The sequence below is a fragment of the Barbus barbus genome (assembly GCF_936440315.1).
Source record: "Barbus barbus genome assembly, chromosome: 19".
In the NCBI taxonomy this organism is placed as follows: Eukaryota; Metazoa; Chordata; class Actinopteri; order Cypriniformes; family Cyprinidae; genus Barbus; species Barbus barbus.
Genome location: NC_136747.1, coordinates 22,826,695 through 22,898,783, shown reverse-complemented (window position 1 = coordinate 22,898,783; position 72,089 = coordinate 22,826,695). Strand labels below are relative to the sequence as shown.

At 36.5% G+C, this 72,089-nt stretch overlaps 3 protein-coding genes across 4 annotated transcripts; all 3 read left to right on the top strand.

Annotated features, from left to right (window-relative positions):
- The first annotated feature begins 498 nt into the window (after window positions 1–498).
- Window positions 499–26,337, top strand: LOC306885814 (nuclear GTPase SLIP-GC-like). The gene is made up of 30 exons (XM_079442598.1): window positions 499–604; window positions 688–919; window positions 1,000–1,170; window positions 1,463–1,657; window positions 2,199–2,377; window positions 2,512–2,548; window positions 2,841–2,924; window positions 3,197–3,217; window positions 4,806–5,011; window positions 5,130–5,257; window positions 18,512–18,546; window positions 19,015–19,093; window positions 19,780–19,812; window positions 19,884–19,946; window positions 20,087–20,149; window positions 20,341–20,603; window positions 20,728–20,943; window positions 21,039–21,233; window positions 21,350–21,528; window positions 21,645–21,684; window positions 22,204–22,287; window positions 22,366–22,459; window positions 22,622–22,758; window positions 22,860–23,024; window positions 23,108–23,265; window positions 24,454–24,577; window positions 24,810–24,918; window positions 25,382–25,515; window positions 25,605–25,689; window positions 25,817–26,337. Exons 1-30 carry the CDS (start codon window positions 513–515, stop codon window positions 25,870–25,872), a joined length of 3,657 nt encoding a protein of 1,218 aa, XP_079298724.1. The 5' UTR covers window positions 499–512; the 3' UTR covers window positions 25,873–26,337.
- A 13,077-nt stretch (window positions 26,338–39,414) lies between these two features.
- On the top strand, window positions 39,415–48,108 carry LOC306885719 (uncharacterized protein). Its single transcript, XM_079442449.1, has 8 exons — window positions 39,415–39,442; window positions 45,736–45,944; window positions 46,028–46,082; window positions 46,179–46,306; window positions 46,388–46,614; window positions 46,929–47,088; window positions 47,301–47,411; window positions 47,568–48,108. Exons 2-8 carry the CDS (start codon window positions 45,743–45,745, stop codon window positions 47,630–47,632), a joined length of 948 nt encoding a protein of 315 aa, XP_079298575.1. The 5' UTR covers window positions 39,415–39,442; window positions 45,736–45,742; the 3' UTR covers window positions 47,633–48,108.
- Window positions 48,109–61,542: 13,434 nt separating this feature from the next.
- Window positions 61,543–69,168, top strand: LOC306885716 (nuclear GTPase SLIP-GC-like). Of its 2 annotated transcripts, XM_079442444.1 has the most exons (18): window positions 61,543–61,699; window positions 63,054–63,086; window positions 63,165–63,230; window positions 63,579–63,889; window positions 64,004–64,222; window positions 64,344–64,538; window positions 64,639–64,817; window positions 65,052–65,091; window positions 65,332–65,415; window positions 65,514–65,610; window positions 65,775–65,911; window positions 66,444–66,617; window positions 66,711–66,853; window positions 67,295–67,418; window positions 67,576–67,684; window positions 67,875–68,008; window positions 68,096–68,180; window positions 68,305–69,168. In XM_079442444.1, the coding sequence occupies exons 2-18, from the start codon at window positions 63,074–63,076 to the stop codon at window positions 68,358–68,360; spliced, it is 2,166 nt and encodes a 721-aa protein (XP_079298570.1). In that variant the 5' UTR covers window positions 61,543–61,699; window positions 63,054–63,073; the 3' UTR covers window positions 68,361–69,168. The 2 variants fall into 2 exon arrangements, with proteins under 2 accessions (XP_079298570.1, XP_079298571.1); XM_079442445.1 differs by lacking the exons at window positions 68,096–68,180; window positions 68,305–69,168 and having other exon boundaries at window positions 67,845–67,952.
- The last annotated feature ends 2,921 nt before the right edge of the window (window positions 69,169–72,089 follow it).

Below are 72,089 nucleotides of genomic sequence, written 5' to 3'. Positions count from 1 at the left end.
CTTTTTGCGTTATACCCAAATTTCGCTGTACTTTTGGTTGGAGGTTCCGGAAACTGAGGTAACTTTCAGGGTAAGTAGCCATAGCAACTTATTTTCTGAACATAACCTGCTCTGGAGTAGGTTATGTTTCAGGGTCAGCTTACTTCAGAGCATATGTGTGCGTATTATATATATATATATATATATCTTTCTTTAGGCATTTTGGCCAAAAACAGCCACCACACACTGTTGATTTAGTACAAAATTGATGTGTATGTATTCTCTGACAGGTATTAAAAGAAAACGTGAACCATGTGATTTACGTACCAGTGCAAAGGTTCTTTCAGGCAAGTAATTCTGAGTATGTCCATCTGTAACCTATAATAATGTTACAGCCATCCTCAGACTGCTTAAGTGTACAATGTTTTGATGATTATCAATTTTCAAACCAACGCTACCAATTTTGTGCCAGTTTAACAATCTTATTATGAATTCTCCCACTTTTACTGAACACAGATATGTTCATTTTGAAGATGGCGATAAATATCATTGCAGATGTTAAATTTAAAATGCAAAACATTACCAGCACAGTTCAAACAACAATTGAACAAAAAAACAACATTTTGTAAGTACTTGTGAAGCATTATGTAAAATGTATATATAATTTTGACGTAGTATTCAATTACAGTTATTTTCATCATGATGTAGAGATGCCATCGCAAAAATGAATAAAATGGATAGAGACAACAAAAGAAAGGAAACCATTGGTGTTTTTGGAAGGACAGGAGAAGGAAAGAGCTCCCTTTTAAGTGCAATCCTGGGGAAACAAGATCTCTTACCGTCTGGTTGTTTTGGTGCCTGTACATCTGTTGTAACTCAGGTGGAAGCCAACCTGACTGACTCCAACTACACAGCAGAGATCGAACTCATCTCTAAAGAGGTTCTTTTTAACATTCAAACAAAAAACTCTATTTCTTTCACAATGTGTGTATACAGTCTTTTGTTTGTTTTGTTTGCCAGGAATGGGAAAATGAGATTTCTTCAACTGATAGCAGGAGCGAAGAAAGAATCACTGCACTGTATGGAAATGATGCAAATAACAAAACACTGGAAGAACTTAAGGAAGATGACAAATATGCTGAAATTGATAACCTTCTGTCTGCCACGAAAAAAACTATTTCACACACTGAAGTAAGGGGTAAATACATACTGTATGTAGACACATGACACCTGGCCACACTTTTAGTTCACTAAATATTTTCAGGGTACATTTGATTTAGAAATTCTGTTTGTCAAGGCACTATAGCTTTAAATCATGTCTGAAAAAAACTATTGAACATTTGCACCGATACTGGCCAAGACAAAACATACCGTTATAACTAAGCTCTGCTCTGATGTCAACTCGTCGTCTGGATGATAAAAGTCATTAAGACTATTCAAATTTAAGAAGGAAAATTTAATTCAATGTTATTTACTTCAACAGTTCTCTGAATTTAAAAAAGATGTTGCATGTTACGTACAACACAATGCATCACGTTCTGGTGGCTGCTACTGGCCGCTTGTGAAGAGCGTGACGATCAAGATTCCAGATTGTCGTGAACTCCTGGAATACATTGTGCTTCTTGATATTCCTGGGACTGGAGACTGCAACAAGATAAGAGATGACCTGTGGAAAACTGTAAACACTACACTCTTTTAAAAACACTTAAAATTTGAAAATTCTGTCATAATTTACTACCCTTGTCATTCCAAACCAGTATGAGTTTCTTTCTTCTGTGAAATACAAAAGTAGGATTTTGAAGAATAGTTGTATTGACAGCTCTTTTTCATACAGTTAAAATGAATGAGGACTGAGAATTTAAAGGGCACAAAAGACACACTAAAAGTAGCATAAAAGTGTCTCAAAACACGTGCATTTAGTTACAAATATTCTCAAGCCATATGGCAATTTTGTGAGACAGACTAAAAGTCCCTTTATGTACAAAAACTCTCCTTGGCTTGCAGCATCCACAAGAGAAGTAGTGAGCTCTGATTCATGAACAAATCATTCTGTTGATTCATGAGGATGATAGTATTGGGTGGCAGAATTTTCATTTTTGGGTGAAGTATTCCTTTAACATTGGAATACATATAAAAATTCAACATAAGCAAATGTGTAATACTAGAGGTTTGCCAGATATGCACATATTTTATTCAGTTTTTATTTTTGAATTCCATAGAAACTGAGAGAGTGCTCTTCTGTGTGGGTTGTAAGTGATATTAGTCGAGCAATCACTGACAGAGACCCCTGGGGTATAATACAGGACTGCATTCAAGACCTGGGACCAGGAGGACAGTGCAAAAACGTTAACTTCATCTGTACCAAGACCGATGTCATTAATTCAGATGAATATCTAAGGTTAGAATAAAGAGATCTTTGTCAATAATCTGCATTTCTTTCAACATAACATATTAACTTAATTAATAATTGTTTTTACTTTTTCATTTCAGTTCTTTTTTAATTATTTAATGCATTGTATTTATTTATTTTAGATTTGAACGCCACTCTGGAGATGAAATTTCTGGTTTGGTAAATTTACAAGCAAATATATTTTTCTGTATTATTCTAATGCAGTCTTCTAAACTTTAGTGAGCTATTTGCTGTCTGCAATTTATGACTTATTTTGATGACAGTCAAAAGCTGTATAAAATATGTAAACAAAATTCAAGATCTACAAAATCCAGAAATGCCTGATATGACTCACTGGCTAATTTTAAATTTCCAACTAGTTTACATTGCTATCTTGCTCACTATCATCCACTAAATCAGACATAATTTATAGGCACTTCATTTGATTTGTAACATAATTTTTTCCCCCCAGGATTTGACAACATGGTGCATATATGATAGGAACAGCTGTGCAAAGGAAACTGTGAAAAAGAAGTTTGAAAGTCTTGAAATCATGGTATATATGTAAACACAAACATTCTTATTCTTATTCTTAGTCTTAGTCTTAGTCTTAGTCTTAGTCTTAGTCTTACTCTTACTCTTATTCAGAAATCAAAAGCCAGATTCATCGCTGATGTTTTCACTGTCAGCTCCAAAACATACTTAGATAAAAATCCACATCTGGAACCGACTGAAACAGGTTATCAAGTAAAATCAGAAAAACAAAAAGTTTGTTTTTGTGTCTTATTACTCTCTATTCATTTAAATATTGTTGCCAATTATCTGCAGAAATACCAAAACTTCAAGAATGTTTGAAGAACACTAACAAGAGAATTAAACGAGAACTGACCAGAGATTATGTCAATGAAGCGAAGGGAGTTTTGTCCTTCATTCAAAGCATCCACCTAGATACAGATGAAAAAATGGTATGAGTCAGAATTACTAATATTTCACTTAAAGATGTCTTCTTAAATAAGATTTTTTTTTTACAGTTATTTACTGCTACATTTCTTTGGGTTTTAGGTGGAGATAAATGGTCGAGTCCATAAAAATTTGAAGGAGAATATAGCAAAGGCACTGAAGGAGTTGGATTGTCATTTTGACTCACTTTACAAGATTATGAATCAATGTCTTTCAAAAGGTGTGGAGAAATCAGTGGAACTGTGTGTTGATGCCAAAAACTCCATGATTGCTTCTGTAAGTGTGATGCTGTTGTATGTGAAATGTTGAAAATGTTTTCTGGGGTTTCTATCTGCAGTGATATTTTTGCTTTCTGAATCAGGTTGCACCTAACGATAAGAGGGGATTCCATAAAACCCTTCAAGCATTGTACAAGAATAAAGGATGCTATTGGCCAAAAAACTGGGATGCACCCCTAGACCTAAACATGTGCTTGGCCAAACACATGCATGACAACATCGATGCTGAGTTTAATTTAATTTTTCCGTATGTTCTGTCATTCCCTATACACTATATACCTTCAGTTGAGAAAAACAAAAACAATTTAGAATGTTAGGTCATCAGTGCATTGAAATATACAGTCAGGTCCATATATATTTGGACACCGACACAATTTTCATAATTTTGGCTCTGTATGTCACCAGAACAGAATTAAAAATAAAACAATCAAGATGAAATTGAAGTGCAGACTTTAAGCTTTAATTCAAGGGCTGGAACAAAAATATAACATAAAATGCTTAGGAATTACAGTCATTTTTATACACAGTCCTTCCATTTTCAGGGGCTCAAATGTAATTGGACAAATAAATATAATCATAAATAAAATGTACATTTTTGATATTTTGTTGAGAATAAGTCTGGAACTCATGGACATCACTAGAGACTGGGTTTCCTCCTTTGAAATGCTTTGCCAGGCCTTTACTGCAGCTGACTTCAGTTGTTGTTTGTTTGTGGGTCTTTCTGCCTTTAGTTTTGTCTTCAGCAAGTGACATGCATGTTCAATCAGGTTGAAATCAGTAGATTGACTTGGCTATTGCAGAATATTCCACAATCACACTGCTCCACCATATTTCACAGCTGATATTTAATGCTTTGGATCATGAGCTGTTCCAAGCCTTCTCCAGACTTTTTTTTCTTCCCGTCATTCTGGTAGAGGTTGCTCTTAATTTCAGCTGACCAAACAATGCTTTTCCAGAAGTGGTCTGGCTTTTTAAATTTTTTTTTGGCAAAGTCTAATCTGGCCTTGTTTGCAGCTTGTGGTGAACCCTCTGTATTTTCTCTCGTGAAGTCTTCTCTTGATTTTAGATTTTGACAGTGACATGCCTACCTCTGGGAGAGTGTTCTTCACTTGGTGGGATGTTGTGAAAGGGTTTTACTTTACCATGGAAAGGAAGGCGCTGTGCAACCGTCCACATCCTGGGGGAGCTCAATTGTGCAGCCGATGTGCTCTCACGACATCTCACGCTCCCCGGAGAATGGCTATCCCGAGACAATCCGGCTGTTCTGGAGTCGATTCAGGGAAGCTCAAGTGAACCTGGTTGCCTCCCACAGTCAGTTGTATGACTCCCTGACTGAGGCCCCCTCGGCACAGACACACTGGTGCACAGCTGGCCTTGGGCTCTACGCAAGTATGCGTTTCCCCCAGTGAGCCTTCTTGCACAGACACTGTGCAAGGTCAGTGAGGATGAGGAACAGGTCCTGCCAGTTGCGCCATTTTGGCTCACCCGTTCCTGGTTTTCGGAACTCATGCTCCTCATGACAGCACCTCCTGGTGCATCCCTCTGAGGAAGGACCTCCATGTTGGTTCCTGGATGAAACGTGGCAGACTTAAGGGTTTTGTCCACCGGCGGTGGAAGACACTTTCACTCAGGCCAGAGCCCTCTCTACAAGGTGAGCTCTTACCTTGGGGTGGAGTCTGTTTGCAATCTGGTGTTCTTCTCACGGAGAGGACCCCCGAAGATGCACGATTGGAGTAGTGCTTTCTTCCCTTCAAGGAAGGTTGGAGCATAGGCTGTTACCCTACACCTTGAAAGTGTATGTAGCTGCTATCGAAGCACATTTTGATGCAATGGACGACCGGTCCCTGTGAAAGCGTGATCTCAACGTGAGGTTCCTGAGGGGTGCCAGGAGGTTGCAACCTCCTAGGCCACCTCTGGTGCCCTCCTGGGATCACTCTATTATCCTGGCTGGACGGAGGTCAGCAGAAAGGGAAGGCTGTCTTCAAGGAGAGGTTGGCCCACTGGATAGTGGATGTTATCGCCTTGGTGTACCAATCTCAAGGCGAGCTGTGCCTGGGTCAGTCCATATCAGTGTCTCCACATGCCACCTGCCTTCGGGCAGGATGTGGCCTCCGTAGCACCCTTCTCCAGAAGGCTCGCTTCCCTGTCGTTACTGCCAAGCTGTAACAACAAATAGGAAAGACTTGAAGCAATCTTTTCTTGAAGGTCGAAATCCCTTCTAATTTCTGTGGTGAAAGGAACAGCAGCTTGGCTATCACCAGCAGTGATGTACTCACCTGTGGTCCCTGTGGGTACCAAGGTCAGCGAATTTGGGCTGGGGCGATGGGAAGGTTATGACCTTTGCATGGCATTTGTCTGTCACGCGGTTGCTTGTCAACATTTGCTATGCCATAAGATTGTAACAGGGTTCAGGTTATGGCGTTCTCCATGGAGCCCATAATGTTGTCACTCTACATAACTCGTAATGACCGACAGATAGGGAATGTTTCGGTTACGTATGTAACCCTCGTTCCCTGATGGAGGGAACAGAGACGTTATGTCCCCTTGCTACAACCTTGAACCATCGCTGGTGGCCAAGGACAAGTTCTCGGCTCCTCAGCGTAAAACCTGATAAGTGGCTACACCTGTCGCCTATTTATACCCGTATTAGCGGGGAGTGTCTCAGGTATGCAAAATCAATTAGCCAGTATTCATTGGCATTTTCTCTTAATTGATGTAGAAATAACAAAAGAATAATCCACACCTGTCCATGAAACAGCTTTTGAGTCAATTGTCCAATTAATTATGGTCCCTTGAAAAAAAAAAGGGGGGGGGGGGGGGGTACATATTAAAGCGTTGTAATTCCTTAACCTTTCCTCCAATTCTGATGAGAATACCCTCAAATTAAAGTATAGATATGTATAGTATAGATATGTATACAAATATGTAATCAGTAGTGATGCGTGAATTTGTTACAAATTACAATAGTGACACAAAATTACAGCATATAAACTAACTGTGAACTCATGATATTCAAAGGCCTTTAATACAATAATTCAGGTGACTTGAACAGTCTAGGATGACCTATTAGTACCCATTTGGTCATTTGTCATTAAAATTATATTTTTTTGCCTCATTACTACAGTGCTGATGCCAATAACAAATCAGGAATGTCAGTTCAAGAGCAGATCGATAAGTTCAGTATCATCCAAAATGGCACTGCTTACTCACCATCTTCCATGATATATCACATGGAAAACATCATTAAATCAGAGGTGATGTGTTTCTTTGTTTTTTTTCTTTCAACTTATATTTATACATCATGTATCTACAGGTAGCTCTATTTCAATGAATGATTACTTAAGTGGAAGCAGCAAAGTATCTTTATACCAATCTCATTGTCTCCAAAAAAATAACACATTGTCATGTCTCAAATGTTAACATGCAAAGGCCTTCTCAAGCAGAGGGCCCCCTTTTTTTAAAAAGAGTTTTAAAAGATTGAAATGCAATTGGGTAACAGGCCACTAATAATTATCTGCTTTATCTCATGATTAGGAAATCAAAGTGAAGGCATTGCTCAAGAGAGAAGTTGTTCATAAAAAGAAGAAAATCTATTCATCAATCCAAACAACAATTCAGAATCAAATGACTGCTGGCTATGAACGTAAATAAACATTTAAAACAACATGCAAATTAAAAATTATTTAACTGCTGCCCACATGGGGTTGTACAAATTTGAATGAATATTAAATGTTACTTAATACAGAAGCTACAAAGTTGAAAGGAAATGACGCCATGGATAAGAGGGAGAAAATAATAATGAAAACAATTGAACTGTTCAAACACAGCATGTTCAAAGATGCAAAAATGGAAGTTCTGAATCAGTTCATGGACTTAAAAGTATTTGTATTTCACAAATTCTCAATTTTGTTTAAATATTTGCTGCTTCTCTCTGAAGATACTTACAAACAACACAAAATTGTCTTATTTTGCTATATACCTTGACTATGTATATTCTGTTGTTTCCTTCTAAAGGAGCATATATGCAAGACCCTTGAATCTGAGCTAAAGAGATCAGTGGAAAGCTCACTTTCACAAACCACCAAAACCATCCTTATGGGTAAGAGAGAATTAAATAACAAGAAAATTTGTTTTAATGATCTGCTGCATAGTAAACTACTTGAGTGATTACTCTGAATATTGGCCTTGTCTAATTCATCGCAAACATTAAGACTGGCTGAAGAAAAAAAAAGAAAAAAAATCAGGTAATGTCTTTTTTAGATGTCTCCAATGAGATCGAAAAGCTGGAGAGACTGTCAAGGAAGCTATCTGACTGAGGTCATCATTTAAAGGCAAGGATAAGAGCAACAGCATCTCAACATTTTCAAGTTATTTCAAGTTATTTTCCATAAATGTCTTTGTATTATAAAGCACACCTAAAACTCTGCAGGAGTAAACTGTATTTTTTTTATATATATCCCCAATTCTTTCAATTGTTGGACCAAACTTTTAACTAATTGCATTAATCTTTATTAATATAATTCATCTTTTATTATCTGTGTCCTGTCCTATTGCTGTCTTTCTGTTGCACTGTGGAGCTTCTGTCACTAAAACAAATTCCTTGTATGTGTAAACATACCTGGCCAATAAAGCTCATTCTGATTCTGATTCTGATTAAAGTTATATACAAGTTGAATTCCTTAATAACAGCAATAGTCTACACCACAAAATAAGTTTTTGTATTAAACAACTAAACATATAGGCTAAAGTAGAATATTCATACAGTATGTATTGTAACTTGCTTGTAGTTCACCGATTGTGATTGTTTAAATTCTAAATTCAGTTCATTCTCAGAAGCGTGAGCGTTATTTAGTGTATACAGTACATCATTTCAAGTTGTCTAAATTCATATTAGTTTGGGAAAGGACCACAAGCCAGGACTTGAACTCGAGTAGCCCAAAGCGCAATGACACTATATGGTGGCATGCTGCCCACGAGCAGAGATGGGCAGTATTTCAAATACATCTATTTAAAATATGTATTTGAAATACAAAATACTATTTTGTATTTAAATACCACTGAAAAAGATCAAATGTATTTTGTATTTAAATACATTTAATCTTAGTATTTTTGTATTTTCAAAATACATAAAATACTTTTTGCCAATCAACCTCTTTATTAGACTGCGGAATTCCTGTATCAACTACTTCAGACATGCCACTTTCATTCATGTGAGCTGCAGCTGTATGACTCCATCTAGAATTGGATAAGCAAGTTTTCATTGTTGATGATTCTGGATTTTCAGTCAAATGCATGCCGTTTTGGTGTGTATAAAGCATACAAAATGCTTGAAATGGTTATTGGTGTGCATGATTTTAACATTAAAACAAGGTGATCTTGCTTTTGTGGGAGAACACCTGTCCCAGCAGCAACTGTTTTCCCCACCACAATGTTTACGGCCTGCACAACTTGGGTATAAAATTATCTCAGGGTTTGCCAGTAGAAAATATGACAAAGGCAATCAATTTCCAACTAGAAAACTCATATTTACAAAAAAAAAAATAAAAGAATAAAAATACTGATTGCTGTGAAGGCAGGATAAGATTGTCAGGTGTGGGAGAAGGGATGAGAGCAAGGACTCACTTGCGGGAGGAAATAGGGCTTTATTAATAATAAAATAAAATCATCAAACAAAAACTACCCCGTAGGGGGAAAACAGACTGGCAAGGACACCAGGCGCACACACACAACATTCAATGACAAACTGGCACAGGACTGCAAACACAAGGAGATTATGAAGGGAGCAAATGAGGAGGGTAACGAGATTACACAGATGGGGCAAATTAACCAATAATTAGGAAACAAGGTGGGTGGGGTCAAGATAATTGACATGAGAGCACATGGCACATAGAACCAGACAAGACAAGTCATGTGCTCACACGAAACAAAAACACAAGCACATGGCCAGCAAAACAAAATCACTAGCCATGTGCAAAACAGGAAATTAACACGCAGCTAATGATGAGGAGACTCATAAGCCGCATGTTCACAAAACATGACAAACATGAAAGCACGCAGCCAGTGAAAAAACACAAGCTGCGTGCAACACAGAACAAAACAAAACAAGAGAAAGAACCGAACTCGAACCGCGTGCCGAACAAAACACACACACATGGACAGAGGAGCGCACGGCCCGAGCGAACTCGAAACCGCACGCTCCCACAGCAAGAACAAACCTTTGTCAAAAATTTTGACAAGCTCAGGAACAAATTCTCTTCCAGTGATCCTGCTTCAGTGTGGAGAGGAATGAAGGACATCACCAGCTACAAAACACCACCCCCCAGCACTCTGGAGAATCAAGTAGTAATTGCATCATCCACAGACCTACAGAGCAAATAGGTCTGTGGATGATGCAGTCAACATGGGACTGCACTTCATCCTGCAGCATCTGGACAGACCAGGGACTTATGTGAGGATCCTGTTTGTGGACTTCAGCTCTGCTTTTAACACCATTATCACGGAAACCCTTCAAAATAAACTAACTCAACTCTCCATCCCCACCTCCGTCTGCCAGTGGATCAACAGCTTCCTGACAGACAGACAGCAGTTAGTAAAGCTTGGTAAATTCACATCCAGCACTCAAACTATCAGCACTGGAGCTCCTCAGGGCTGCGTTCACTCCCCACTGCTCTTCTCCCTCTACACCAACGACTGCACATCTAAAGACCCCTCTGTCAAGCCCCTGAAGTTTGCAGATGACACCACACTGATTGGCCTCCTCCAGGACGGTGACGAGTCTGCTTACAGACAGGAGGTTAAGGAGCTAGCTGTCTGGTGCAGTCTCAACAACCTGGAGCTTAACACGCTCAAAACTGTGGAGATGATCGTGGACTTCAGGAGAAACCCCCCTGCTCTCCCCTCACTCACCATCATGAACAGCACTGTGACTGCAGTGGAGTCATTCAGATTCCTGGGCACCACCATCTCTCAGGACCTGAAGTGGGACATTCACACTGACTCCATTGTCAGGAAGGCCCAGCAGAGGTTGTACTTTCTTCGCCAGCTGAGGAAGTTCAACCTGCCACAGGACTTACTGAAACAGTTCTACTCCGCCATCATTGAATCCATCCTCTGCACCTCAATAACTGTCTGGTTCAGCTCAGCTACCAAATCTGACCTCAGAAGACTACGGAGGGTAGTCCGGACTGCTGAGCGAATCATTGGTACAACCCTCCCCACTCTCCAAGAACTGTACTTATCCAGGGTGAGCAAAAGGGCTGACAAAATCACTCTGGACCCCTCACATCCAGCACACTCCCTCTTTGAACTGTTACCGTCTGGTCGACGCTACAGAGCTCTGTGCACCAGAACGACCAGACACAGGAACAGTTTCTTCCCTCAGTCAATACATCTCATGAACACTCAACAATAAACGTGGAACACACAACTAATACATTATCCATTCACCACACTCACTTATTTTATTTTTATTTTTCTCATTTCTAATTTGCACATACTTGACCTGTACATACATAGTTGTCTATATTATATATTATATATTGTGTATTGTTTTTTTTTTGCTTTTTGCTGCTTTGTACATTGGTTATTGGCTATTTCTTGTTATTTTGTTTTTATTACCTGTGTCCTGTCCTGTTACTGTCTTTCTGTTGCACTGTGGAGCTTCTGTCACTAAAACAAATTCCTTGTATGTGTAAACATACTTGGCCAATAAAGCTCATTCTGATTCTGATTTGGAAGGGTCATGAAAAATAATGTTGAGCTCTGCTCTGATTGGCTGTTTTAAAGTGCGGCTCAAGGTTGATTTCTGCTCTGATTCACAGTGCTGCTCATTTCAGTAGCTCACAAAGCAGGAAGGAAAATATATATTTCAATACTTTCTCTTGCAGTCATATCGTTGGTAATTATGTATATAAATGCAGGCATCAGGGAGCCACTATTAATATGCGGGGCATTGAAACTGCTTTCGAATGCATGATAGCTTTTTACTTTCACTTTCGAGATTTGTAATGGCACATGCTCTGTGTAAACTACAGCGGCAGTACTTACCACAGATTTCACAAGATCAGATGCTTGTCAGTGGTGCTCAGGATCTGTAAATCTTTCGCCATCATCCTCAGTCATCTCTCTTTACTCTGTTTATGTGGTAAGTGAACTCTTATGTACTGTAATGTAACAGGCTACGGTTAGCAAGGAGCTAACCATGTCCCTGTAGGTTATTTACTTTCTGTGCCTTTCTGAATACAGGCACCAATCCATCAATGCACTTAACAATACCCTGCACAGCCTGAAGATAACATTTATTTCCATGATCTGCCATTTTCGCTATTGTCCTCGATTGTTTCTTCACAATACCTGCAGAACTTCTGATGATTTGGCTGTGCTGGTCCAGCTGGCCAGGAACATGGGCGGGTATATGCAAATGTTGGGGGCGTACATATTAGTGATCCTGACTGTAACGTCATAGTCAGTGTTATGTTCTGATTTGCCTATTTTTCATAATGCACGAGATTTACACAAGGAGGAGGAAACAATGGTGTTTTTGGCTCACGGTATGTCATTTCCATGTACAGAACTGTTATTATTCAACTATGCCAAGGTAAATATAGTTTTCCATTCCATGGCACCTTTAAATGTGTGGCATTTAATGTGTAATGTTGGGGAATTACAGTTAAACCCCAAGGACCAGGTATGATGAACAAAGACCAGGAGTCAGAGATGCGATAAATTAAAGAAAAATTTACTGAATAACATAGTTTGCAGTTTCATCAGCAGAAGTCAGCTTCAACACTCGCACGGAGTTCGTAGGCTGCTCTGCTTTACAATACAAAAATCACCACAATTATACCCTGACAGAGGTTGCTAATTGCGTCAATGCATAAGTCAGCAAAATTCTGATTGGTTCCAAAACCTAGATAAACGTAGACAATTTCCACATATTGACGCAAGCTTTCCACATATGGACGCAAGCTTGAAGCATATCTTTTGATGACTATTTTAGTGACAAGTGATCAGAGGTCTCTCCAGAGACGTATATCTGAGACGCTGGACATCTGCAGCCGAACGTTTGTCCTGGACTGTCTGAGCTTCTCCCTGTACAGATACTAACACACATACGCAGAGAAACACTTATCTTACTTCAAGGTTGCCTCAGCCCTAAACCTTATCAGGCATGGTCACACACACACATTTATCAGTCTAACGTAGAAACGAGTGCAGATCCGTGTGCACAAATCAATTTAAGACAGATCTCACGTGCGATTTATGAAACATTCGTATGCCGCCAATCCCATCATACGAAAGATCGTACATTGATAAATGTGGCTTCTGAAAACAACCGTCATTTGAATATTAGGCAACGCCCCTAAAAACACCCCGGTTCAGAAGCCTGGCCCCTAGAGTTTACTACACGGAGAAACATAATCCGGCCAAAAAGAGCAAGTAGGCTAACCTAATGAAAGAGAAATTGATCTTACTCCAAAAACACCCTTTAACCTTATAATTGCAAACAATGGCATTAATTTATATGTATATTAAATACCAGTAAATATAATGAAAAATTTATAAACATCTCTCTCAGTCAACATCCAAATGTTTCCATTTTTGCCATGTAACATTTGGTTGCTAAACTATTATCTGTGATGTAAACAAGGCTTTGTACTTCACTTGAGTTCCATATCCAGGTAAAATATCACCTTCACATGCGCAATAATAATAATAATTAATTACATTTATATAGCGCTTTTCTGCTTTTCTAAGCACTCAAAGCGCTCTACATTGTGAGGGGTGGTGTCTCCTCATCCACCACCAGTGTGCAGCATCCACCTGGATGATGCGACGGTAGCCATAGTGTGCCAGAACGCCCACCACACACCAGCTTACTGGTGGAGAGGAGACAGAGTGATGAAGCCAATCAGTGTATGTTTCGCATGTATCAGCAATAAATGTTTGTTTCGGCGCTGAAAGCTGATTTTACAGTGGACCTGGTAAATTGTGCAGTGTAACATTTATGTTTGGTTGACTGCATTTTAGTTTGACTGAAATGTCAAGTTAGTAACGCTGAAATGTTGTGTGTGTGCGTTTGAGGCACCTGCGTGATCACCGAGGAGTTAAATGAAGTAAAAAAAAAAGTTATAGAAAAAATAAAATGCATTAAGAGTGTCACAAAACGGCCTATACTTGTCGCACTGTTTTTTTTCTTTTGTTAATCTGTTAATTAAGAGCAATATATTTCGTGTAGCCATATTTATTTTATTCATTTTATAATTTCTGCTTTTCTCCATTCACAGAAGCTCTGCAGGTGTGTGATACGACAATGTGTGATTCCTCACGGTCTGTTGTTTATGGTGCTATTTGAGCATAAAGCTAAAGCCCTGAAAGGAAAAAAAGAAGAAGCTTCGTTTGTCGATTTAGGAAAATAATCTAAATGAACAAAATGCTGTCATTATACAATTCTCCGAAATTCTCTATGCTGCACGCAAGTTCAGTCTAACTCAAAAACTTGCATACACGAGCTCAGACCTGAAGTGAGATTTGATCGTAGCCACCTCACGCCCATATCGATAAATTCCAGGTTTTGCGTAGAAACGACCGTACGCCCAAATTTCGGTCGTACGTTTCGTAAATGAGGCCTAATGAGATCAGCTTCTTAGAGAGTAAAAAGGCAGACTAAAGCCATATTCAACTTATTCTCTATCATGCATAAATGTAACTTCGATTAATAATTATTCAAGAAATATTATAATTAATATTATTATGAAGGCCATTGTAGATCTGTGATCCACTCCCTCAAGTACTCTCATAATGGACAGTGTTCAGTGTTAAAATGCTTTCTCCTATCCCACTTTAATATCCAGAGATAACCATAAGTCATTTGTAGACTGACTTCCTTGAAGTATGTACACACTCATAATATACAGTATAATCAACATTTGAAGTGCATCAAAACCTTTCATCAAAGTTGTCCTAAAACCAAAACAATACCTGTTCTTGTCTTTGATGAACTTTTTTGATCCACTTCAAATGTTGACTACTGTACATTGTCCCAAAGCAGCAAAAACATAGTGCTTCACAAACAGGGACGTGCACAGAGGGGTTGCTCAGGTTGCCCTGGCAACTGCCCATATGCCCTTTTCGACTCACGTTGCCCTTCCGAGGAAAAAAACAACAACATCGTACAATGGATGCAGATTTTCACGTAGGCCTAGATTAATAATAATAAAAAAAAAAAAAAAAAAAAATCAGTAGGGGAAGGGCAAACTCTGTTTACGTGGCTGCTGCAGCGCTGCACGTGAGGGGCACCTGAGCTGAGCCTGCATGAGCGGGCGCGAGATTGTCGCGGTTGTCGGGTGAGGCGTCTCATATGGAGCGATTTTTGTGCCGATATTTATCAAACAAATCCAGTGTTTTGCAAATAAACACAATCTGCTTTGCAAAAAAAACTCAACTTTCAAACAAACGCAAAGTGATTTTCAAATACAAAACTCTATTTGAGAGAAAATGCAGAGGTGTGGACAAATATATGTATTGTGTGTTACAACTGTGAGACTCATTTGCCTTTTTATGAGGAAACTTGGCTTGATTTTCTCACAAATGCGACAGGCTGATTTTCTCACACGAGTGCGGGCTGATTTTCTCACATGTGCAATTGAGCAACTTTCTTTTCCAAAACAGCAGATGGCGCTGTCGGTCAATTTATGCTAGTCTCCCGAGACCTGAAACACCTCTTTACCTTTTCAGACCAATATGAGTGGGGAACAGGTTAGTTTCTGTCTTACTAGATCTATAATTAACCATTTAGATATAGATTTTCACAAAGTGACCCTACTACAGTGTCAGTGAAATTCACAACAAGTGCTGCAAAGTTGTTAACATGATTGATTAGTTCAAAAATCAGAGGTGAGGAGGCACATAGGGCAGGTAGGCCTAAGTGATGATCACCAAATATGAGATGAGAGGACCATGCTAGAAAGTATAGGGTTAAAGAGCTGCATGCTAGATAATTGTAATCTAAAAAAACAATGGCTATTTTAGAGGATTTCAAAGATCTTGCCTGAGCAGAACATAATGACTTGATAGGATATTGATAGGGATATTGATGTAGGGATTTTCATGACTCAGGTCATGTTTTTCTGTGTTATTATTAGTAGTAGTTAAGGTGATTGAGTGCTGTATTTCAGTGTTTTACTTCTTTGTGTATATATATTTTAATAAAGATCCTGTTATTCTCAGTCCTTCATATAGCCCGTGAGTTGTTGTTTTTTTTCTCGCGCCCGCTCATGCAGGCTCAGCTCAGGTGCCCCTCACGTGCAGCGGTGCAGCAGCCACGTAAACAGAGTTTGCCCTTCCCCTACTGACTTTCACTTTCGGTGCCCGAATAGAAGTGAATGAGGCTTTTCGATTTTTTTTTTTAATTATTATTATTAATCTAGGCCTACGTGAAAATCTGCATCCATTGTACGATGTTGTTGTTTTTTTCCTCGGAAGGGCAACGTGAGTCGAAAAGGGCATATGGGCAGTTGCCAGGGCAACCTGAGCAACCCCCCTGTGCACGTCCCTGCCTTAATGCAACATTTGTCAGCACTTGTTTATGAGTTCTAATTCAGAACAATCGCAATAAAAAAGTCCTTTTACTGTGTTCTAGCCTGTTGTCTGTCACATGTCACAAAGGGACCCAGAGGCAAAGGCAAGTCAAACAGAGAATTTATTGTTCACATAATGAACTCAGGCAGTTGTACAGTGTACAGTTGTACAGTTGTACAGTGTACAATAATATTATTCCTACTCAGTAGTTCAGGAGGTGGTCTGTTTTCATTGATGTCAAAATGTTCATCACTCTCTAACAAACCAGATATAGCTGTATTGATGATTCCAATATGACTAACAATACCCCTGTGCCATAATTGCAGAGGGGTTTGTCCTCTTTCAGTTAACAGTCCATGGTTATTCCACATGTCCCTAAATCCCCTAACTGCCCTCTGGATCCGAGGTAAGTAAATCAAATGCAAACAAAATACATGAAGCTCACACAGAAAGTCTAGTATACCTTGGTCCTCCATGAAAGTAAACAAGCCAGAATAATAATATGAAACAACTCTGTTCAGCTCTGCCCATAAAGGTTCGATCCGTTGATCATGCACACTGCGGCCCGTGATGACACTTCCTCTATTTAGTCCTCTTCTATTTAACATGTAATGTGCATTCTCAATGTTTTCCATGCCATGGTCGCATGATGGCAATCCAAACCCTTGATGGCAACCCTTGATGGCAATCCAAAGTTTTCTCCTAGATTTGAAAAATGTATTTGTTTGTGTGACCACAACAGTAAGTCTGTAAAGTAACTAGTAAAATTTGAATTCTTATTATCAACCATGACATCACTCACAGAAATCAAATTCTTAACATCAAAAACAAAACTGAGTTCTTGACATCTCTAATTGTATTTTCACTAGATGAATAGCACAATTATATTTAACATAGTGCCCTGGGGCACCAGCCAATAGGGGGGCACCAAGTGATTAAGATGATGACAAGACCTTTAAAATATTTTTCATGTTTTGTATATATATAGCTTCAAAGATGTCTACTTGCGTGTTTTTGAGTAATGTATTGCAGACATATGTTGATTCCTTGAATGCAATGTTAATCAGAATCCACTCAAAATACTGGAGTTTTGTTCATTGCCGAGTTATGCATGACAAAGTGTAGATGGGGTGTAAATAAGAGATTCGTTGTGCAGTGTAGAGAACTTCATTGATTATAATGGAGCTTTGTGAGATCGCAATGAACTGAAGTGAGTGACAGCTTTTCAAGATTATTAAGGGAGTTTGCAAATGTGATATTAAATTAATACAACAGTCCAATAAACAATAAGTTAATATTAAGTGATGTACATTGAATGACTTTAACAATATTGCCTGATTTTTCTCTATTTCGTCAAGGAAACAGTTTCAAACAGTCACAGCTGAGCCGCTGCACATCTCCATTCAAAAACAGAGTGCTTCGTTCCTGAATGATTCAGCCGTTCAAACGAATCAATTGAATGAATGATTCAGTGATAAAATCAGTGACTTGCCGCCACCTGCTGGCAGTTTTATTTTTGTTTTTAAAGTGTCATTTCAGTTATTTAAATAATTTAAATCAAACAATAGTTCTATATTCAAAATGTTATATTTAAAACATTAATCTCACAACATTGTTATGAATTTAAAACATCCATGCCACCTCTGAGCCTCTGTAAATGTCTGTACCTTATAAATTTACCTACATGCCACTTTTGTGTTCTTCTGTGCCACCTTTGTAGTGGAAACTAATTTGGTTAATATTGATTTCTTTTGATTGGTAACTTATTCTTCTTATTCTACCAGTTTTTTTTTTTTTTTTTTTATTAGAAATTTTGGAAAAGCTTAAATATAGATTTTTGAATTTGGCATAATGACACACTTTTACTAAAATTTAAAAAAAAAAAAAAATGCCCTTGTAAATTACTTTAAGGAGTCAAATTCAGAAGGTACTCCTGAACTTTTGACAGTCCTCTTAACTTTTTTTAGATTAACACACTACACTGTGTTAATCCGGGCCTGTGTATATCATTTCCATATCCAGAAGTCTTACTATTCAGCTATGCCAAGGTAAATACAGTTTTCCATTCTATGGCACCTTTTTAAAAACAGTCACAGTTTTTGGCATACATGATACACCTTTATGGTCGTTTCTGTTTTATGACAAGCGTTACATGCTGCTGTACTTTGCACACACTCCCACACACATCCTGTAAGCTGAGATATCCTGTGTGAACAAAAGTAAATTCATTGATGTAGTTAGACACGTCTTATAACGTCTTGACGAGCAGCATGAAGAGGAAAACAGCTCTTTAGATTACAGTCTCAAGATACAACTGACACCTGAGATTCTTGTGACACAAATACACAGACGAAGAATAGGGTAAGCTTACATGTAATTGTTTATTCTGGTCCATGAAATTCTCTGTTTATATACTGTGGTGGTGGGGAGGATGGAGGAGAATGTCAGTGTCATAAACTGCAATCGTAAAAGAGAAAGTCCAGTACATATATACTCCAGGTGTCAAGCTGTGATTAGCCAGAGTTATGCATGAATGTCTTCACATTAGTCTTCCTGGTAGAACCTTTGCTGACGCTTTCATTTCTGTATCTTGGATGCTCTTGCATGCATGCTCTTGTTTTCTTCTTTGTAAGATGGCAGAAGTGACCCAACCCGAAACTGTAATGCCTGAGCTCAAAAAAGTTTCTCGTACGCAAGCGAAAAGTTTCTTGTGAGCATGCAAAACGCTTCTCCTGCCAAGTTCCTCGTGAGCAGGAGAGCAAGCTTCTCACGCAAAACCTTTCTCTTGTGCACGCGATTTGTATTTATTTTTTGCCAATGTCCCTTTAGGAGTTCCGTAGGATAGACACTAAAAGAAAGTGGAATCATAAATCATCTGACTCAAGTACAGAGACACCTCTGACAGGAGGCAAGTAAAATCTGAATCTGTCTGCCTTTAATCTGTGGAAGCATATGTGTAGCAAAATTCAATTTGAAATGTAATATACAAAATGGCAATGCAATATGTAAAATGGCAATGTATTTCTGTATTTAAATGGACATTTTCCCATGCATAATATGCAACATTTAGTGCAAAATGAAAATAAAAATTCAATTATATAATTTAAATTTGCCATTTTCTACACTAGTTTAAATATGCAAATTAAAAACATATTTTAAAGCTTTATAAGTTGCAAAATTAAAATTAAAATGTATTACCCAAATTGATTAGATATGTTTACTTGTTCAAGCAAAACCTGTGGCAAAATTATAATTTAAATGCTGTTTTCCCTAAATGCATTTAGACTTAGGGCTCTGCAACAGGACGCACAATAGGTCAATATTCACCTTTAACCAAACGCTTTTCACCTGCCTCAGCATCTCTCACCGTTTACACTCGGATTGATGCACATAAGCAAACAGACAGTGCTATTCTATTTACTTATTTACTACCTTAGCTTATATTTTATTACTCTTTATTACTATCACAATCTAGAACTTCCTCTGATGGTGAGACAATTAAATTCTGTTATAATCAGAACAAAAAAGTTCTTAAAACATTGGTGAGACAAAATGGATAATCTTTAATGATAATATATGTTCTTTCCCCTCCAGGACTTTACATCGACCTTACAATGGCTAGCCAAGGTATAAAAATGAAAGATTATAATAGTACAATCTGTGATTAAGGACAAATAATGAGTTGAATTCTCTGATAGGTACTAAAAGAAAACGAGATCATGAATCATCCAACTCGACTGTAGAGACACCACTGACAACAGGTAAATAAAATTTGAATCTGTCCACCTCTATTTTGTATTAGTAACTAATCAATTAGTTGCATATAGAAGGTCTGCAAAATTTAGACATGCACACCTATGAATGGGATGCACACTTATGAGTGGGATGAATTCTCTGATAGGTATTAAAAGAAAACGAGATCATGAATCATCCAACTCGACTGTAGAGACACCACTGACAACAGGTAAGTAAAATCTGAATCTGTCTACCTCTATTCTGTACTAGTAACTAATCAATTAGTTGCCTATAAAAGGTCTGCAGAATTTAGACATGCACACTAACTTAAAAAGGTCATATCACATTACACTATATTTTCAAAACGTTTTGTCATACATAGCATCATGGGGACGTAACTCTCTTCTTTGTTGTACACAGATATGATCATGGAGAATGCAAGGAAAATTCTGCAAAGAGTCACTAACTCAGATCAAATCGATAAATGCAGCATGAAGAAAGAAACCATAGGGATTTTTGGAAAATCAGGAGAAGGAAAGAGCTCTCTTTTAAGTGCAATCTTGGGGAAACAGGATCTCTTACCGTCTGGTTGTTTTGGTGCCTGTACAGCTGTTCTTACTCTGGTGGAAGCCAATCTGATTGACTCCAATTACACAGCAGAGATCGAACTCTTCTCTAAAGAGGTTTCCTCATTTACCCTACCATGCCTTTAATGAGAGTTCTTTATAAATATGTAAATAAACCAGACTGAACAGAACAGAACAAAGCCTTATTTTTCTCTGTACTGTGTGCTTTGTACTTCTGCAGGAGTGGGAGAAACAGCTCAATGATGTTTTTAGTGTTAGAGAAGATGAAAGTGAGGACAGGAATGAGGAGTTGATTGAAATTGCTGTCGAAAAGGTCACTGCGCTCTATGGAGATAATGCAGACCAGAAAACATTAGAAGAGCTCAAGAATGATGAAAAATTTGCCAAGATTGAACATTTTTTGTCTACTAGTAAGAAAATAATCTCAAACAGTAATGTAAGTTTTAGAAGACTGTTTAATATTTAACATATTACATGTATATTGCATTGTTAATTTGGATTTCAGCAAAATAAAACAAAGCTATTTAACAGCTCTCTGAATTTACCAACGATGTTGCAAGTTTCATACAACACAGTGAGTCAAGTCCTGGTGACTGGTACTGGCCGCTTGTGAAGAGCGTGACAATCAAGATACCAGACTGTCATGAACTCCTGGAACACATTGTTCTTCTTGATCTTCCTGGGACTGGAGACTGCAACAAGACTAGAGATGACCTGTGGAAATCTGTAAATATAGTTTTTCATTCTTTTCAAAGGAACATTTTGTCATATACACTGTAGAACCACACAATAAATCTATTTTGCCACTATGAACCATAACTGTCCTATTTTAAATCTTGTAGAAACTGTCAGAGTGCTCTTCTGTGTGGATTGTAAGTAATATCAGTCGAGCAATCACTGACAGAAACCCCTGGGGGATATTAAAACACTGCATTGAAGAACTGGGACCGGGAGGAAAATGCAAAAGCATCAACTTCATCTGTACAAAGAGTGATGATATCAATCCAGGAGCTTATATGAGGTATTTTGTGAATATTATAGGACATGAAGGACTGGGAAGTGGTCTAATTTTGAGTAATTACAGTAATCTAGTAGTAAGCATGCAACACTTCACAACTTTTTAATATTATTTTTCAGATCTGCACGGATTCCAAGAGACCAAATCCCAGATGACAAGGTTTGGAAAATGTAGAAGGACTGTACTAGAAGTGTTTCTGTAGTATTGCCCCTTTGTTTTCATAGACCAGTATAATTTATCTGACAGTTTCCCCTGTAAGTCTGTACTGCTGGTTTTACTTGTTAGTGAGTGCTCTGTGACACTTTTTAAGGTGTCCTTGTTACACGTTACATCTACTCACTATTATAATAACAATTAATTATGATTATGTATAATTATATGCAAGTAACCCTAAGCCAAACCCTAATCCTAACCATATAGCAAGTGCATGTAGTTAATTAAAATTACTCAGTAGTTAAATGAATAATTACACTGTAACAAGGACACCTTAAATAGTGTAACCACGAGCTCATATCACTGTAACTGCAATTTAATGAATGTAATAATCTACTGAAATGAAAAGGAGAATCTGTATAGTACATAATCAACCCATGAATCAGATTTTACAATATACCTACAGTATATGCATACAAATGTATGTGTGCGTGTGAGTTTATTTTGTTTTTAATTATTCTTTAGGATCAGAAAAAACCATGCATACTTCATAGAAATGAACTTGCCAAGACAAAGGTCAAAGAAAAGTTTGAAAATTCTGAAATCAAGGTATTAATTCTCGCCTAATTTTCTTTGTTACATTTACTTTTTAAAATCTCTACTGATATGTTTTTTTTTTCTTTTTAGAAAATATTCAACACTGACAATCAGTTTCAAGTTTTTACTGTGAGTTCCAATGCATTCTTTGACTGCAATTTAAATCTGGAATCAAGTGAAACAGGTAAACTATCCTCTGTTTATTGCTTTTATTTTACCTCTTTATTCATTCATGTCAAAAAATAATCATGCCAAACTGTTGCTTGCATATTTTTAATCACAAGTTAAAATATCTAATAAAGTGAGATCAAATGTGTCCAAATCGCATCCTTGTGTTTATTTGTAGAAATCCCAAAGCTGCAGGATGATCTGAGGACTCTTAACAAGAGCATTAACAGGGAACTGACCAGAGAATATGTCAATAAAGCAAAGGGACATTTGTCCTTGATCCAAAGTGGCCAGTTTGATAAATACAAGAAAACGGTACAGAGTCTGAATTAGAAATGCTAGAATTAGTGAGTCTTCAGAATGCTGTCATTGTGTATTATTCTTTAATTCACTGCTTTTGTATGGATGTGTTTTAGATTGAAATGAAAGTCAATGAATTTGAGAAGAACCTAATGAAGTCAATAACTGAACTGGACAAATATTTTGTCAACATTTATAATGATCTGGAGCAGCATCTCTCAAAGGGAGTGGAAGAATCAGAGAAATCCTGCGTTGCTTCCACAGAGAAATTAATAGCACCTGTGAGTGTGATTCAAATATTTTGCACCATTTTAATGATCACTGTCCTTTTAATTCTGGTAGATTTTTTTTCTTTGTTACTCAGAATATACATGGAAGGGGGTTCCATAAAGTTCTTGGAGCTATGTGCAAGAGCATCGGCCACTATTGGTCTAAAAATTGGGATGTGGTTCTAGACCTGAACAAGACATTGGCACAACATTTGCACAAATGCATTTATAGTGATTTCTGTCAGATTTTTCCGTAAGTTTTGTTTTATCATTCCATTTCTAGTCTCTCTTTGTGTAGTTTAGAATAAAATGCAAGAAACTATTTGTATTGCTTATTGTTGAGTTTTAGGGCATTAACATGATCAAGTTTTTAATTAACATTATTGTTAATTATATTATTGGCATTTTGTTTACAAATTTTTAACATTAAATTGGGGTACAAACAAACACAGCTTGTAAACATGGGCCAGCTGTAGATTACATGTAGAGCAATAAACCAGTAAATAAGAAAATTGGGTGTAGTTTTACTGTGGCAGATTATTTGTGCTAGATTAATTTGAAGTGTTTTCTCTAGGAAACAACACCCTTATGTTTGTTACACATGATATCATGCAGGTCCCAAATGAGTGGGTTTGTACTGGTTTTCCTTCTAGTGATGGGTTATTTAGGCCAGTTGTATACACTCTGTAAAGGACAAAAAGAAATGATTTGCTCACCTCCCAGGGCCATTCTGGTCTGAATCTTTTGTTAATTTGCCACTATATGACAACCGCACACTGTAAAACCCGACAAGTCACAGTTACTCAAACATAATTTTCTCTGGGCTTTTGAGTTGTAACAAATGTTCAAGGAACAACTAACACAAATGTCAAGGGTCAAGAGCCAACTAAAGCAGACACTGATCTCTAACATGATTACTTCAAATGAAACAATAAATCAACATCTAAACCTTAGTTAATTCTTAATAAGATCTTCTGTAGATGGCTGACAGAAATAAAGTCAGTCTGCTTATTAATAAGTGGAGCTGGGGATGCTGTTTGTGGGGTTGTTTAATCAGATTTTGAGAGATTAAATGTATTTTATTTCAGTTGATTTCATCTAAGGCTATTTCTTCAGTGATTCTGTTTGTTAACAGCTGGTATTCATCACTAATGCTCAATCAGCACTTAATTAATCACTTAATTACTTAACTGCAAGTTTTAAAACTTACATGGTTTAAGCCAAGGGGAATTTGTTTACTCAAACGATTTGAGTTACCCTTACTTTTTGGGTTTTACAGTGCATAGGTTAGATAATAGCAATATAAAGCAAACTTTGTGTTTAGGAATTTAGCCTTTCCCATTTCCTTCCAGTAATTCTCAGATTATATATCAAGGATTACAATTATATTCTGTAAAATGTTTTTAAAATAAACTGTAAATGGTTTTTCTTTTGTCTGCAGTCTGAGTGGAAAAACAGGAAAGTCAGTGCAGGAACAGATTGATAAATTCAGTATCATCCAGAGTGACTCTGATTACCCCAGCTCTGACATACTGCATTACATTCACAACTTCATCAAAATAGAGGTGAGTTCAGCTGTCCTCTTGGTGACACTAATGGGTCGTACTCTGGCCCTGATCCTCTATGTCTGTCTTCGGGTGAAGTCTATGTGAATCCTCATAACTCATATTTAAGCAGGATGTATTTATTACAATGCAGTAAGCACTGAAATACCTCAGACAAACTTTTAATGTAAAACTGACATACTTAATGTTTGTATATTTTTCTGACTTTTTCGTGTTTTTCCACTTTTGAAAGGAAACCAAACTGAAGGCAGCGCTCAACAGAGACATTGTTGACATTAAGAAGGGCATCTACTCATCAATACAGATAACCATTATGACGGAAATGGCTTCTTGTTATCAGCGTAAGCTTGCATGAAGAGTTACAATTAATCACAAATTATGTTAATGTACATTGTTATTTAGTGCAGAAAAGAAAACACCTTTTATTAATAAAAAAAAGCCACTCAGCATGTCACAAAACAATACTTTCATGAAACGCACATCCAAGAAATAATGTATTTCCTTGTTCTGATGTGTCTCTTTGAAAAAGAAAATGAATGAATACAGATTATTGGGTAACACTTTATTTTATGGTTACATCTAGCATGCATATTACTAGAATATTAGCCACATATTAGTGCTAATTAAGCACATATTAATGCCTTATTCTACACCCCTAATCCTACCCAATACCTAAACTTAACAACTACCTTACTAACTATTAATAAGCAGCAAATTAAGAATTTATTGAGGGAAAAATCTTCTTAGTTAATAGTTAACAAGTGTTACCTATTCTAAAGTGTGACCGATTATTGCTTATTTTAGAAGCTGCAGCTGTGAGAGGAACAGGATCCATGAAGAAAATGCAAGAACTGTTAATAACCACAGTTGATAATAAAAAACAATACATGTTCAACAAAGCAAAAATGGAAATGCTTAAAAAGTTCAGTGACTTAAAGGTAGTGATCTCACTTTAATTAAGACGATACTGTATTCAGCTGTACAATGACTAAAGTCAAATGGAATCTTCTCTTGTTTCTTTGTAAAGCTGGGCATATTGAGTACTCTTGAAAATGAACTACAGAAAGTAATAGAATGCTCACAATCACAAATCAGCAAAAAGACAAGGATTGGTGAGAATGTAATACCACTACACCCCAGAAGCAAGAGTTGAAACAAACAATGTTTTGCAATCTGAAATATTGACTGATTCTTTTTGGTCATTTCCTCATGTAATATCTTGTTACATTTCTTTTCTAGATGTCTCCAGAGAGATTGAAGAGCTGGAGAGACTTCTGGAGCAACTATCCGACTGATGGTCATTGTACAACAAGAAGCCCGAGAGAAACGGCACAAATCACAAAGGAAACATAACAACTGTGCAACAAGTGTAATATTTTTAGCCAATGTTTTCTTTAGTTTTATTACTTTTTTCTGTACATTTGATTGGTGGAAGATGTATTTTATCTTAAGTTGCTCATTTAAATACAATTTCTGAACTTTGGGTTTTATTTTGGAGTGCATGATACACAAATATTATACTGATTATTTATCTTTATTATAACTGTTTTATAGCAAGACATGGAAATTACATTTACAAACATAGCTGTCTAATTTTCAAGAACCTTAAAACATTTTATACATTTATAGACTGGAATGTAACTGCAAAGGTCTTTCTGATTCATATGCAGTAGTGACAGTTAAAATAGGCTGTCGAGATATGTCTAATTTCTTAATGTATTTACAGTGTTTGAACAGCTTTAAGCATTAAAGTCAGAATGAAAAATAAATTCTTTTCTTGCCTATTTTGAAGAGACATAAACAAGAAAAAAGCAGGACATATAAAGCGTATAAAGTTTATTCATTTCTGCATTGTTGGTGGGGAAAGATTGAAATGTTAAAACGAAACATTACTTATGTAACATGTATTCCTTGCCATGTGACACAAAACATGTTTTTTAGACCTATGCTGTGACTACAATAGAACCACTAATACACTATACACTACATACACTAAAACCACAAAATAAAATCACAAATCTTCAGTAATATCCAAATATTCAGAATCCATAAGATTGCACAGAACAGACCCAGTTTAAGTCTTATTACATATTAAAAAATTGGCACCTCAAGAAGCTTCATGGCAATTATATCAAATGGCCCTCCATTGTGTTTAATGTTTGAGAACATAGTTATGAATGGATTTGGATGGGTCTCTGTGAGCTCTCTTTGTTTCACCCACTGCTGCTGCATCCAGAGGTCCAACGGAATTTTTATGGCGGTCACAGGCCAAAACCTAAGGAATCAGTCTGTTGGTGGGTGAAGGGGCAGAAACTGCATTTTGACCAATGAGAAGTCTTGTCCTTCCCGGGCTTTGTACCAAAGGTCTTCTTCTTGCCCTCTAAGAGGCGTCTGGCTGTTGTCCTGGCATCTTTATCAGATGGCATTGGACAGTTTACTTATGTTAGTCCACCAAGATCCAATCAAAATGTAGCAAATCTTTGTCCACTATTTTGGTAAGAGAGGGGCCCCGCCATAAACTGGGCCCTGGAATGTGCTGTCCACTGCACAACTATGCCTAGGTGATGTCACCATGCCCCTCAAATCCAAAACGAGCCATTTTTGGAGTTTGATTATATAAATGTTTAGTTTATAATGAGGAGGATGCTTTAAGCTATCAAACTTGCAGGATGTTTTAATGGTACAGACCTCTTTTATGCCAAAAGATCAAGGCAAATTTGATTTCTCATGTCATGACCCCTTTAATCTCTTTCTGTGGCTTAGCATAATGCAGACAACCCAGATTTCAAGTTCTCTCTCACCCGTAGTTTTACAGGTAAAATATCTGTCAAGGCTTGGAGGTTTTGGGCCCAAGGATGTGATTAAGAATATTATGCAGCATGTCCTAACAAATGATCTGGTTAAGCACTTTAACTGACAGGGGAGCGGAGATAAAAAGCCATTATCTCATCTTATTTTAACAAATGTGATCAATCAGAGGTAAAATTGCTGCTGCATGAACTTTTCCCACATACACACAGAAAGTTAGCATTTACTATTTTGCATGTATTTGTAAGTGGACTTTGTGATGTCTACAAATTTGACCTTAAGATTATACAAGAGCAGCTGTGATTATGATGCACTACTATCCAACAAATTTTCAATGAATTATTTTTGTATTTCTACTTTCAGATGCTGCATCAAAAAAAAAGTGTAATGAGGGTAGACTGTGAAGCTGAAATTTGGTTAGTATTTGTCTTTTAAATACCTAGGTATTGTGCTGAAATGTGCTCCACGCATTCTGTTTGTCATTATTTACAGGCCTTCAAAATACTCTCTAGCCTTTGTTGAAGAACTCACAGAACTGTTATCAATGATTTCCTCAGATTGTGACTGTTTTGCAATTGCAGGGGATATTAATATTCACATAGATAATGCAGAAATCAAAACTACTAAAGAAATTATAACGGCTTTAAACACTTTTGACCTGATTCAGCATGTGCACGGACCCACACACAATCGTGGACACACTCTAGATTTACTCATCAGTAGAGGTCTAAACATTTCATACATTTTTATTAAGGATGTAGCGCTATCGGATCACTTCTGTATTTTATTTGATAAATTGATCTCTGTTACCACTGAATCTAGATCTGTCTCTGTCAGAAAGAGATGCAGTAAGCTCTCACGATTACAAGGAATACCAAATTGCCCTTTCCAAATGTGTGTATTGAACCAAACAGAAGACCACACTTCCCAGCGAAGATATTGGCATTGGTAAGTTAAGTCTATTATTAACCTTGTCAGTTCTCTTACCGTCTCATGAATTATCAGTTAAAGTAAGCGTAGTATAGTCTTTAACTATCTAGCGTGTTTTGATGTGTCTGTTGTAGCTATAACTGCTAAGTGTTGTCTGAATGCTTCCATAGAAACAGCTTCAGCGCCTCGGTAAACTAATGCCATTCTACTGAACGCATTAAAGACCCAGTAAACTATTATCTGCATGCTGATGATAAAAAGGTTTTGGTCGAAATGATGGCCAAATACAATGACAGGGAAAACATGTCAAGACCCGAGCAGGGAAAAGGGAAACAAAAGAAAGGATTTAAGACTAATAGGAAAGGAAGATGTTTAGTAGGATTACCACAGCAAATTACCATTCATAAATTAATACAATTTACTGTAGTACCTTTACTATAGTATGGCTCAAAAACCCTGTATTATTTACCAGAGAAATTTTCCAACATTTTCTATGGTAAATTTACTATAAATTTCCATAGTACTTTTTCCCCCACGATTTACTATGGTATCTTTACGATAGTATGGTTCAAAAACACTATAGTATTTACTATAGAAAATGTTACTACATTTTCTATAGTAAATTTACTATAGTATTTTTTCATGTGGGCAGCATGGCTCACCTGCAAAGCATATTGTGCATAGTGTCCTGGTTGGGAAAAGTGTAATTTCAAGCCCAGTCTAAAGTAAGGAGTTGATGTTTTTTGCAGAGATGTTACCTATTTGTATGGCCTTTACATTGCTTTGTTTACTTTTTTTTGTGTACTTTTGTGCATTTACATTTTTGTCTGTATGTAGCTGTATTAACCTGAATTGAATGTTTTCTATATTGTATTTAATGAATTGATTTGAAAACCCTTTGACTACCTTGACAATACAGACATTAGTTATGTGGTGACTGCATCCATTTCAGATGTATAACAACTGTTTTCCCCAAAGACTTAAGTTATAGTAGCTGGAAAGTACTGATAGTGAAACAGATGTATTGTTGTAGATCAGGGGTTCCCAGTCTGAACTCTTCAGGAAGGTAGATCTCCAGGACCAGGGTTGGGCACCCCTGTTGTAAATTAATAGTGCGGGCCCTGTGTGGGCCTAGTGAGGGCTTCCTGGGGGCTAAGTGAGGGCTGCAGGGCCAGCGCTAAGGGGCCAACGTTTTGCCAGTGAGCAAATTCTCACAGACCCTGCGCTGGTAGCCCGCTGGGGGCCCTTGGGCAACTATAGACCAATATCAAATCTTCCTTTCATAGGTAAGATTATTGATGTAGGATATCAGAGACCGAATCAGACAAATTTAAGATTCGATCAGAACATCGAAACCTGAGGAGCCGAAATTCCACAGAGGCCCAAGAAAACAGGACAATGTCATAAATCTGTCCAGATCCTAGCGCCAGCCGGTCTGAAGAAAGCTTAACCAGCAAGCCTCTTTCACAAAACAGCTTGCAACATTAAGACAAAAGAATACTTATTAATAAGTCCAACACAGGAAGAAGATCGTCAAATTTGGGGCAAGTAATCAAGACTGATGTTCAAAGAGATGGCCGGCACATGTAAATCTGTGATAGAAATCATGAGCTAGAGACTCTCTTGGGTGGGTCTTCCCCCACCCAAGACAAAGAACCAGACTGAAATTCCTTCCAAACCCCTTTTGACCTTTTTGTTCTCCATAGAACTACACAGAGACTTTCTTTTTCATATGCACCTAAAATCATCCTAAAAGGACATTTCTATGCACAGCCCCATATTATGTATGTAACCCACACATTAGACTATCATGTTTTAAGCACATATTATGTATGTCTTTTTAATAAATATTGAATGACTTTAAGGGTTATTCGTGTTTGATATGTATGAGTTTGACAATTCTAGACTTGAAACGTTTCTTCCAATTGATTCTTCGTCAAATGTATCATATTCTGGTTATAGAAATCACATCCAAAAGTATACTTTGCAAGAGTGTGTAAAATTTGGACCATGTGACTGATAACATGTTGATTTATGATGGAAGGAACACCCCTAGCTAAGAGCCTTTCTAATTGGTCAAGACACCAGATGGGATGTGTCCAGAAGCCGAGTTTAAAAACTCAGGACACCATCAAACTCTCTCTTGTTTTTCTCTCTCAAATCTTCTTCCTCTTCTTCTGTTTTTGCTTCAACTTTTGCCACCGCGTTTTTGACGCTGCTCTTTGAGCGTGCTCTGGCCTACGTGCCAGCTGCTACCACAATGAGAAGAAAACCCTCCTAGTCTCTTTGCATCTCTTTATTCTTTTACTTTAATTTATTTTATTTTCCATTGTGAGTTTTGTGTACTCAGTTTAAGTTTTGCCGCCACGCCTCGTCTCCGAGTTCAACTCGAGTCTGTGACCACCTCAAAACTTCTACCAGCCACAACTCCGCATCCTCAGCCAACGCCCAACCATTGGCTTCCCAAGACGTCACTTCAATGACTACTGAAGTCTCAGCCAATCAGCAACCTCGGGAGACCCCCTTTCTGCAAAGACGATGACAAAAGGGAATCCCTTAGCAACGCAGATTTACCTAGCCTTATCTCCAAATGACTACAATGTCTTAACATTGTTTAGTGTACTACTAAAATGTTATATGAGATTAGTACAACATATAGAAGAAAGACAACTTTAGAAAATTTCCATAACACTCCTCCCTTTTGATCATTTTTGATCACTTATACCAACTAAATGTAAATACGATTTTTAGACACATTACCCTTATAGCTTACATCAAGCATGTAAATTCACTAGGATTCAAAACACACCATCACTCTCATAAGGGTGAAAAAGCATTTGCATTATTTTTGTATGGAACATAACCATTCCTTAACATACAAGCAAGCTATAAAGAAGACAATAACTCTCAATTTGGATTATAGGTAAGGAAAACAATAACAACAAAAAATCTTTGTTATATTAAGACAGAAGAAAAACTCTTATATTTCCTTCGGTTTGCATTATCTCGTAACACGGACAATGACCTGCTTTAAACCCTCGCTTACTCTACAACATGTAATATTTACTCTTTTTACTCTTCTTCAATAGATCTGCTGCAGGTGTCAGATATTAGCATCTCTTTGGCCTCATAATTTTCATCAGAAAAGCTCATATTACTCTTACTTCCATACAGGGCGTCGTACATTACCATTTGATGAGCTACTGAAGATTCCATGGTTGAATTTACAGCTCTCCTAATCATGCTCATTACGCAGGGCCACATACACAGTAAAAGCAGAACCATAGTCAGTGCTGAGATGACAATTAACCCAATGTTTTCTGTTTTTTTTCCATAAACCCTCAAACCAATTCCATCCCCACACATCATCAGCATTAACTTCCCTTGTTGTCAGCCTCTTTATTGCATTAGTCATGTTTTGAATACCCACATCTATCACATGGCCATCAGCATCATTATCAGGAATGTAAGTACAACAAGCTGTTCCCACAAGTACACAGACCCCTCCAGAAGACGCAGTGAGCCGGTATAGGGCAAGTCGGTTTTGCAGCGCAGTCAGCCTCAGTCCTCGCAGTTCCTCCTTGTTGTCATCCGTTGGCCTGTACTGACCTTAGATCACTCCCACCCAGTGATGTTGCTGCGTGTTCAGCTCCCTTACACCACGGTATGGTTGTTCACCTCAGTCAGTCAGACGTCCCCCTTGGCATGAGGCAGCGGTCAATCATTTTACTGATCTGTCGTGCCCTCTGGTGGTGCTGGAACCTTCCTGCAGTGGCTTGCATGCACCCACGTAGCTCTCTCTGCCACCTTCACTGCAGTGTGTGTTATTAACAGGACCTTTTAGATTTCCAATGTTTCCTCCTCAAGGCCTTGGTTACCACGAAATCGCCAGACCTGATATCATGCAAGACTCCTTCAGCTGGGTTGGGCAAAGCGTCCTTGACCTGCTGAGATATATGATCGAGGCCATGTACAAGTTTTGCATAATGTGGGAAAAAGCGTTTACATGGCTTGTCTTCAGTACTCAGCCACAGGTGGTTTTTCAATTTGCACCCGGCCTTCACCCATTGTTTCTTCTCCTCTGGTGTTGCAAAAGCTTGCATAGCTGTTGACAAATGGGATGTCCTCTGTTCTAATAGGATCATCGAGACCGCGTGCGGCACGAGTAGAGTCACATCAGAGTACCCCACAATTTCCCTTGAGGCTAAAATAGCTTTTTCTGCAGATGCAACAGCTCTCAGGCATTTTGGCAAGCCTGCCACTACCGGATCGAGCTTACTCGAAAAATAGGCCACCGGTCTCAACTTCCCCCCATGATCCTGTAAAAGAACAGAGGTCATGAACCCATTTTTCTCATCAACAGTTTGTACATAATTTCTCTCAGGATCTGGAAGTCCCAGGGTTAGTGATGTTTGTAATAATATTTTTAAGTTCTCAAATGCTTTCTCTGCTTCTGAGGTCCATGTCAGTTTGTCATGTGGTTGCAAGCCCTTCCCGTGAGCCAAAGCGCTCAGAGGTGATTCCTCAATAGCATAATTTGGAAAATGACATCAGTTGTTTTTTTCGTAACAAGCTTTGGAATCTTTTGAATTGCCTCTTTCCGTTTCTCAGACAGAGATTTACCATCTTTAGTGATGACATGACCTAAAAATGTCACCTCTCTTTTTACAAATTGCAGTTTTGACAAACTGGCCTTGTGACCTTCAGCAGCTAAATGGTTTAACAGTTTCACAGTGTCTTTTTCACACGTTTTCTTATCTTTTGCTGCGATCAAAAACATAATCCACGTATTGAAGCAATGCCGTACCTGGTGTCAGCTGCAATGGCTCTAAGCTCCTTCTCAGTGCTTCATTAAATATTGTTGGCAATTCTGAATAGCCCTGGCAGAGCCTCGTGAAAGTTTAGGCCTTACCATTAAAATTAAAAGCAAACCAATATTGGCTGTCTTTGTGAACTGGCACAGAGAAGAAAGCATTAGATAAATCAATAACTGAAAACCATTCAGCATCGCTCGGCACTTGTGACAAAATTGTATATGGATTTAGAACATTTGGAGCTCGTGCTTGAACTGCTTCATTCACGGCCTGCAGATCTTGCACAAAGCGCCATTCTGTTGGTTGGCCTGCGTCCCTTATCTTTTTGACAGGTGTACGCACAGGAGAATTCTCACAGGTCACAATTATCCCAGCTGCTCTTAATGATTCAAAAACTGGCGTTATACCTTCAATAGCCTCCTTCTTGAGGGGGTATTGAGGCTTACATGGTCTGTAATCAGATTTTGGAGTGATTTGAACTGTATGCAAACAACGCATGAGCTTCACTAACGGGTGCAGAATATGTCTGACTCCGTTTTCAACTCTGCCCCTGACTGCAAGCTCGTTGATTGCCGTCTGTAGCCATGCTTCAAGTCGAACGCACCTATTGATGGTCTTAGTTATGTTTCCTGCCTCTTATTGGTTGGTTTTTGTCATGTGACCTGCATTGGTTGATATAAATAGCCCTCATGTTGCCTTTGTTCTTTGTGGAGTATTGAACTGTGTAACCTGCTGTCGGTGAGTTTGTGTTATATATATGCTACTAATTAACAATTAACATGGGGAAGACCAATCAGAGCCTGCCACACTCTGCCCAATAGGATCCGGAGAAGACTCAGGGACGTCACACCTCCCACTCCAAAAGGAGGTTCCCCGAAGGACCAACAAAAAAACATATACACAAGCAAACAACCATTTAAATATATAATAACATAGTTTACAGTAACATTAATACTCATCTCCATAAATTCCACTCCATTCTACTCTTGGATTCATGGGCCCTAGGACAAAGAGAGAAAAGGAGAGAGAAAAACGAGAAAAAAGAAAAATATAGAAGAAAAAGAAAAGAGTGACAGAAGAGACAACCCGACACTAGTGGAATCTCTTACACCCGTGAAAGAGTATCAGCAATTAAGTTATCCTTACCACGTATGTGTTTAATCTGTAAGTGGAAAGATTGCAAAATAAGGCTCCACCTCATAATTCTTTGATTTTTACTAAAAAAGTAAATGGATTATGGTCGGTATATATGACAATAGGACCACAGACCGAGCTTAAATAGACCTGTTAAATAGAATGTTGAACGGCTAAAACAAGGGCTAAGGCCTCTTTTTCCACGGTAGAATACACTTGCTGATGACTATTGAATTTTTTTGAAAAATAACTGACCGGATGTTCGATTCCATTTGCCTCTTCTTGCAAAAGAACAGCACCAGCGCCATAAGCGCTAGCATCAACTACAAGTAAGAAAGGTCTTTCAAAATTTGGAGCAATTAACACAGAAGCGTTGGCCAACAACGACTTGGCATGATCGAAGGCATGCTGACATTGTTCTGACCATTGAAAAGGACTCTTCGGGCTTAAGTCAGTCAATGGAGTAACTACTCTCGCAAAGTTCTGACAAAAACCTCTATAATAGCCCACCATCCCGAGAAATCGCCATAATTCACATCGGGTAGTTGGAGTAGGGAAATTACAGATAGCATCAACTTTAGCATTAATAGGTTTTACACAACCCTGGCCGACTACCTTACTCAAATATGTCACTGTGGCCTTCCCAAATTCTAGAAAAAAAAAATAGAAAAAAGAAAAGGACAGGGCTTGTTTTTCAAGCAAGAATTGAGTGGATTGTATGAAGTGTAAAAAGAAATTGCTGCGGTTGGTTCATGTGAGTGACAAGTTGTTGGTAGGAAGAGATTCAAATGTTAAAATTAAACATTATTTATCCTGTAATATTTATTATATTGTTTACCATACTCTTAAAAATAAAGGTGCTTCAAAAGGTTCTTCAAGCGATGCCATAGAACAGGGGTCACCACACTCGGTCCTGGAAGGCCGGTGTCCTGCAGAGTTCAGCTCCAACTTGCCTCAACACACCTGCCTTGAAGTTTCAAGTATACCAAGCAAGACCTTGATTAGCTGGTCCAGGTGTGTTTGATTAAACTCTGCAGGACACCGGCCCTCCAGGAAAACGTTTGGTGACCCCTGCCATAGAAGAACCATTTTTGGCTCCACAAAGAACCATTCTGTCAAAGGTTCTTTAAAGAGCCATCTCTTTTTTACATTTTTATAATCTGAAGAACCTTCTTTCACCACAAAGAACCTTTTGTGAAACAGAAAGGTTCTTCAGATGTTAAAGGTTCTTTATGGAACCATTTAGACAACAAAGATTCTTCTATGGCATCGTGAAGAACATTTTCATTTGTTTAAAAGGTGATGTAAATGACATTTTTGGTGTCTGTATTGATTTTATTTACGCTATAGTTCTCATCCTGGAGCATATGTCAGACCAAATAAGGTAAAGAAAATTATGCTTGAGCTAAAGAATATTCTGTTTTCATGTTGAATATAAATAATAATAAAAAAATGGCTGAGAGGCTTCAAAAGTCATGTAATGGAAACTTAGAAAAAGAATATCAACCCTAAAAGGAGACATATGTTGAGTATGCATTATGACTGGATGAGACAGAAACATCCTGGTTTGATTAGGATATAAAAACTGAGCCCAAGCGTTCCTCTTTGTCACACACTCTGCTGTCAATCAGTTTTAGAAACCATAGTCACATTGATCAAACATTGGTATAAGGGGCTGGTAATGGTTTTACATATGCTTTCAGCTATTTTCATTTTTTACAGGAATAAAAATGAGGTTGTGAAGACAGAAGTACAGTGGGTTCAGTGGATTGTATTGTTGTTTAACAACATAGTAATTGTTCAGTTAATGAAATACCTTTCCAAAAACTTTCAGACAACAACTCCGCAAAACATTAAAGTTGTGAAAATGACATGATCGTCAACCTTAACACGTTGTAGACATAAATGCAAGCATTTTAATCAGGAAAACAAGCATTTCCATATTGATTGATCCACCCCCATCCCTTTGAAAGCTCAGTGTATTCCCTTATAGACGTTAATCAAGTTAGACAGCTTATTGAAATTAATGCAGATGAAAATGAAATATGTGGCACAGAGATATAGCCTTTACAATGGCATGCACTTTAACCCCTGTGCATCAATAAAAAAAAGTTACACTTAGGTCCATAGTGGACAAAAATGTCCATGTCAAAAAAACCGGTCATAAAAATTGGAAGCTTGGGAGCAGAGACTTAAGTGTGGTCTCATTTTAAAGAAGACCCATGACAGATGATTGTTGAAGTAAAAAAAGTGAAACCAAAAAAAGTTATACAGGTTTAAGTTTATGAAAATGATTTATGAACAATATTTTATATTTTATTTTATGAATATTTTATATATGAAACATGTTGAACTCTAAACCTGCTAGAAAATAAAAGCCATAAATCTAAACAAGTTGTGTTCCAAATTTGAGGTTGATATCTCAAAAAATGAGCTTTCTGTAAAGTTTTGTTTGGGCGCAGTACCAATTTTTCCCCATTAGATGCCAGCAAAACTCTGCTGGTGCACACAATGCTTGGATTTGTGATTTGCAGTAGAGTTTCTCTCTCTCAATTTTTACAAGCACACACACTCAATTTTTTTTATGATACGCATACAAACCACACTCTGACATCTATACCAACACACCCACACAATTATAGCTGCATTATTTATCCAACTGGCTCTATAATACGCAGAAGCAGAAAACAGGAATAAAGGGAGTATTTGGTTTATAGACCCTTTATAGACCAAACCTGAAAAAAATGGCACCATCTGGTAAAAAATAGTAAAAAATTTAATTTTGAAGCCTTGCCAACAGAATTAAAGCCTATTAACAAAAATTGCATCATTTTACAGTTAAGTGGCACTGCGATTAAAATTAGCAGTTTTGATGGGTTTCAATGGGGACATTTTTGTCCAAAAGGTCCTGAGTGTAACAATTTTGTGTACCTAGTGTAAAATAGATTTATTAAAGGAAATGAGGGTGGAATATTAATATTCCAATAAAAATACACACCTGAGGCAAAATTTATGCAGTTAGCATTAACACAGGCAAAATTATAATGGACAAAAATGTCCATAAGTGTGCACAAGGGTTAAGTGAAATAAAAAAAAATCATCACAGAAACTAAATAAGAATCTAAATCATAAGTTCAGAAACCAAAAATAGAGAAGTAGCTAGGAGAAACTCTGGGGGCTGTGAATGTCACAGCTTGTATAGCGTGCACACACACATTCTGTAAGCTGTTTTATATACCACATCCTGTGAAAACAATACAGTATGAAGTGCATTGATGCAGATAGAAAAAAAAAACATGCATTAAAGATAAATGTGTAAGAGAAGGGTAAATGTGCATCAGAACCTCACTTACACTTAATGTGTGGAAGAGGTCTTTTGTAGCTCATTGGGGTGTTTAATCTGAGAAAGAAGAACACAGAAAAATCTTGATGAACAGCATGAAGAGGAAATCAGCTGACATACTCAGTTTGCAGTGCGTATGCAGTCCATTTGTGGTGGATATGCGGTGTAGAAGCAGAACAGACTCATTGTGCTTTCATTGAGCCATGGCTGTTTACCAAAAAAACTACATTTATCCATTATTTTGATTTTAAATCCAAACGTTGTTAGCCTAAATGCTTTTTTTAGCATTGTGATTCTCATTTTACACAGTAATACAATAAGCTTTCTATTTATTTTCAGTATATTGCTTTACTTTGGCACTTGCTAAACATAGCCTAAAGTCCGCTTTTCTTACATTAAAAGGTAGAAAGTTAAACATTCTAAATGCAAACTTACCACTGACAGAAACAGTCAGCTCTCCTGCCTTTTCTTTTGCATTGAAATCATTATTACTTTAGCAATCCTGCGGTTCATAAAGAAAAAAAAAAATCTTACTCTCTGCCTTGTTTAGGCTGTCTAAAAGAGCATTTTCCCTTAATCGTTTCAACCCCAGCCAAAAATCCATAATTGACTGTTGACTGAGAAACACAGTAGACTTTAATTATATGCATTTGTGGTGAAATAGACTCTGCAGACGCACCGCTGGACCACAGTCGCGTGCAACTGTGGGCGAGGAAAAAAGACGCACCGCATACACACTGGAAACGGAGTATGTGTCAACCTGGCGTAATGCCCAGAAAGGGTGCTGATCGGATGTTTAGATCGGGTGCTGCAGCCTGCAAAAATTTGGACATAATTAATAAATTTGATTTGTGAAGATGTGTAAATAGGGTGAAATAAGGTCCAGGCGTTGCATGCTCTGCTTGAGAAGGGTCAGTCAAACTCTCCCAAATATGAAAGAGAAAGGAGAAAGAAAAGTTAAGTCACACATATATATATATAAAAAACAAATTTTTTGAAAAATATCCAAAGCTCACGGTGGTACGTCATATAGCTACAGTAGATAAAATAGGCTAGTCAAATAACTTCTTTTTCATCTTGACATAGTTGAGCTCACAGTAGTTAAACACCACATATTAAAGCTGTGCATGGGATAGGCTATAATCAGTTTTATGACACTGTGATGTTGATGTGAACGATTCTGAATAAAGTGACAAAGAGAAAGTTAAAGTGACGTGACATGTGGCCAAGTATGGTAACCCATATTCGGAATTAGTACTCTGCATTTATCCCATCCAAAGTGCACACACACACACAGCAGAGAACACACACACACACACACACACACACACACCGTGAACACACACCCGGAGCAGTGGCAATAAATGTAATTAATTAGTACTATCATACATAATAATGTTCCGTTTTATTATTATTATTATTATATAATTACTGAAAGTACTTTAGTGCTGTCAAATACTTTAGTGCTCTAAGTTTTCTTCAAACCATACCAAAGAATGATGTGTTTTGTGTCCAATTTACCATATACATTATATTATTTTGTTTATTTATTATAATAAAATGAAAACAGTTTTTTTGTGATTTCAGAGTAAATGTAAATAGTAATGTAATAGTTCTGTTGTACAGAATTGCAGTGATTTGCTGTGTCCATGTTGAGTAAATGGAGCTACAGTATCTGCTACTTTGTATCAGGTATCTTACATATGGAGACAAATCAAGCATCTACACGATTGAAATTGTGAAGGACTGCTGTGACTCCTCCCCCCATGCAGTTCATAAAATATTGTCAGCAGCATTCACATGTGAGAGTGTGGAAGTGTGTGATTCAGTGCACAAGTAAGTAATTAAGATGAACTGTTTTGGCTAATTGTGTGTAATGGTTTATGGTCCTCTTTATTCATGTCCTTGACTGACAAGTTTCTATTAAACTGTATGTATAACACTTCAGAGTTTTCTTAAATTGACAATATTATTCTTGGTTAATATTCAGTTGTTGTTTTTTTCTCCATTCCATTACGTTATTGCAGACCGAGTGAGAATGGAAGGTGTTATTATTGTAATATAATGAGCTTTGTACTGTAATGTTTTCTCACCGGTGGATGAGACATGAGATAATCTGACAGTGTTGCATTCAACCCTATCTGAACTTTCTTGTTCATATCAGATTATATATGTTTTTTTTAAGCAAATGGCTTATATTTTGGCATGTGTGTGCAAAAAAATGTAATGCACATGATGATTATTGATCAAAACTAATACATTCTCAATGAAAATAATGTAGATTCTCAGTGAAATTGTCAAAACTTCTAAACATTCTTTCATCGTGTGAGCCATCACTTACAAAATGATCCAGTTATCGAAATCCATCAGATATGCATGTATATTCCATTAATATCTTACATGGAATGTTTGCAATGTCTGTTAAATTTTCAAAAGGTCAGCCGTTATAATGAAATAGGAATCACAATCTTGTCAATCAAGTTTGAAAGCATATATGGAGTATAAATCAAAATGTTTATTTATTTATTTGAGTACAGTATTTACTTTTCAGTTTTTGGCTATGTTGAAATCTGTATTTAAAACAGATGGAACTGACATTCTTGTTAAGCAATGTCAACAAAAAAGTAGACAAAACAAGAAATCTGTATGTATCAAAAGTTTTCAAGGTGAAGAAACATCTAAACATTTTGACGAGTGTGGCTCACACAACAACAAAAACACTTTAATTTTGGTTTTAATCTTCTGGCACAAAAACTAGGTTATTAAGCATTAATTAAAGGTTTTGGGTGAGTTACTACATTTGTAGAGTTACTGCATTTTGCAAACATGCAACAGAGTTCTGCTTAATGTGTGTTTTTTTTTTATGTTTGTGTTGTTATTGTTTTTTTCAAACAATTAAAGCTCAGTATTTAATAAAAAACAGTGATGCTGATAAAAATTGCCACCGTTAGTGAGGCTAGAAAGGAAATATTAAAAAGTCTAAAAAGCTGTAATTAAGCTTGTATTCGATATTATAGAATTAAAAAAGCAAATGAATACATACTGCAGACATCTATGTAAGCTACTGATCTTACAATTATATAGTAGGCCTACTATACAGTACCGTCGCTCCCTATACGCAGAGTACGCAGTTTGGGTAGGGCACCAACTCCCAGGGGAAAAACAACAAAAAAAACTTTCGTTCTATATTTATATTAACATATACCTAAATAAAATACTAAGCATGAACAGATATATATTACATATAGAAAATGATAAAAAATGCATTTTATGGTGAACGCAGTAGGCAGTATAAGCACACGTGAAGCCCCATTCCCGCATCTGCGCCCGTGACCTCACCTCATGTTTGTGGCTGACTACAAAAGATCGTAATTGATGGACAACTAGGCTATATCAGGGAAAAGACATCAGCAGTCCGGCGCAGAGAAAAGAAATGAAAAAAGCCCAAGGTGAAGCCCATGCATCACTTTCAGGTAACTTACGTTCATAATCCTGTGAAATGTTTTAGCTGTTAAAGTTAACGTTAATAATGTGTCGGTAATAATTACACCATCTGCCTTAATATTCTAGTCTCCATGACTTAAAATGCATAATATAAAAATGAGGCAGATGATTGGTTAATTAATAATAATCACATGGTTTCATTGAATAACACTGTTAAAATACTTAATGTAATATAAAATAAACAATTTATGTACATTAGATTATTACAAATGGCTGCAAAGGGCTTCAAAAGCCTGACAATTGCTGTTGTTACACTTACAGGACGACCAAACATTTAATTCAAATATCCACTTAATCTTTCATTTTTGGCCACCTTTTGCAATAGAAATGTTATAGCATCTTTAATTTCTTCAACAAAAACATGCGGTCATCACAACCCTTACTAAAATTAACCATGGTTTTGTCATAGTAAAACTGCTTAATTTTATTTTGTGTGATTTTCTGAATCCTTGAGACAATAAAATCAATCAGACAACTATATTAATAAAATCATAGCCATAGGTCTGGCTACAGTTATAATTTATAAATAATACAATTTAATTACAATTTATTTATTTGCTTTTATATTTTATTAAAGTTCTTTTTTGATCCCTTATAGTAGGTGTTTTTTTTTTGTTTGGTGTTTTACTTCAGCAATATTTTAGGGAGGGGGCACAACAATACAATTCTGCTTAGGGCACTCCTTGGCCAGCAGTGGCCCTGGTTCTACTTAAAGTCAAATAAACTCAACAAAGGTGACGCTCTCTTTTCATTTGCTTAACAAATCAAGAAGTCCACGCACAAAGAGAAACCAAATTTAAAGTCATAAATCTTACTCTGGCACTTGACAGCTGAACTGCAGTGTCCTGTTCCACAGTATCCTGAGAGAAAAAGGTAACTTTTCTTTCAAATTACTGTGCTTAAAGTTAAAAATTCTAATACTTAGTTTCTCAAAATGTATTTTCATCTCATTTTAGCTTAATAGTTCAAAACTTTCCATAGGTACTTATAAGTTAGTACTTATAAAGCACCTATTCTGCATGACCATATTGTACATCTCTAATCCTACCCAATACCTAAACTTAACAACTACCTTACTAACTATTAATAAGTAGCTAATTAGGAGTTTGAGGCTAAAGTTGTTTTATTGTTGTTGTTAATAGCGAGAATTGGACTTTAAAATAAAGTGTGCCTGAAATTACTATTCCTGTCTTATCCAACAAGTATTTGACATTACCTTTTTGGCTTGTTATCCCTCAGCACTATCCCCAATACTCAAGTTATAATTTACATGAAGCAAGAAATTTTAGACACTCATGTACAACAAAAGCCTTTAGTAAAAATGACTATACCATTAACAACCACAACTGATGTATTATATTATAGCCTATTATTATTATTATTTGTGGAACAGTGAAAAATGTCAGAGAACATGGACACTTTTCACTGTGATGATGGGTTTCCAAAATTTAACAACATCATAAAGTTTTTCCTATTGTCATTTTTTATGTAATGTTGTAACAGTGGATTGAAACAAACTCACCTACAGCGGTTACAAGAACCAAGCTAGACCAAGGAACAAAGGCAACATGAGAGCTACTTATATCAAACAATAGGGGTCACTTGACATACTGTAAACCAACCAATGAAAGCCTGACACATACAACAAAGGAACCAATGAGAACAAGACACACAAACAAGACAACCAATAGCAGGATCACATGAGGGCAAGGGAAACATATGACAGGACAGGAACCATGACTGAACAAAACAAAAGACATGAAAACAATGAACAAAACTCAAAACCAGTGTTATATTACTTTGCATTAAATTACAGAAAACTAGTTAGCCTAATACTGCTGCATGACTGTTTTATAATACAACAACTGATGGCAGATTTGATATCTTCTGTAATCAATGTCTCAATGTTATTTATTTATTTTATTTTTTTCCTAGTTTGGATAGGAATCAGTTCAAAACTATCTTGAATTTTTTCTTTCGCTATTGGAAACACACAACACTAGCAACCAAATGAAGGCACAAACTGATAAAATGTAAACTAAATGTAAACTTGTAATGCAATTTATCACTTTTTGGAGAAAAATGTCTGTCAACTGTAAAATGCATTTATACTGTCAGGATACCATGAAAGTCTCAGTAATTGAATTGCAATTGAACGAATGCAAAACAAAAAGTTCCTACCCTCCATCACTCTTTGTTTTGACAGAATTGACTAATTTGAGGATCTTTGGTCTTTAACAGCAGATCTGTCAATGGCTACACAGAACATAAACTTCATCACCTGGAATGTTAACAAACAAAACAGAGACCAAAAATTTCAAGAACTACAAAATGCAGACATTGCTTTCTTACAGGAGACACACATTGGAACAGAAGACGAACATATAGAAAACTATAAAGATGAGTGGAATATTTTCTACACGAAGTAAACCTCCTCCAGGAACAGGCATACTAGTGAGGAAAATACTAGATTATGACGTGACATACATTGGGCAGTTGGGGGTTGCTCCAGGGCACCTCAGTCGTGGTATTGAGGGCGGAGAGAGCGCTATACATTCACTCCCCACACCTACAATTCCTGCCGGCCCGAGACTCGAACCCTTTGGATTACGAGTCCGACTCTCTAACTATTAGGCCACGACTTCCCCAAATGAACACATAAGTGATGAAAAAGATACTTGTGGCACTTATGTTGTCCTGAAATGTAAACTGGACACTCTGGTCAGTGTTTAGAATCAGAATCAGAATCAGAATTACCTTTTTTGCCAGGTATGTTTGCACATACGAGGAATTTGTTTTGGTGACAGAAGCTCCACAGTGCGACAGAATGACAGTGACAAGACAAGACACGGATAATAACAATAATAATATACAAAATAGACAATGTGCAAAATAGCACAAACACAATATACAAAATGGAAAATTTGGTATGTACAGGTATGTTAGGCGCAAATTTGAAATGTAATAAGTATGCGTGTTAAATAAATAAATGTATGACAGTGTTGTATGTGTCATGTTTATTGTTAAGTGTTCAAACGTTCATGAGATGGATTGTCTGAAGAAACTGTTCTTGTGCCTGGCCGTTCTGGCGCTCAGAGCTCTGTAGCGTCAACCAGACGGCAGCAGTTCAAAGAGGGAGTGTGCTGGATTGTGAGGGTCCAGAGTGATTTTGCCAGCCCCTTTTCTCACTCTGGATAAGTACAGTTCTTGGAGAGTGGGGAGGGTTGTACTAATGATTCGCTCAGCAGTCCGGAGTACCCTCTGTAGTCTTCTGAGGTCAGATTTGGTAGCTGAGCTGAACCAGACAGTTATTGGAGTGCAGAGGATGGATTCAATGATGGTGGAGTATAACTGTTTCAGCAGCTCCTGTGGCAGGCTGAACTTCCTCAGCTGGTGAACGAAGCACAACCTCTCTAGGGCCTTTTTGACAATAGAGTCTATGTGAATGTCTCACTTCAGGTCCTGAGAGATGGTGCTGCCCAGGAATCTGAATGACTCCACTGCAGTCACAGTGCTGTTCATGGTGCAGGGGGGGGGGGGGGGGGGGGGGGGTTCTCCTGAAGTCCACGAACATCTCCACCGTTTTGAGCATGTTGAACTCCATGCTGTTAAGACTGCACCAGACAGCCAACTCTTTAACCTCCTGTCTGTAAGCAGACTCGTCACCGTCCTGAATGAAGACGATCAGTGTTGTGTCATCTGCAAACTTCAGGAGCTTGACAGAGGGGTCTTTAGATGAGCAGTCGTTGGTGTAGAGAGAGAAGAACAGTGGGGAGAGTACACAGCCCTGAGGAGCTCCAGTGCTGATCATACGGGTGTTGGATGTGCATTTTCCCAGCCTCACTAGTTGCTGCCTGTCTGTCAGGAAGCTGGTGATCCACTGACAGACAGATGTGGGCACAGAGAGCTGAGTTAATTTGGGCTGGAGGAGTGATGGGATGATCGTGTTAAAAGTTGAGCTGAAGTCCACAAACAGGATCCTCACATAAGTCCCTGGTCTGTCCAGATGCTGCAGCATGAAGTGCCGTCCCATGCTGACTGCATCATCCACAGACCTGTTTGCTCTGTAGGCAAACTGCAGGGGGTCCAGTAAGGGTCTAGTGATGTCCTTCAGATAAGCCAAAACCAGTTTTTCGAATGACTTCATGACCACAGATGTTAGAGCCACAGGTCTGTAGTCATTAAGTCCTGTTATCTTGGGTTTCTTTGGGACGGGGATGATGGAGTGTTTGAAGCAGGAAGGGACTTGACACAGCTCCAGTGATCTGTTGAAGATCTGTGTGAAGATGGGGGCCAGCTGGATAGAACAGGATTTCAGAGAGGCTGGTGTCATTCTGTCTGTGCCTGGTGCCTTCCTTCTCTTGTTCTTTCTGAAGACCTGGAGCACATCATCTTCACTGATATCGAGTTTAGGAGGGGGGAGATGGGGGTTGCTGGAGGTGCTAATGGTGTTTTTTCAAACCTGGTGTATTTTGCCAGAATTTCATCCTTTTCTGTGACTTTCGTCCATCCTATGACTTGATAATTTGAGTGGTCAACATCTTAATTTACTTTTAAAAATAAGCACTTTTTTCAATCAGAACTAAACATGCTGTTTTGTTGTTTTCTTTTCCCCCTCAACGTAGACTGACCATGTATGCAGTTGTTACTCTGCTGGACTCAGATGAGGTAATGGTGGCACCATCACATTGGTTGAGCCCAGACAAGAAACAATGTTACTGGCCCCCATTCAAATCAACAGAGAAGTGCATGGAAGCTGTTCAGAACAGAATTACAGCTGAAACAGGAAAGAAACCATGGGAGAAATTAAATATTAGATTTCACAGAGAATATGGTATGGTAATAACTGTTTAAATTTGAGATTTTGTACTGTCAATTAAGTTTTCAAATAATACAAAAATATTTATCTTATTACAGTCACTTTCGATAAGGCAAAAGAGGGACAACAAGTAGTTAAAGAACAGAAAGAACGGTAAGGAACAGCTATTTATTGAAACAATTTTACCAATCAAAAGGTCAGAACTCATTTGTGCTGTTTTGTTAAAGTATTGATTATTTTTATATAAAGGTCATTTCTACTAGCCACTGGATTCTCTCCAATACTAAAAAGACAAAGACTTGAAAGCACTCAAGAAATGTTAAAACATCAACGTCCTCCTGCACCAACTGCATCTACATCCAGAATGTCAGCTGATGGTGAGTCACTTCTTTTGTCATAATCAGTTTGAGAAGTTTCTTTTCCTTCATTGTAATTACAGCACAACTAATTTTACACAGACAATAACGAGCTCCTCAAAATGATGAGATACATCAAGATCACAGTTCAGGAAAACTCTGCTATGTTAAAGAAACTACTCCAAGACAATACAGTTCCTGAGGTCCCCAGCAGTACCAGTATTCCTTCTAAAGATAGTGAAACAAACCTAAATCTGCCTCTTAGAACCTTTGAAGATGTGGTCTGGACTGAAAGAGAGCTTAACGATGCAACAACACGCCAAACATATGTGAGTCAACACAGTATATGAAAGAAAGGTATAATGTACAGTCAGCAAAATAAACTCTCACCTATAGCACATGTGAGGGGTTTATTCTGCAATGACTGATTATCCTGCTTATTCCATGGCTACTTACTAAATGAATAAAATAAATGGACAATAAAAAATGTTATAGTATTAATGAAAATTCATTATTACGCTACTGTACATACACAGTTTTGTGGTCTATATACAAAATATTTTTGTATTTCAAAGTATTCCAAAAAAAAAGTAATAACGATAAACAACACTTGACAGTTATACAATATTATTTGTTTTTACAGGAAAAATATCTGTCAAGGATTAAAGGTTTTGGGCAAAAGGATGTGATTAAGAATATTATGCAGCAACTCCTAACAGACGATCTGGCTATGCAGTTTAACTGGCAGGGGAGAGATGATAAAAAGCCCTTTGCTAAGCTTATTTTAACAGATGTGATCAGAGGTAAACACACCGCGGAATGAACACTTCCCACATAAACATATAGAAATGTTGTATTTACTCATGTTTTGGATGTATTCAATCACTTAGTGGACTCTGTGATGTTTACTTTCATAAACCTTCTTTAGATTAGATTGTACAAGAGCAGCTTTAAGTATGAAATACTGCCATCCAACAAATTTACAGTGAATTCTTCATTGGGTTTCCACTTTCAGATGCTGCATCAAAACAAAGTATAACGAGGCAAGACTGTGATACTGAAATAAAAAATTATTTGTGGTACGCAACTGATCGAATCAGTCGGAAGAAACCAAGAGATTATGGAGGTGAGTGATAAATGTTATGTAATGTTTTCTCACTTTCTATTGGCTGATCTTCTCCAATGATGGTTTGGTCAATGCATTCTTCTATGTTAAGAATCCTGCAATCATTTGTTTAATAATCATTGTTTATTTTGTATAAATACTTCCTTCCCCCTTCAGGTGTGACCACACTGCTGGACAGTGTCTTCCAGTCAGAGATTGGAATGTCTTTTATTGATGACTGAGTTTTGGAACATTTATTCAGAGGTCATGTAAGCTTAACTGCCTACGCATTAGGCATTAATTTTGTGAAAACAATATGTGTACTAATTTAGCTTGCCACTGTGTACTTCATATATTGGCTCTTGAGATAAAATGCTTATAATACTGTTAAATTTGAATCCGTGTAAATGCATATGGTTAGGCTAGAATTTCTTTTGTAAGATAAGATAAGATCCATCAACCTTTAACTGACTGGAGGAAATAATTAAATACTGATGGGTTGGACTGTGCTATCACTGCATGCAAGGACAGGTTTTCAGTGGTGGCGTTATAGTAGTGCCTTTATTTGCCTGATCCAATGAGGTTCCTTTCCTCAATATCAAATAGTTGTGTTGATTAATCCATAGGCTATTTCTTTCTTTTCAATGTTACATAAATAAGATGTAATGATTTCATTCAAAATAAATCATATTTAAAATAAACCATATACATAACATTTATCTTGCTTTTGCTTTTTTCTCTTACAATAGTGAAATTATAGCGACAAAAATGAGATGACAAAAGATGACCAAATTATTACTATTGGATGTCATTGCAGTAGGGGAATCTTCAACTCATGTACAACTGCACAGGGAATTGACTTTTCTTAAAATCAGCAGGTTAGAGTTAATTTAGCTGAGCAAGTTACCATCACCTCTCAAAACAACAATTTCAATACAATTAATCTGTTTTACATGTTCCAATATTTCGTTTTCTGTTAAATTAATCTGAGAATAGGCTATGTGGTGTAAGTGTAGATATATTCAGGTGCAGCTCAATAAATTAGAATGTCGTGGAAAAGTTAATTTATTTCAGTAATTCAACTCAAATTGTGAAACTTGTGTATTAAATAAATTCAATGCACACAGACTTAAGTAGTTTAAGTCTTTGGTTCTTTTAATTGTGATGATTTAGGCTAACATTTAACAAAAACCCACCAATTCTCTATCTCAACAAATTAGAATACTTCATAAGACCAATAAAAAAAACATTTTTAGTTAATTGTTGGCCTTCTGGAAAGTATGTTAATTTACTGTATATGTACTCAATACTTGGTAGGGGCTTTAATTACTGCCTCAATTCGGCGTGGCATGGAGGTGATCAGTTTGTGGCACTGCTGAGATGGTATGGAAGATTCTCTATGGGGTTCAGGTCAGGCGAGTTTGCTGGTCAATCAAGCACAGTAACACCATGGTCATTGAACCAGCTTTTGGTACCTTTGGCAGTGTGGGCAGGTGCCAAGTCCTGCTGGAAAATGAAATCAGCATCTCCATAAAGCTTGTCAGCAGAAGGAAGCATGAAGTGCTCTAACATTTCCTGGTAGATGGCTGCATTGACTGTGGACTTCAAAAAACACAGTGGACCAACACCAGCAGATGACATGGCAGCCCAAATCATCACTGACTGTGGAAACTTCACACTGGACTTCAAGCAACATGGATTCTGTGCCTCTCCACTCTTCCTCCAGACTCTGGGACCTTGATTTCCAAATTAAATGCAAAATTTACTTTAATCTGAAAAGAGGACTTTGGACCACTGAGCAACAGTCCAGTTCTTTTTCTCCACAGCCCAGGTAAGACGCTTCTGACGTTGTCTCTGGTTCAGAAGTGGCTTGGTAGCCCTTTTCCTGAAGACGTCTGAGCGTGGTGTTGATGCACTGGCTCCAGCTTCAGTCCACTCCTTGTGAAGCTATCACAAGTGTTTGAATCAGCTTTGCTTGACAGTATTCTCAAGCTTGCAGTCATCCCTGTTGCTTGTGCACCTTTTCCTACCCAAATTCTTCCTTCCAGTCAACTTTGCATTTAATATGCTTTGATACAGCACTCTGTAAACAGCCACCCCTTTCAGTAATGACCCTCTGTGACTTACCCTCTTTGTGGAGGGCGTCAGTGTTTGTCTTCTGGATCATTGCCAAGTCAGCAGTCTTCCCCATTATTGTGGTTTCAAAGAACAAGAGATACCCAGAATTTATACTGTATGGATGGTCATTAATTGAAACCCAAATGTATATATTCTAATATTTTGAGATACTGATTTTGACTTTCATGAGCTGTAAGCTCTAATCATCAAAATTAAAACATGAAAACTTTTGAAATGTTTTACTTTACATGCAATGAATCTGTTTTTCACGACATTCTAATTTATTGAGATGCACATATACATATATCATTAAGTTACCAATATATTAGGATTAGAGTAGGCTACCTATCTGGGACGTTCTTGGTTATCTTGTTACGTTAGGAGGACTTACTGACGACGTTGTGAGTTGGTAATGGGATGGTAATGAAATTACGTGCATACGACGTCGTGGTTACGTTGCCTATTGGTAAGTCATGAAATTACCAAAAGTTACCAATACGTTACGTAACGGTTACGTCTTGTGTTAGCAGGGAAGTTTATGTTTTTTTTAAAGTAACGACCAAGCGGCCAGCGGCAGACAGTTAGCTGATCATAGCCTATGTTTAATCAATTTAGCCTTCTCAAATCATCACGACTTGCCTAAATTAAAATCTATTGATATACTAAAACAGTTCAAGTATATAACAATGTTTAAACGTTAAACCTGCGCTATAATCATAATGTGCGCAGCGGCTCTGCAGGACATGGAGACACCAGCACAAACACTTGTTTTCAGTGGAAACAACTTAAAATAGCCTACGACAATTTCTTTCTGATAAAGATAAGAGTAATACATCATTCGCAACTGTAAAGGGTCTACTTTTATTTATGTGCACTCACAATACCAACAAAAGGTAGTTCTTTTATAAAACAAAGAAAACAAACATGATGCGCTTTCTGCCGTCTTTAACAGGAGCGCTTCACAAAAATGAACTGAAGCTGAGCGAATACATGCCTCACAGACATGATAAATATATGTATAGACAGCTTTAAATCACTTGACGGAATAAAAATTTTTTAAAACAAAAACTTTTATTCTAATGTTAATCAATAAAGATGCATTTCTCTCTAAAGGCGCTTCTAATGAGGAGACGGCGAGTCAGGATCAGCAACTTCATCCTTAGGACACAGACTCAGAAAACATTAGTTTATTAGTAAATCATTCAAATATCCCCTTACTATTTCCCGCAGACACATTCATGGTTATGTTTGCTGGGGTTTTTCAGCAAGCTTTAGTCTATTGCGTGCATTTGAACGCAGAACTATTCTGCTGCGCTGAAGTCACTTGTGCACCTGCTGCTGCTGCGGGACACTAAACACCATCGAGCGGCTCTCAGTCGCAGCACGGTCTCGTGTTGTTTCCACTAGCGCGGCAATGTTTTTCATCACTAATTGATGGATGTCTACAATATAAAAATAAGGAGAAACCTAAAACAGACCCGAGGACCGGCCCCCGTCTGAACTATGACGTGAAAATTGGCCTTTTGCCGAACTTTTTTTCTCCCTTTTCAAATCTCATATCACATCATAAAAGGCATTTATTTTTTATAAAAATGAAAGAAATAACCAAAAAGTTGAAAATAAAGTATCGGGTAGGGTTAGGGTAGGTGTAGGGAGGGCTTTATTATCAATAAAGTGGCATTCATTTAATAATCCGAATTAAAATGATAATTTACACTCAATACGTTAATATAGCATACTGTTTTATAAAGTAATACAATACTGAAGTGCAGATAATGGCCACTATTTTGCAACAAGTAGTATAAATAGCAGAAAATCCTGCTATTTTAACATAGTGTAAATATAATCTATAGCTATTTGCACTTAGTGTAAATAATATATCGCTAAAAATACTGCTGTTTTCACTTAGTGTAGATAAAATCCATTACTATTTGAACTTAAGAAAAATGACCACGATTTCAACTGAGGGGGGCCTATAATCAGTCCGTGCCCAGGGCACCTCTGCGTCATGATCCGTCCCTGCCTGAACTAAATGAAGATAAATGTCTTGGTGTATGATATGTTTATTGAACCAATCAGATAAGAGTGAATGAAGAGTCAGCCAGAGCCTCATTTGATTGGCTACAAGAAGATGGTGGACCCGCCCTCCCCTCACGCTTGCAAAACTGTAGGCTCAGATAAAAGAAAGATGGAGCTGTACTGATTTGCAATCTTGTGTACACTTCCACAACTCTTACCTTTCACATGCAAATCTTTTAGGCATTAAATTACTTCCATAAATGGTTGGTCAGTCTACATCGACCTTTGAGATCTCTTCGCTCCAAGGATCAACTGTGTCCGACGGTTCCTCGATCACGCTTGAAATGTAGTGGAGACAGTTTTTTCCGTGGCAGCTCATAAACTATGGAATGAGCTTCCGCTGTCCTTAAACATCTCCTACTCTAGAGTCATTTCAGAGGATGTTAAAAACGCATTTATTTTATTTAGCTTTTAATAATGTGTTGTAAATTGTTTGGATTGTATGTTTTTTTTCTTTTCTTTTTTTCATGTACATCACTTTGGTTCCCATTGTGGTTTTTGAAAGTGCTTTAGAAATAAAGTGAGTTGAGTTGAGTCAAGTGCTTGCCACTTTTTAACTCCGCTCACGGCGCGTCTCCAGGGGCTTTTTTCGGAGAGAATGGTAAAGCTGTATCTTTCTTTTATAAATATGATCAAACTAAAGACTTTTTGGAAATATGAATGATGCAATACTACTATATAGGTACTCAAAATTAATATGAGATTGGGTGAAACTGTGTGTGTTATGTCCCCTTTAAGATAAACATTTTCTGTATAAATGAACCAAAAATAAACAAACACACACACACACACACACACACACACACACACACACACACACACAATATATTATTTATTTACTTATCCCTGATCCCTGTACAATCTTAGTAAAACATTAAGCATTAGAGCCCCATCTATAGGCCAATATTTATAAGTAGAATTTAGTAAATCAAATTAATTCAAAATTAATATCCAGTAGCTAAATATCATCACAGCTTTTGCTTACATTCAAAAATGACTGTGCTTCATTTCCATTGGTTTTAAATAACAGTGGCAGTGGCAAACAGAAATTCAGTTTGCAGGCAGCTTTGCCTAAGTGCAAGTGCTAGGCTTTAAAAGAAAAATCAAAATAACATGCAAACTCATTATTAACCCTTCCATCCAACAGGGTTAACAAAATGACTACTGCTAATGCTGTTCATAATGTCCCTAAAAACAGAGCTGAGTGGTTTGATGAATTAAACATCCTCAAAGAAATCTGAACTTGTAACAAATAATATACAATCAGGTTTATTTAAATATATTTTGGCTTTCTACACATTAAAACAATTAGGAAATCTGGAGGCGCACATATATGCACAACAAAATGGACAATTGTTAGGGACTCATGTGCATCAAAAACTAGCCCAGATATGGTAAAGCTAATGCTTCTGTAAATGTGAACCATTACTCACTAATTTCTTGGCTTACTAATATATTGAAAAACTACACTTGTAATCTTTGTCCTGAAGATATAATTACTTCAGTTAGAGGTCATATGCTTTGTCAGTTACCCCAGAAATGTGACTTGTGAGGAGTTAACTGAATGATAACAGACCTGAAGTCTTTCCATGCAATAATGAAGATCTTTGATCGTCTGCAAACATTCATTCAGTTCAGGTTGGAGCATTTTCATCATCTACAAAGAACAACTTGTTTCACTTAGCATGCTTTCACGTAAATTTTATCTTAGCATGTTTTCTTTTGCCTTACTATAAACTTAAACCTATTATTTTGGCAGAGTAAAACTCAGAACATAGTGTTGTTGATCCAATTGCTAAGGGACATCAAGAGCAAGGTGCAGGAAAACTCTACCATGTTAAAAAAAATACTCAAAGACAATACGGTTTCTGAAGCCCCCAGCAGTACATGTGTGCCTTCAAAAAACTTTAAAGCAAACCTAAAACTGCCTCTTATAACCCTTGAAGATGTGGCCAGGACTGAAATGGAGCTCAAGAATGCAACAACACGCAAAAAATATGTGAGTCGACACAGCATTTATACAATATTTAAAGGGGTATTGTACACTCATTTGCCTATAATCACAAAATAGTTTTAACATAAAAATTAAATAAAATGTAACAGTATTTATTAGCCTATCTTTCTTAGAAAAGCTTAAAGGTTCTACAAAGAAAAATAGTCCAAGCAGGCTATATTGTAACTGTACAGTTTAATGTTATTATATATTAACATTATATATTAACATATATTTGACCGATTCAAAGTGAGGATTGACTAATTAGAAACACACACACACACACACACACACACACACACATGTTGGGTTTCCATGTTTTATGGGGACATCCCATAGGCGCAATGGTTTTTATACTGTACAATCTGTATGTGCTATTGCCCTACACCAACCCTACACCTAATCTTAGCCCTCACAGGAAACATGCTGCATTTTTAGATTTTCAAAAAACTTTATGCTGTATGATTTATAAGCTTGTTTCCTCATGGGGACCAAAAAATGTCCCCACAAGATTAAGATTTACTGGTATTACTATCCTTGTGGGGACATTTGGTCCCCAGGACGTGATGAATACCAGGTGCACACACACACACACACACACACACACACACACACACACACACACATATATATTTAAAGTATATTTAAAATATATTTAAAGAAATCTGAGACAAATTTGACCTTAAGAACATACAAACTCTTTACAGCTGTGAGTATGAGGCACTATACAACAAATGCTTGAGAATTTCCAACTCATTTATCATCAAGTTTCTTCAAGTTCAAGTTCAAGTTTATTTGTATAGCACTTTTTATGATACAAATCGTTGCAAAGCAGCTCTACAGGAAATTAAGTTTCCACAATATATTTATATATTGCAGAACCTTAATATATTTAACTTATGGCAACATTTGGTAATTCTGTAAGTTTCTTCTTTCAGATGCTGCATTAAATTGAAATGTAAACAGGGGTGACTGTGAAAGTGAAATAAAAAAATATCTGAGTTACGCAGCTGGTCGGAAGAGACCAAGAGAACAAGGAGGTGAGTGATACCGATGTTAGATGTTATGTGAATGTGCTCATGGGACTGTATTTAAGATGAGATGAGTTCCCGACATACATCCAGGGATTTCCTTTTTTTAAATTTTATATATACACTCTAAAAAATGCTGGGTTAAAAACAACCGTTATTTGGCAGCACAGCGCTGGGTTTTGAACAGAACACATGCTGGGTTATTTTGTCCCAGCTGGTTGGGTTAAACGTTTTTACCCACCATGCTGGGTTGTTTAAGATATTGTTTAAAAATTATTATATTGCTGGCTTAAAATGGGCTGGACATTAAAAAATAAAAAAAATAAAAAATAATCACACACAGATTTACTATAGGCAACAGCAGTAATCAAAAGATGAACATTAATTATTAAGCAAGAACACCCATGGACAAAATACAAGACAAATTGAATTTATTTGGGTGAATACAGCATAGTTTACAATATTACATACATTTAAACTAGTTTAACAAGCATTTTATAAATAAAAAAAGCATATAGAAGTAGCATTTTAAGTGTATTCAACTGTTCCCTGTAATCGCTTTTTACTGAAATAGTGCTAATTCTCGTGCCGGTGTGTCACCGAAATCTGAGCCGGTGAAGGGCTGCTGTTCGCGGTGGAACTGCAAACTTTATACCGTGGCCTCATGTTTCACTCGTAGCTGAGAGATGGCGCCAAAACCTGCCCAAAAACAAACAGTACTGAGATTAGAGAACATATTTTAACATCAAATTAAATTACACTCAGTATGATAATGAATACAATCCATTTATGTTATGCAAGGCAAAGGCATTTCCAGCTCGAAAACGACCACAGCTGACTGACATCTCATCCTTATGTTGCATTGCATAAAATAATATAATTTACACCACATTAAAGACTTTATAAATAAAATGTATACAAACCATTATTTCCCCAAAAGAGTGCACCAAATCGGCAGCAGCTTTGAGAACCACTCTCTCCTGTGGACTTAATGGGATAGTTCACCCAAAAATGAAAATTCTGTCATCATTTACTCACCTTCAAGTAGTTCCAAACCTGTATGAATGAAGGAAGATATTCTGAAGAATGTGGGAAACCGAGCAGTTCTGGGGCACCATTGTCTTCCATAGTATTTTTTTTTCTACTATGGAAGTCAATGGTTCCTCAAAACAGCCTGGTTACAAACTTTCTTCAAAATATCTTCCTTTGTGTTCGGCAGAACAAAGAGATTCATACAAGTTTGGAACTACTTGAGAGTGAGTAAATGATGACAGAATGTTCATTTTTGGTTGAACTATCCCTTTCAAAGGCTCTATTCTCAGCAGCTGCGTTATTGAGAAGTTTCACCGGAGACAAGCTCAACTCAGCGGTTAGGTAGAAAAAAATAACCCAGCGTTAAAATGACCCAACAAGCGGAACCCTGTGTTTGGGTTAAAAAATAACCAAATGTGAATTCTAATGAGGGGGACACCTCCGGACCGTGTTTTCTTTTACCGCGAGGAACGCGGAACACAATTACAATTGCTACTGAGATTTTCTACCAAGAGAGAGGGAGATGCAAAGCAGAGCATATGCAGAGCAGGGGAATGCGAGGAACAGGATTAAGAACCACTGCTTTAGAACATTGATTTTGAAACTTGTGAACCATTAGAAAACAGAATTGCCTGTTCCCGGGGGTGGGGTTTATGTCAATTTCAGGGTTTGTGTTGTCACTAACCTGGGAAGTAGCTCATTGTAGTCCCTACCAGCCATTTTTGTAGGCATTAAACTGCCATAATTCTAAAAGACAAAATCTCAATTTGCATTGAACTTTCAGCGTTGTAACTTTGCATACATTGTTTATACTCTAACAGAAATATTACACACTAAAGTTAAAAAAGTGAGATCACAATCAACCACCCCTTTAAATGCTCAACTCTTTAGAAACCACCTTGTTTAATCATCATTGTGTAGTATATTTTGCTTAATTACCTCCTTCCCCTGCAGGTCCTGGGCATGAGATTCCAAATGTGATTTCTACCTCAATGATGGACAGCCAGCCAGAGAGGGAAAAACCTTGGAACATTTTTGATGAATGAGTTTTTGATAGGGATGCACCAATACCACTTTTTCCAGAATGAGGTCTTTACCAATACTTTTATTTTTGGTATTCGCAAAAACTGAATACCGATACCTGTATTTTCATTGCATTTGTCATTTAAAAAAATAATAAATATGTATAATGTTAGATGGCTTTGTTCATTTAGCAAATGATCTTTCTTTCAGTTATTTTCATAATTATGCCCATTAAAATATATTCTACAAGATTTTGTTACTTTCACTTTCAATTTGCTCTGTAAGGATCCACACGCCGGCCCAAAAAGCAATCCAGGGCCTAGTTGAAGGCTTAATGCACATTCAATCTTTTACTTGCGCTTCTGAATATATCAGGATTTAGTTTAAATTTTAGTCTAGCTCAGTGTTCAATCTGACTCCAGTTTCAAGTGATCATTATATTTAGGCAATGTTTCTCATTAAAAACTTATCACACATGTCCATTATGTATTAATTTAGATATTTTATTATTCTGGAAATTCCATACGTTGGCCTTACGCGGATCTTATGATCTAAAATTCACCAGTCTGATTTTAGTCAGAGGGTGTACAGTAGCAGGGATGTACGCACAGAGGTTTTTTGGGGGGGTGTTCGTTAAATGTATTTTTTGTTCGTTAAATGTTTTTATATATATATATATATATATATATATATATATATATATATATATATATAGCCTATGTTTGATCAATTTAGCCTTCTCAAATCATAATGACTTGCCTAAAATAAAATCTATAGATATAAACAGTTCAAGCATATCATAATGTTAGTTTAAATGTTTGGACTATATAAATGTGCGCTAGATGCATGTCTAATCGTTTGTGTGAAGAGTGGAAGCTGAAGTGCACTTTGCAGGACATGGAGGCGCCAGAGCGGTCTTTTTTTTTTTTAGTGGAAACAACTTAAAATATGCTGTAATTTTGGTCATAAGAGTAATACATCATTCGGAACTGTAAAGGGTCTACTTTTATTTGTGTGCATTCACAATATCAATAATACCTTGCGCTTTTATAAAATAAATAGGAAAACAGAGGATGCGCTTGCCGTCTCGTCTTGAACAGGAGCGCTTCACAATGATGAACCGAAACTCAACGAATTGAGTCACAAATATGATAAATATATCTATAGAAAGCTTTAAATTACTACTTTTAAACCAAAGTAATTCAAATCGAAAACAAAAACTTTTTCATTATGTAATCAGTAAAGATGCATTTCTCTCTAAAGGCACGTCCAATGAGGATATGGCGAGTCATTTTTCATCACCGTCTAAAATATAAAAATAAGGAAAAGCCTAAAACAGGGCCGATTATATTTTTTCTGATTTTTATGTTGCTCTGCTCTGAATATCTTAAAATCATAAGGATTTTCTACAACGCCATTTTGTCTGATATGTGAATTATTTATTAGCCTATTTTTTTAATCCATTAGCCATGGTTCAGTCGACAGAATACGGGACACACGGGCCTATAATTTACTGCTGAAATGTTTGTGGGGCAAATCTCAGGTCAGTATGAGCACTCATGGTACGCACAGTGCGTACAGCCTTACACCTGCAGGCGCCACCGTACAGTAGGTTGACTAATACCTGTTTTGTCTGCCGCCTACTGCTTGCTTATGACAAAAAGTGTACTTAGTCCTCTCCCGTACAACTTGCTAACATCAGCGATAGACAGAAATCAGAAGGTTTCAAATTACGTGCCTACTGCTCCTATCATTCATGAGCCTTCAGTTTGACCTATGCTGGCCATAGATTTGCAGTAACAAAAGCCTCCTCACAATTTACTAGTCAGAATGATTTCAGGAGAGTTCAGAATAAATCAAATATAACACTTTATTTGTCAGGTAAAGTTGTATCATGCCAATTACATAATGAAACCAGAAGCCAATTTGGAAAGGATAATGCTAGGGATGCACAATATTATCGGACTGAGATCGGAATCGGCCGATAACGGCTTTAAAATGTAAATATCGGCATCAGTCCAATATGAAATTATGCCGATATTTCTTGCCAATAAGAGGAATATTAACTCACATGTGCTCAGGGTCTGCTAGTGATTAGATCACGTCAACAGTGTGGCTCATTCTTGAAGCTAAGTTTTGTCTGAATGATGATTAGATTGACTGTTGCTGCATTCAGTCTGCAAAAGCATGTACAGAATGACCATTTGTGTGTGATAGAGTAAACAGTAATAGCACGTGCAGCGGCAGCCTCCCCCAGGTCTCAATGCCTGTTCAGTAAGGAGTTTTAATCTGTAGGTGGCTGTTGGACTACTTAATAATAATAATAATAATACATTTTATTTGTAATGCACCTTTCTTAAACTCAAAGCGCTACAACATGTACAAACAAAATAACAAATCAACCAAAACTACATAATATCAAAATAAAATCACAGTAAATAATCACAAATTAAAAGCTTTACTAAAAAGATGCGTCTTAAGAAGTTTCTTGAAACAATCCAAGGAAGCCGCATTCCTAATGAACGCAGGTAATGCGTTCCATAGCTTAGGCCCGTTATAAGTGTGTACTTATAATTAATTAAAAGTAAAATAGCCTTCACAAATAACATTTCTGTTTCTGTGTTTCTGATTAAATAAAGCAATCATTCATGTCATAAAATAATGACGATGTTTTGATCCAATGGTCAGAAGCTGTAGCTTACATGAAAAAAAGAATCACAAACATAACACCTGTAAATTAAATCATTTTTTATATTCTGATTTATTTATTAATGAGTAATGTATTATTATTTTTAAAGATTTTCAGAATTTTTACAACTTTTGATTTAGACCATCTACAAATGTTAAATCTTAAAATAAAATGTTTGGGTTAACACTGCATCTTTCTGGAAAAAAATGCTGCAATTGATATATAGTTTATTTATAGTTATTTTCCAAAGCTTTAATGTACTGTCAAAAAACCTTCATTATTTTTTTATTTAATTCTAACAAATAAGTTCTTGTTTAGGGGTGTCCCCGACTAAGGATTTTCATAGTCAAATCGTAATTTTTGAATCTTGCCGATATTCGATGTGGTGCTTAGTCAAAATACATTACCAAGAGTCAAGACAGACAGTTATAATTACTGACGTTAACACACAGGGAAAATGTGTAATGGACGACTCTCAGATACAAGCGGGGTCAATAATGTTTTATGTTTTGATTAAAAGATAGTTAACATGAAATGTCAGCCAAACCCTAAGAATTCACAACTTTTTTTTTACAATAGTGCTCTCATTATAACATTATGTATATGACAGTTATTAATGTTCTGCATTTCTGTTTTGAGCTGCGCGCGCTGAAGATGACCAGTAGAATGAAGCTTTTGATAGCAGGTTTATAATCAATGGGATTTAACTCATCATTTATCTCATATAGAATACTCTTCGTTATTTATACAACATAACGTTATATTACAACTTATTAGGTTATTTGGTAGTTATTTCTGCAGCTTCTGAACGTGAATAAACACAATTCTTGTCAAGAAAAAAGAGACAGAAGCAGCAGTTGTGAGTGGGGTGCCCCCTAAAATATTTTTTAACACTGTTAAACTGGAAAAAAATGTATCGCCTGCTTTAACGTGCTAATTTTGACAGCACTAATACAGATATGATTGATTTCTTTCTCAAACTGCATTGACTGCTCTAAGATGAGACACCACTGTTTCAGGACTTTAGGACACAGAGTAGTACATGCTTATATGATAACTGTTTTATTTCCTATTTGGGTTTATGTATATGCTTTATACTGTATTACATATGCCATGTATATGCTTTATGACACATGTACTATGCAGTTTTCAAATAACCCTAAATGACTTGATTAGCTGGATTAGGTGTGTTTAATTAGGGTAGAAAACTGTGCCGGGCTGCGGCCTTCCAGTTTGACGCCCCTGCTGTAAGACATTTTTTAAATGCTAATGAAGTTAGAAACGTGAATACCAATGTCATATGTAACTTTAGAGATGGCCCCTAATTTGATAATATTGAACGTGCAACATCAAGCCAACTTTATGGCAGTAGTAAAATCACCCAAAAGGGGGGGTACTCCACATAATGTGACTTGACACTGATTGGACTATACAGTACATCCAGAGGCAGAACAAACAATCGTGGTTGAATGCAAAAGAAAAAATCCATCTCTTTCACACTTTGGTGGTCCGTCACCCTAACGACGCCCTAACGCCCTATACTGCTCCAGTGACACCAAATGGAATTGCAAAAGTGCAGGAATTGTAAAAATGTATTTGTTAGTGTGACCACAACAATAAGTTTGTAATGAATGAGCTTACATAACAGGAATTGAATTTTTACTAGTAAAAATATCTAATAATATTAACTAGACTCTAAAGGTCTAGAAATTAAAGGTCACCATGGGCCAACTTTGGCCCACAGGCCCTTGTTTGGGCATCTCTGAACTAGAGTAAAGATAGAATTTAATTATATTAAAATAACGTTTTAGTATAGAGTTCCACAAGTTTTAAATACATTTAGTGCGAAGGTGTGTTGCAGTTTTCATGAGGTTAAATAAAAAACATGATACTTATACTTAAAATATAAACATGATACTTTAATTTTCTGAGAAATTGAAATGATATTGGTAGACAATTATAATGAAGTTAAAGTGTAATGTGTTTATATAATATGTTTACTGCATATTTTCAGGCATCCTAAGGACAAAAATGTGTACTCAAAAATGTGTTAACACCCACAATACATAAATACTGTACTGATAATATATATGACAATATTTTTTGGCGATATTTATGACGCATTACATGCAGTTTTACTTTGCACAAACACACACATCCTGTAAACTGAGATATGTACCACATCCTGTTTGAACATAAGGAAGTGCATTGATACAGTTAGAAATAATGTATTATAACATCTTGACGAGTAGCATGAGGAGGAAAACCGCGTTTTAGATTGCAGTCTCAAGATTCAACTGACACCTGTGATTTCTGAGACACACATACACAGACAAAGGATAGGGTAAGCTTATATATGTAATTGTGTATTCTGGTCCATGGAGTTTTTAGTTTATATACTGGTGGTGGTGGGGAATGTCAGCATCAAAGAACACAGTGTGCCTTTGCTTCACTTCATGTGCTTTTCTCTTTCCTCTCCCGCCGTACCTATTCTTTTGGTTGAGTTCAGGATGATTAAAGAGATAAGAATAATTCAGTGCAATATGAAGTCAAGTAAGGTTCACGAAGTTTGAAAACCACTGTTAGTTAATGTCATTTTTTAAATTTAAATTTAGGGTTGTGTTAACTATGCTGTGTCCGAAATAAAATAAAAGCTAAAAAAAGTTATGTTTGATAATGAAAATATGTTGGAGCAAAGAGCGGGTGCGCCGCTATGTTTTCTGGACCCCCTTGAACAGCATATTGACTCGGGCCCCCTCAGTTAAATCACGTTCCAGGGTTCATTTAGAGTGAAAAAAATGTAAGCTAGTTTGTTAACAGTTATTTTACACCAGCTTTTGAAAACGCTACTTGTGATAAACTTTGACTTATCATATTGCTATTATGGTGGCTATTGGTATATGTTGAAGATAAAATATATCAGTACTGTTGATTTTTATTTTTTTCAAAAAAAAAATCACAAAAATCTAACCTTTCACTGACGTAAAAAAAAAAAAAAAAAAAAAAAAAAGGTGGAAATCTCATTATAAAATAAATGCTTTTCTCTAGTACACATAGACTAGAATTAAAGGCACCCTTTTATTGAATACTTTTTGCCACCTACTTTCACTAGAATAAGAACTCTTGAGCCTTCTCCAATAATGTCCGATGAGCAGTGAACCAAAAAATTGGCTCATTCAATTTGTCTGAAAACAGATTAGTTCATTATAGGGACATTCTAACTGCAATGTAGACTTCATCATATAGTGAATGCTTTTGGACTCTCAAGACGTCAAAAGTAGCACAATTTTGAGAATTGTAATATTTCATTTGCATGATAAGTTTACATAATAAAACAATAGTAATAATCTAAAGGATGATGGTGGTTTGTACAGAGGGGATGCTTTGACTTTTTTTCCAATAGTTGGGTGTTCACACCACAGGAACTCAAACCAAATTGTTTTAGGAATGCCTTTTGGGCAGTGGTGTAAATTTGTCTTAAAATGCGGTGGGGTTGCTTTAAATATTAATAATATTATTAATATAATTATCTACAACTGATTAAATGTATTGCAAAAATAAATAGAGAATGTGAAGCTACGTCACGCCGCGTTGCATGCTGGGGCACCGCTGCCATTCTGGGAGGATCGCCCTCTGCTACAAGTGCTGAAATACAGACACCTTCTGAACTTTTGTTTTGTTTTGTTTTGCCCCTCTAGAACTTTCCAACCATCCTGCAATGGCTAACCAAGGTATACCATTTTCTGAAATAATGTGTTTGCTTTAAAGTTTGTAACTGAAGGAAAAAAATAAACTTAATTTTCTGATAGGTACTAAAAGAAAGTTTGATCATGAATCATCTGACTCTGACTTTGATCAGCCACCACTGACAACAGGCAAGTACCTTCTGTCCTCTCTTAATCTGGCACTATAGAGTAAATAATCACCTTAGACTAGAACGTCTACATAATGTATTCACAATGTAGCTACAGTACAACAAGTGTAAAGCGGTCATATCAGACATTTTCTTTATTTAATTATTTTGGAAAGATGCCTTTTGCTTACATTTTGGTGTAGTTATACCAGCAGGGGCTAACAAGAACATGATCATCTTTAGGCAAAAGGTGTTACATACTGATTACATTATTACTTTTTTGTAAAATTATATGCAGGCCTAATATAACTCAGAATTATTTTATTGAATCAATAATCATCATTGTGATTGTCTTCTTCATTGTGCACAGATATGAAGATCATATCACGGGCAAAGAAAATCATGAAAAGAGTCACTGATAACTTAGTCCACACAATCATTATGAACAAAGACATCATTTCAAAGTTAAATAAAATGAATACTGTTAACAGAAAGAAGGAAACCATAGGGATTATTGGAAAATCTGGAGTAGGAAAGAGCTCCCTAGTAAATGCAATCTTGGGAAAAAATAATCTACTGCCGTCTGGATGCTTTGGTGCCTGTACAGCTGTTGTTACTCAGGTGGAAGCCAATCTGACTGACTTCAACTACACAGCAGAGATCGAACTCATCTCTAAAGAGGTTTCCCCATTTACTAATCTTACCATGACTTTAACAAGGGTTTTTAATAAATATATAAATAAATCAGACTTGAGGAAAGAAATTAAGCCTTATTTTCTATTTGCACTTCTGCAGGAGTGGGAGGAACAGCTCAATAATCTTCATACAATTATATCAGATGAAAATGCAGACAGGACTGAGGACTTTGAAATTGCTGTAGAAAAGATCACTGCACTGTATGGAGATGATGCAGGCAAGAAAACATTAGAAGAGCTCAAGAATGATGACAAATATGCTGAGATTAAAAACCTTTTGTCCAGCAATAAGAAAACTAAAAAAATCTCAAAAAGTGATGTAAGTCTTTTTAGGACACTAATTAATATTTAGTGTTTCATAAAACAACAACAATAATAATAATAACAAAGAAATATATTTAAAATGCACAGTAAATTTTAGCTACTTATTTCCTCAACAGGTCTCTGAATTTGCCGATGATGTTGCACGTTACATACAAAACAGTAATGCATGTTCTGGTGACTGGTTCTGGCCGCTTGTGAAGAGCGTGACAATCAAGATTCCAGACTGTCAAGAACTCCTGAAGCACATTGTGCTTGTTGATATTCCTGGGACTGGAGACTGCAATAAGGATAGAGATGACCTGTGGAAATCTGTATGCATATTAAACACTTTGGAAATGAACATTATAAAACCATACAACCTAATATGTTACTACAAGCATGCCCTCTAACTGGCTATTTTAAATTCTGTAGAAACTGTCAGAGTGCTCTTCTGTGTGGATTGTAAGTGATATCAGTCGAGCAATCACTGACAGAAACCCCTGGGGGATATTAAAGCAATGCATTGAAGAATTGGGACCAGGAGGAGAATGTAAAAGCATCAATTTCATCTGTACAAAGACTGATGACATTGATCCAGTAGCCTGTATGAGGTTAGAAATAGAATTTCTTTGTCACTAAGTGGGCTGTAAGTAGTATTGTATTTTGAATATCTTATTTTAAATATCATATTAAAAAGTTCCAATCTGTCCATATATCATTAAGGTGCACTATGCGCCTAGTGTTTTTTTTTTTTTTTTTTTTTTTTTTACATCAGAATTGTTGACAGCCTTTGGAGATTTTAAATTGTTGTTAATCTTGTACATCTTTCAAATCTGTCTGTTTAGAGCTATGCGGCTTACTGGAGTTCAAAACTTAGAAGAACAGGTAGAGAATTAATAAATAAAAAAATCTTGTTTTTGTTGCATTTTACAAAATGTCCCAAATTTCGGAATAATCATTAGAAATTAAAATGTATTATAAAAATAAGGCATATCAAATAAAAATTATTTATAATAATATTTTATATAAAATATATTTTTTAATATAAATCACAAGAAAATTTAAAAAGTATATACATTTCATGACCTTATAATCACATTCACATTGTTTTTAATCATTCTTCAGGAAAAGAAAAAAATGTGCATAAGTCAAAGAAACAAATGTGCCAAGAAAAGTGTGAAAGAAAAGTTTGAAAATTCTGAAATCAAGGTATTTATTGTTACCATAGTTTTTAGTAAATTTGAATTGTGTGTATATTTCTTATTTTATTACTTTTTCCTTTTCTTTCTTGTTTTTTTTCTTCTAAGAAAAGATTCAGCACCGACAATAATTTTCTTCAAGTATTTACTGTAAGTTCTAAAGCATTCTTCGACACCAGTTTAAATCTGGAATCTGCTGAAACAGGTAAACTCTCCTTGGTACTATACGCTACAGTATATCATTAGGACACAAAAATCCACACATGAAGTAAAAGTCTATTCAGTGATTGTAAATCCCTCTGAAGTTTAAAATTGTTATTAGACAAACAAAGCACTGACCAGATTAATCCAAATCTCCCACTTCTATAGAAATCCCAAAGCTGCAGGATGATCTGAGGAGCCTTAACAAGAGCATTCATCGAGAACTGACCAGAGAATATGTCAGTGAAGCAAAGGGAGTTCTGTCTCTGATCCAAAGTGTCCAGCTGGATAAAGACAAGAAAGCAGTATGCATCAAAATTACACACATTTTACATGCAGATGTTTTCGGAATGTTGCCTATATGTGACCCTGGACCACAAAACCAGTCATTAGGGTAAATTTATCAAAATTGAGATTTATACATAATCTGTAAGCTGAATAAATAAGCTTTCCACTGATATATGGTTTGTTAGGACAATATTTGGCCGAAATACACCAATTTGAAATCTGGAATCTGAGGGTGCAAAAAAATATAAAACATTGAGAAAATCGCCTTTAAAGTTGTCCAAATTAAGTTCTTAGCAATGCATATTACTAATCAAAAATTAAGTTTTATACAGTAGGAAATTTACTAAATATCTTCATGGAACATGATCTTTACTTAATGTCCTAATGATTTTTGACAAAAGAAAAATGGATAATTTTGGCCAATACAATGTATTTTTGGCTATTGCTACAAATATACCCCAGCGAATTGTTTTGTCAGAACAGACAGTTTTTTTGGTCCAGGGACACATATATATTATTATTCACTGCTGTTGTATGGATGTCTTTTAGGCTGAAATGAAAGAAAGCATCCGCATGGAACTTAGAAACAATCTAACAAGGGCATTAAGAGAATTTGACAACTATTTTGACAGCGTTTATAAAGATTTGGAGCAGCGTCTATCAAAGGGAGTGAAAGAATCAAAGAAATCATGTGTTGATTCCACAAAGACATGTATAACCCCGGTCAGTGTGACTGAAATGTTGTAAATAATCAGTCTTTTTTTTATTTTGCCCGTTTAACAACTTTTTCGTGTTACTCTGAATATTAATTAACAGATAGCCTATAATAGCCTTGAAGCTTTGTGCAGAAAGGGTGGATGCCACTGTCCAAAAAACAAGGATAAAATTCTAGACCTGAACAAAACATTGGCCAAAGACCTGCATCAATGCATTGATGATGATTTCCGTCAGATATTTCCGTAAGTTCTATTTTATCATTCCATTTCTTTCTTTTTTTAACATCTCAATGCAAAACTAAAAGCAAAACTAAATTTGAAATTAGAAATGAAGATGTGCTTCAATTACATGTTTTTTTTTTTATTATTATTTTCCCTTCCTCTTGTTAAATGGCACTGAGTCATATCAAAGGTCCTCACGGGACAACTTTATCTCATAAACCTTGCTTTTAGCATCTACGCTCTACAGGAAAAATACATTATTTCCTCAACTCCTTTTGGTCCAGAATTTTGGTTCATTTGTTGTTACAGTTGCATACGTTCACATTCATAAAGCAAACTGTGTGTTTGGGAATTTGGCTATTCCAATCACAATTTCCTTCCTGTAATTTTTGTATCATATTACATCTATAATCTGTAACATGCTGTAAAAATAAACCATAATTGGTTTTCTTTTGGCTCTAGAGTGAGTGGAAAAACAGATAAGTCAGTGCAGGAACAGATTGATAAATTCACTATCATCCAGAACGAAACTGCGTACCCCAGATCTCCCATAATTCATTACATTCACTACTTCATCAAGGCAGAGGTGAGTTCAGTTGTCTGAGAATCCTTTATTACAATTAAATAGGCTGGTTTTATTAAGTCGTACGTCCTGAATTATGCAAATGAGCTGTTTCAGTCACTCAATGTTTATTTATTTACTTACTTATTGCCATTTTGTTTGTTTTCCCCCCTTCTAACAGGAAACAAAACTGAATGCATTGCTCAAAAGAGACATTGTTGACATGAAGAAGGAAATCTACTCATCAATCCAAAAAACCATTGTGAATGAAATGGGTTCTTGCTACAAAGGTAAGCTAGAATTAAAGTTACAATTAAAATCACAAACTATTTTCAAGTACATTGTACTTTATTTAGTGGATAATCAAAAAGACATTCAAACATGCATTTCATGAAACACACATCCAAGAATTTGTTTATTTTCTTGTTCTTATTTGTCTCCATGAGAAAGAAAATGAATGAAGAGTGTTGCTTATTTTAGACGCTGCAGCTTTGAAAGGACAAGGATGCTTGAGGAGAATGCAAGATCTGTTACAAAACACGGTTGATGAGAAAAAAGACGACATGTTTAACAAAGCAAAAATGGAAATGCTTAATAAGTGTAATGACTTAAAGGTACTGATCTCACATTCATTAGGACACGCATGTATTTAGATTTAGACTACAATGACTAAACTGAATCTTCTCTTGTTCTTTGTGCAGCTCCACATAAAGGCTCGTCTTGAATCAGGACTAAAGAGAGCAATGGATCTCTCGCTGTCACAAACCAGTAAAAGCAGATCAGTGGGTGAGAGAAAATAGCATCCTACTACACCACAGAAACAGGACAACAAAATTTTTTTTAAGAGGTTAAATATTGACTGAATAATGTCAAACACTGCCTATAGTATAACATCTTATGTCTTTTCTAGATGTCTCCAAAGAGATTGAAGAGCTGGAGGGACTTCTAGAGCAACTGTCTGACTGAATCAAAGTTATTTTTCTTTTGTGTTATATATATATATTTTTTTTTTGTTTGATGGAAGATGTTAATTTGTTAATCTTTTATCAAATTTTTATTTTAGGGTTGCACAAACTGTATGTTGATTTGTTGTTGTTTTTATCGTAACTTACAGCAAGACATAGAATTTGCATTTAAAAATATAGCAAGGACCTTTGATTGGCAATTAATTTATTGTATAGACTGTAAAGTAATTGCAAATATATTTTTGAAACATATGCAGTAGTGTCAAAGCAACAGATCTGTTAATAATTAAACAAAGAAAATAAGAGATACTGTTTTTTAATTATAATGACAGCAAATTTAATTGTTGAATCCCTAAAATAATGAACTTTATTCTCATAAAGTACAAAAAATGTTATACTGTAAATGAGTTTTTATTGTATCGGGTGGATGAAAAGAAATATCACCCGTCTGAAGGATCTAAAGATCCTCAAATGCCACCTGTGTGTACATTGCATCAAGAGAGAAACCATGCATTTGTGCTGTGCTTTACATTGTTTTTTTTTTTTTATATTCATTTATTCTTCACTCCTTCATTAATTTATAACCATTCATTATCATTTATCATTTAATCATTTTGTTCTTCAATTATATTATGTAATTTTATATTCAATTAATTATAATCATATTGTAATTTACAATAATCATTTAACACATTTTTTTAAAAGCCGTTTTCCTTTGCTATTGCTTGAGGTATAAAAATATTTAGTCTGAGCATTGAAACATACGCAACTAAGATTATTCAATAAACTCTGATACTTCTTTATTGTCATCACTTTGTCCTACTTCTGCTCTTAGATTTACTTAGTCAACTTCCTGACTAACAGAAGACGGTTAATACACTTAAGTACCAGACAAAACTTGCTGTTAATGGATTTTGGGTATTAGACAGCCCTGCTGACTAGTAAATTGGATACTGGACAAAACAATTTTTCTGATGAAATCTAGCATCTGGGGATGGATATTATATACAGTATCTGGCAAAGAGGCACGATCAAACACATCCCTAACATTCAAGTAGAAGTTCACCAGCTTTGACATTTATGATGTCAAACATTACTGGTCCTCATGTCTGTCATGATTGATCAAACATCCACTGTTAGGTGTTTCTTAACATTGTTAAATACTTAAAGGAACACTCCACTTTTTTTGAAAACAGGCTCATTTTACAACTCCCCTAGAGTTAAACAGTTGAGTTTTACCGTTTTTGAATTTATTCAGCCGATCTCCGGGTCTGGCGGTAGCACTTTTAGCTTAGCTTAGCATAGATCATTGAATCGGATTAGACCATTAGCATCTCGCTCAAAAATGACCAAAGAGTTTCGATAATTTTCCTATTTAAAACTTGACTCTTCTGTAGTTACATTGTGTACTAAGACCGATAGAAAATAAAAAGTTGTGATTTTCTAGGCCGAAATGGCTAGGAACTATACTAAAAAGTTAATTTCAATCCCTGGCTATGTATTGATAGTATCAATTTGATACTGTACTGATATCAGTTACATTAGTGCTTAATAAGTAAGTCTCCGGAGCTGAAATTCAGATATGGTAATGGACGGTTTGTTTCTGATGTGCTGTAAGCCAGAGGTTTTCAACTGTAGTCCTCATGCACACACACGTCATGCAAATTTGTGGAATAACATAAGGGCCCATATTCACAAAACATTTTATCTCACCACTAAGAGTTCTCCTAAAGAGCAGTAAAAGTTTTTAGCTAAGCGTTTTCTCTTAAAACCTATCCTCAAAGCTGCTGAGACAAACTAAGGAATAGAGAGAAGTCTTAAGCTAAGGGCAGGGTTGACCTAGTGTCTATGGATGGTGTCAGCATGCTTACTAACTATGCACACAGTGATTGGCTGATAGGGGAGGGGTCTCTCTCATTGACTTAATCATAGAAATATTGCAATATTATGTTGTCATATTCAAATAAAGGTTTAAAAATAAAATGTTAATTGCCATATTCAAATAAAGATTTTAAAAAACAGGCTAAGTGTCACTAATTAAACAAGTATTTGTTCAGCTAATTGTCAGCGTCTTACATGTGTGCTTCTCGTAAACAATTAGTGAATATGCATATAAACAGCCTTTTAATTAACAGAGTAGAATAATCATGGCTGATAGTAAGACACGCAAGTGTAAAAGAAAACCAAACTGGATGCAAGAACAGCTGTTACTTCTTGCCCAACTGGTTAATGAAGACAAAGATATAATCAAAGGAAAATTTGGAGTTGGCATAACTTTCAAAACCAAAGGTGATACTATTTTTAAAGCTCATTATCAAATGTTTCTAAAATATCCTATGTTCTGAAGTAGATTGCCAGCAACAGCCACTTTAGGATAGTTGTGACTAGTAACTTAGGGCTCCTCTTCACTTCTCCTAACGTTTCACAGATTTCAGAGCTAGTTTTAGTGCTAAAGCACTTTGTGAAATACTCTTAGAGCAAAAATTTAGGAGTCCTAAATTTAGGACTGACACGCCCATTATTTTTAAGATTTTCTCATAAATTGGCAAGTTATGAGCTACTTTTAGCCTTAAGATATTTTGTGAATATGGGCCCTGAGCCCGCATGTATAAAACTTCTCAGAAATGCTCTTAAGAATAGTTTTGAGATGGGAAGAGCTCGAGTTCAGACATTCTTTGGCAGTCGAATAATGCTGAAAAACTGTCATTAGATGGAGGTAGGCAGGCTGCATGTATATATACATATTGTGCTCGTCAAGATGGTTAGTTAAACAAGTTGCACCTGCGCCAAATTAGTTGATTATCTGAGTGTGCTCCTCCCAAACGTTGTTAATAAAACATCGGAACATCTTTGTTTTTTGTGTGGCTTTATACATATGGCCCCTGGGGGTGTATTTTTTTAATATATTTTTTTATTTTAATTATAGAAGCAAATCTTAACTTAATTTGGGATTCTTATCCTATCTTACAAAATTGTATTTTATCATATTTTGTCATCAAAATGTGACACATCTTTAGGGTCCTCCAAGAGTCTTTCTACCATTAAATATCTCTGTTCTTCATTTTCAATTATTAATAAATGTAATACCATTGTTAGACAGTGCAACTGTAAGCATTTTTTTCCGTTAGCTTTGAAATAATTTTGAAGTTAGGACAGCTGTGGGGTTGTCCTAAATTTAAGACAGTGTTTAGGGTTTTTTCAAGTTAGGAGGTTTCTTTAATACACCTTTCCTATCTGTAGTTAAGATAAGATAACACACTTAGGAAATTATGTTCTGTAGTAGCTTTTGTCCTAAATGTTGTCCTAACTGAAATTACCATGGTTACCAAACAGATAAGATAATATTTTAAAGTTAGGATCTGTCTGTAATACGCCCCCTGATGTGTAACATTATATTAGATCTGTGCAGTACAGTAAGTCTTAATATATAGGCCGCCTGTCTCATTAATGTTAATCTAACAATACAAGAAAAGACTGCTGCTCTTGATTGAACTGCTTTTTTAGTTTTAATAATCAGTTTATTTGTGTAATATTCAGTTTATTTGTGTAATAATCAGTTGTGTAATAATCAGTTAGTTTACTCTTCACAACCTGCGGCAGCGGCGGCTTTTCCCAGTTCAGATATCAGGGCTTTTATTGGATCGGATATCTTTATTGGATACTAAAATGCCGTCAAAGGTTTGAATATCAATTCAAATTGGGCGTACTCAGTAACGAACTATGATTTAAA

What these genes read in the sequence shown, in the direction of transcription:
- LOC306885814 (XM_079442598.1), top strand. Translation starts at nt 513, where the DNA reads ATGGCGATAAATATCATTGCAGATGTTAAATTTAAAATGCAAAACATT. An exon ending in GCCAGAGCCCTCTCTACAAG is followed by an intron (nt 5,258 to 18,511) that starts GTGAGCTCTTAC and finishes CTGACACCTGAG; the next exon opens with ATTCTTGTGACACAAATACA. An exon ending in AATCCAGGAGCTTATATGAG is followed by an intron (nt 21,529 to 21,644) that starts GTATTTTGTGAA and finishes ATTATTTTTCAG; the next exon opens with ATCTGCACGGATTCCAAGAG.
- LOC306885719 (XM_079442449.1), top strand. Translation starts at nt 45,743, where the DNA reads ATGTATGCAGTTGTTACTCTGCTGGACTCAGATGAGGTAATGGTGGCA. An exon ending in TAGATTTCACAGAGAATATG is followed by an intron (nt 45,945 to 46,027) that starts GTATGGTAATAA and finishes ATCTTATTACAG; the next exon opens with TCACTTTCGATAAGGCAAAA. An exon ending in GAAACCAAGAGATTATGGAG is followed by an intron (nt 47,412 to 47,567) that starts GTGAGTGATAAA and finishes TTCCCCCTTCAG; the next exon opens with GTGTGACCACACTGCTGGAC.
- LOC306885716 (XM_079442444.1), top strand. An exon ending in TCGAACTCATCTCTAAAGAG is followed by an intron (nt 63,890 to 64,003) that starts GTTTCCCCATTT and finishes GCACTTCTGCAG; the next exon opens with GAGTGGGAGGAACAGCTCAA. An exon ending in GAGATGACCTGTGGAAATCT is followed by an intron (nt 64,539 to 64,638) that starts GTATGCATATTA and finishes TAAATTCTGTAG; the next exon opens with AAACTGTCAGAGTGCTCTTC.